The sequence below is a fragment of the Corythoichthys intestinalis genome, chromosome 17 (genome assembly GCF_030265065.1).
Source record: "Corythoichthys intestinalis isolate RoL2023-P3 chromosome 17, ASM3026506v1, whole genome shotgun sequence".
Classification (NCBI taxonomy): domain Eukaryota; kingdom Metazoa; phylum Chordata; class Actinopteri; order Syngnathiformes; family Syngnathidae; genus Corythoichthys; species Corythoichthys intestinalis.
In genome coordinates this window covers 39514473-39586561 of record NC_080411.1, presented here as the reverse complement: position 1 = coordinate 39586561, position 72089 = coordinate 39514473, and the positions used below count along the sequence as shown (strand labels likewise).

General features: G+C 37.6%; 1 protein-coding gene across 1 annotated transcript; it reads left to right on the top strand.

Moving 5' to 3' along the window:
• Nucleotides 1–27843: 27843 nt before the first annotated feature.
• On the top strand, nt 27844–70249 carry sh3bp2 (SH3-domain binding protein 2). Its single transcript, XM_057818051.1, has 13 exons — nt 27844–28135; nt 47069–47208; nt 60550–60652; nt 60759–60876; nt 60980–61047; nt 61165–61250; nt 61321–61398; nt 62935–63682; nt 66630–66747; nt 67010–67065; nt 69056–69131; nt 69257–69316; nt 69401–70249. The coding sequence occupies exons 1-13, from the start codon at nt 28050–28052 to the stop codon at nt 69524–69526; spliced, it is 1863 nt and encodes a 620-aa protein (XP_057674034.1). The 5' UTR covers nt 27844–28049; the 3' UTR covers nt 69527–70249.
• Nucleotides 70250–72089: the final 1840 nt, after the last annotated feature.

Genomic DNA, 72089 nt, shown 5'->3' with positions numbered 1-72089 from the left:
GTTCATTTGGAGGACTCCACGGAGGACGCCACTTCTGTCTAAAAAAAACATTGTTGTTCGTTGAATGTTCGCAAATAGGCCCTTGGACACTCCACAGACGTTTTGGCAAAATATTTTGTGGACTGATGAAACCAAAGTTGAATTGATTGGGAGTAACCCACCACATCATGTGTGGGGGAAAATTGGAACAGTTCACCAACATCAACATCTCATCCCCACCGTGAAGCATGGTGAAGGGAGCATCATTATTTGGGGCTGTTTTGCTAGCTCAGGGCCTGGACAACTTGCGATCATTAATGGAAGAATGAATTCAAAAGTTTATCAGGATGTTTTGCAGGAAAACCTGAGGTCGTCTATCAGACAGTTGAAGTTAAAAAGAGGATGGATGCTGCAACAAGACAATGACCCAAAACACAGAAGTAAATCAACGTCAGAATGGTTTCAGAAGAACAAAATACACGTTCTGGAGTGGCCATGTCAAAGTCCAGACTTGAACCCCATTGAAATGCTGTGGCATGACCTAAAGACAGCGATTCATGCCAGACATCCCTGGAATCTGATTGAGCTACAGCCGTTTTGTAGAGAAGAATGGGCCGAGATTACTCCTGATCGATGTGTCAGACTGATCTGCAGCTACAGGAAGCATCTGGTTAAAGTTATTGCTGCCAAAGGGACGGCCACAAAATATGAAATGTGATTGTTCACTTACTTATTTTTCCCCCTTCTGTCATTGTTTGCATGATATCCTTATTAAAATATGAAAACCTATAAATGTTTGGGTAATTTTGGTTAAAGCACTGTTTTTTCATCTGTGTGATTTTGAAAAGATCAGATCACATTTGATGGTGATTTTATGCAAAAATGTGAGAAATTCCAGAAAGTTCAGATACTGTTTCATACCACTGTATGTAGACATAAAACTCTTTTTTTTTTTTACCTGTCAAATTTATACTGGGTTACTTTTCACATCAAGACTGCAGATGAATTGAGGCTTGCACAAAGTCACCACTAAATAAAACAGGCACCCACGACGATCAGAGTGCATTTTTGTGAAGGCAGAATTTAATAACCAAACCAGCAAATTATGAATCCCTATACAGTATGTGACATGTAGAGCAGACACACAGCTGGACAAAAATATACCCCAAAATCCACAGATGTTAGTGTTGGTGATATTCTTAGCTAAGATCAAACGCATTTTTTTGGAGGCGGCAGGGTGGATGGGACATACTGGGTCCATTATGTAAGTGCATTTTCAGAAATGTAATTATCTTGTCATTTCGGATATTTGATGGACAAACACTATGCAGGCCTGTCAGACACCCAAATACAGTATTTGTGTCCAAGTAATTAAAAATGAAGATTTATTTTTATTGATTTATGAGACTGTCAATTAATTGTATTGTATTTTTGTTTACATCTTACACAAATTTCTTAGCAATTGAATGGGTTCCTATTATTTGTATTGTCGTCCTGTATTTAAAAGTTACCTACTTATACATGATCCCTTATGTGTTCACGCAAAAACAAGTCCAGACAAAAAAGGAGGTGTTATGCAAGATTGTACTGCAAATGGTTTAAACACGACCTTTCTTTGCATACGTGAGCATGTGATTACATGTTTATGCACGTGTGTTCCAGCTCTAATTTGAAATTTTAGGAAAAGTAACTACTTCTGAACTAGCACTCATCTGTCTCTCATTGGATCAGCCAAGCATAATTACAGATTACCGCAAAATCAAGGCTGACACTCCCTATGAAGAGGCCCAGCTCCAGGGCTAAGGAAACCGACCTAATATGGGCACTTCCGTTGCGCACTCTAGGCCCTTCAGCCCACCCCTGTGACCTACAACAACCTTTCAAAACATGCTGGAAAAAAATAAATAAATGAATAACAATAGAAACAAAAATAACCATGACTAAGAAGTTAGATGTCCTAGCAAGTCATGTGTCTTTGCAGTTACTGTAAACTGTGGGTTGCCAACCCCTTCCTCTACTGATTTAAGAGTATGAAGTGACATGGCACTTCTCAAAATGTGTATGATGACTACTTTTTGTTTGCACAGCTGATCTCCTCCAAAATCAGCTGATTTTGTCATTTTATAAATATCCCAGTTACAAATTGCTCTAAAACCGTTGTTCTTAAAACAGTTCTTCCTTATTTTAAAGATAGAAATATGTTTTGCTTGGCATTATCAGAAGTGGGTAGAGTAGCCCAAAATTGTACGCAAGTAAGAGTAGCGTTACTTCAAAATAATATTAATCAAGTAAAAGTAATAATAGTCATCCCAAAAAATGTACTCAAGTACAAGTAAAAAATATTTTGTAAAAAGAATACTCAGGTAAAGAGTAACATTGTGAGTAACTGCTTATATTTTTGTTTGATGTTTCTTTTAACAATGGTATTATTTTTTTTTCAGCACAAAGTTATCTATATGACGGGTTGTTATAATGATACTGGACAATAATGCATTATATAACCACCTTAAGCCTAAGAAATACCCCCCGCCCCCCCCCATAAAAAAAACTCATTGAATTCCGGTGAGAAGAAAAATGAAAGAAATTAAGCATTACTCATCCAAAGAGCATGAGTGCCCTCTGTTGGAGAAAATAATTCCTAGTTTGAATAGAGACCAGTTTCTTCAGAGTTCCTATAATGAAATTAAAAGGATCATATTTCTGGTTTTCTGCAGTCAATCGGTGCCAAATAAAACTTTGGAGAGAGGATAAAATCTACGCTTTCGAGTCATGTTGAGGACAGCGCTCTATGTCAAATACTTTATTTTTTGCGGTGCTTTAAAGGGTACCGCAAATAGAAAAACATGTAGTTCTTTGAAAAATAAATGTTAGTAGGAGTTATAACAATTAGAGATCAAAACTCTTAATGTTTTTATTTCGATAATATTTGTAAAATTATTTTAACTAATAGGTCGCCATTGTTGTTGAAATGGCTGGGCGGCGATGTCACATGGCCACGCTTCCGAATTTCACGTGTCACTCACAAAAAAAAAACGTGTCACTCTGTAATTATGTGAGGTAGTGATTTATATGTGCCACAAGGTGTCAATGGCTAGTTTTGAATTAATTAGGGCTCAAGCCAATGAGTGCGTTTTGTCCCTTGACTGACTCCGGAGTTTTCCTTTAATCCACAATGGGGTTTAAGGCAGAAAGAAAGGAGAGTGGGCACAGGCGTTCAGATTCGTAGTTTGGACCGCCCCGGTTATTGGCAGAAGCTTCAGCAAATCCTTCACAACAAACATAAGTATCATATAGTGAAGAAACAACAACAAAAAAATTCTCTCAAAAAACAATGTTCAGAAAAAGAAAAGTGCTTCAATCTGTATTAATGACGCCCTAATCTCACACAGCTAAACAACAATGCAAAGAGAACTGGCATTCACAAATTCACAATGAAAATATATGTGCAAGATACACATAAAACTTACTCAGACTTTGGTCAAATTCTAGTTAAAGATTTTAGCAACTCGTTTAGCTCAATAAATACACTGGATGGCAATATTTCAGAATATACACAATATATACATAATATGATGCTGGGAACCATTATCAGGAGTCTTGTGAAGACAATAATCTACTACGGCGTCAGTCAAGGAACAAAACGCACTCATTGACTTGAGCTCTTATTAATTTAAAACTCGCAAATGACACCTTGGGGTGTATTCAAATCACTACCTAACATAGCTAAAGAGTGACACTGTGAAGTAAGGCAGCGTGGCCATGTGACATCACCGCCATGCATCGTCAACAACAATGGCAAGCTACTAGTTAATTTTTGGATTTAAAATTTTACATTAAAAAAAAAAAAAAAAAAAAAATAAGAGGGGTTTTAATATCAAATTATTGTAACTCGTACTAACATTTATCTTTTAAGAACTATATGTCATTCTATTCGAGGTACCCTTTAAAGACACCACGTGATTCAACAAGCTGGCATGATTATAGAATGGCAAGCTTGCGTTTGATTGATATAATGGAGTCATGTGATTAGTGTTGCGACGTCTCACTGGCAAAAGTAACGACTCTTGTGTAGCTCAAAGTAGCGGAGTAAAAGTAATGTTTTTGTCTTCACAAATCTACTTAAGTAAAAGTAAAAAGCATGGCTTAGTAAAAAAGTTACTGTCTCTACGGTCTGAGATTGACTGGGATGTTCTCTCCAAATATACTTTATACTAAGAAGTCACTAACAATCCTGTTTGTGTGTTTTCTTTCTCTACGTCACTTGACAAAACTACAGTATAATTGCATGAGATGATATGTTTTCGGCATTACAGGTAGTCCCTGGGTTACGACATTCCCGACTTAAGTGATTTTGACTTTACGATGCCGGAGTTTCGTCTTCCATTTTGTTTCGAGCCTTTTATTTCGAAACAATTTTGACTTTTGTTTTGCGATGCATGTTTCTATTTTGGCACAGGAAGCATAGAGCAGGTAGTACTTCCACGAGCGAGGAAAAGCGCATGTACACACGAAGAGAAACGTATTTGCGCACACACAAGGAAGAGCACATTTGCTTCCATGGAGAATTCACGCATCTGAGAGAGAGAGAGAGAGAGAGAGAGAGAGAGAGAGAGAGAGAGAGAGGGGGGATAGATTGCAGCTGCAAGCCTGTTCACCCATGTGTTGCTTGTGACGCATCCACAGAGGCAACACCTGTATATAACACCTTTTGTACTGTTTATTACGCATTTTCAGTTGTAGTCATATAGACCCTACTCACCAACGTCACAGAATGACGTGTTGCTGTATCTGGCCGCCATATTGTCCGTCATTGTTTATCCGTATTTTCAATGGTTTCAATTTTTCGTGCAATTTATAGTGCAATTCATGGAAGCCCCGGCACTTCCAGACGCTGTAAATTCATTGGATGCGTTGCATAAAAGGCGTTATGTGGAAAAGCTTCAGTCTATCCATTCGCCAGATCCATATTTGATGCCTAAATCGATATTTTTCGACCCGCTGTCTTCGCCCTCTCTACCTGACATCTGCTACCCTGATATCTACAACTATCTTGTCCACACAAAATCAGCCCTTTCTCACAAAACTTTGAAAAACTTTAAGAGCAGCACTCTAAGCAACATTACCCCGTGTGACCCTTTACTTCCAATTTTCTAAAATGGTGACAATCAATAAAAAAAAAAAAAAAGTTGACTGCGATGGCCAACGCTTCAAGGATAGGTGGATATTGGACTATTTCTTCAATAAAACACGCAACAACTGTGTCTGCCTCATTTGCAAAGAGACAGTCGCTGTTTTCAAAGAGTTCGATGTGACGCGATAATGATATTACCGTACAAGACACGCTGACATATACGACAACATTACAGGGAAGATACGCGCGAAAAATTATAGCAACATGAAGCTAGTTTAATTTCACAGCAGCAGTATTTCGCAAGAGCCCGAGGCCAGCTTCTTTCACTTGGTACCAGCTAAATATTATTCAAAATTTAATGATGGTGGAAGAAATAAGCATATTGAATTTGAAACTGTATGTTGTCGGCGATTAGCCCCGCAGTGATCTTAATTGTGGTTGTCAGCCCAAAACACTCTAAATATATATTAAATGCATCTTACCAGATATAAAATGACTACTACATAATCCGTGGTAATCATTTGGAGCCCAGTTTTCTCGTCGAATTGCAGCAGTCCATCTCGCTCTCCAGGTCTCTCGGAATACGGTAGAACTTCAAGTCTCTCCGTCTGTGTTCTCTGTTATTGCAACCAACCGCCACACACGCCTTCACCATTTTGATATGTTAACGAGCAGAAAAACACGCCATAATAGGAGGAATTTACGTAGCGGTAATGCGTCAACACGACAAGTTGACGGACAATATGGTGCGGAGGCGTGGTTGTGACGTCATGTGAGTAGGGTCTATATTTGGGGCAAGTTTATGTGATTATTTTTTTATGATAGAATAGAATAGAATAGAATAGAATAGAATAGAATAGAATAGAATAGAATAGAATAGAATAGAATAGCACTTTATTGTCATTGTCAGCAAGAACGTTGTCAACAACGAAATTTGACATGGCACTCCAGTATAAAAATATGTATGAAAATTAGAAAATAGAATAAATAATAGGAAAATAGATACTCCAGGGCTATGAGTGAGTAATTATAGCTTGCTTGAACTGAATACTGTATGTGCAAGTGCGGGCGCTAACTGATACATGCTAATTTTTTGTGTGATTTGCTGTTGCTGTATCAGCAGCTAGTAATAAAAAGAAATTTGAATTGCTGATATTGAAGATGTAACTGATTTAATTTTATTCTTATTTCATTCTGCAAGTGTTGATGTCATGAGCAGTTGAATAAAGTCAGCAAACCACACGGACGTCTGACATCGTCGTTTCGGAGCTTAGCTCGCTGTCTAGCTGGGACTTAGCTCCAAAGTCAATGACGTATGACGTATAATACATGTTTTTGGATAGTTATTTTGAGATTTAGGGGTACTTAAAGGGTTAATTCCAATTTACGAGGAAATTCGGGTTATGTCGCCAGCCTAGGAACGGAACCCATTCGTAACCAGAATGTTTTGAACAATGTCTATTCTTGAATTAAGAACATTTCTGCCAAACAAGTTTTTTTTTTTTTTTTTCAAAGATTAAATATATTAATTTATTGCTTAATATAAGTCTGTTAGACTTATTTCCAGCTCCCCTTTTTCTTTGCTATTTCAAGAAATTTAAGTGAGTAAAATTTACCTGAAGCACTGGCAGATTATTTTTCTCTGGTAGATTTACAATGAAAACAAGGGGATTTAATTTGTTTCAAGGAGGTGTGTTTTTGCAGTGTACTTACTATTACAATAATTTAGTGAGGACGGTACAATGACGTATAATACATGTTTTTGGATAGTTATTTTGAGATTTGGGGGGTATTTTCGGTACTTAATGGTTAATTCCAATTTACCCGGAAATTCGAGTTACGTCGATAGCAAGGAATGGAACTCGTTCATAATCCAGGGACTACCTGTGTTCATTGGTTGTAGGTGTGAGTGTTGTTGCAGTGAAAAGTAAATTAGGGTGATCTGGGAATATTTGAATCATTGTTTTCCCACAAATTTTCTGTGCCATCGTCAGCAATAGAAATGCTGAACAACTCCTACACTATTGCTTCCATCATCATGGTCTCAAAAAACAGACACACACAAAAACATAATTTACCACTAAAAGAGAAATTCCCTCGAATGAAAATGACACATACTGTGAAAACACAATTTGTCATATACAGTACCCTCTTTACACAGTTTTGTTGTTGTTTTGTTAAAACATTAAAGTTATCATGTGTCTCCAAGACTATTCATTAATCCAATAATGTGGATTCTACATTTAGGGATTTTGATGCAATAGTTTGCTGTCCTTACCAGTTTCGTAATGCTGCGATTCTACATAACTAAACCGAGATAGCCGTGTGTCTTTTTTCTCTGAGACACAAAAAAGCACAACTTTCCAGTCAAGGTGCCAGGAGATTTTACAGTGGTGAGATGAGAGGAAGAGTAAATATACACCCAAAATGTCTGGACCTGGGAACAGTGAGCAACTAAGTGCCCATGCCGGTTTTGTGTGTTTTGTGTGGCTTTTCAGCATGACACTAAAAAAGAATGAAATAGGTTTTCATCTTGACTTTTTTTCCCAGCTCACACTGGATAATGTTATTTTAGCCTTTCAATCATATATGGTGGTAACTCTGCAGTACCTAAACATCACCGTTGCATGTCGCCATTGTTCATTGTGAAATGCAGAACCCTCATTCATTCAACGTTTAACAGTACTGCGTTGTACCTGAAATGTCGCAGTAGAGGGCGGCATCGGTCCTTGAGCGCATATAAATGGTAAATGGTAAATGGTGTTATACTTATATAAGGACAGTTGCAATGGTAATACAGTAGTCGTGTATAGTATTAATTAAAAATATATTATTTATAATCATGGATTTTAATCATTAATACTGCTAATCATTGTTTTTTATTATGTGTCATCATTATGAGTAAGAGCAATAGTATTAAAAGTATACATACTACCAATCAGCACCTAATATTGTTGTATTGAGAGTCACTCATCATTATTCATATTACATGGTAAAAACAAATAATGAATAAATTTAACTAGCAACGTGAATGGATTAAAATCTAAAGGCACAAAAAAGCACAAAGCAGAAAAGGAAAAGCATGAGTCAAAGAGTCCGCTCACTGTCGCTGTTGTGGTTTGACACGTTTCCTGTGATTGCTAAAAATGGTGCCGCGTGTATTGTTCTCTGTAAGAAGCGGGGGTTGAGAATCAGCAACACATGTTGTACACTGTTTCTGTCACTACAAGGGAAACAATTGCATCCCCCTCAAAAAAAAAAAAAAAAAAAGAAAGAAAAAAAAAAATCCCTTAACCGTGCCCAATAAATTTTTGCCTGTGCTAAAATTGTAATTGCTGGTCAAATTTTTAAATCCAGATGTTCCAAGCCAAGAAATTGGACAATATTAAACCCTGTATCCACTGAATAATTTAAGGTGCTGACGTCACCTAATTTTTGCATATTATTGTACAGTACCATTCTTTCTAGGACAATATTATACAGTATTCTAAATCATTTTCTCACAGTGCAATGTGTGTGGTACAAACCAAAAAATCATAAATGCTGACTGTGTTGCAAAATTTTATTTTTGAGAAATGCATCCTTGCAACTTTCAGTATACGGAAACAAAAAAATTGACTTTTTTTATACTGTATGTTTATCATTCATTTTAATGCACAAATGGTACTGCTAAAGCCACTTTTTTCTCGATTTCTTTTCGTTCTTTTTTTTTTTTTTTTGTACCTGTTGTTATTGACAAATGCCTACACTTTAACAGCTTCTTGTTGCACTGACAGATATTGCATGAACCAACTAACAAATTTGAATTGTTACTGTAAGGTCATCAATGAAGTTCCATTAAATCCTTAAACTTTTATTAACGTAAGCATAACTATTAGGCTTAGTCAAGAAAGCCTCGGCCTCATAATCATAGGAATTTTACTTAAGTGCAGAGGTGGGTAGAGTAGCCAAAAATTTTGCTCAAATAAGGTTAGTGTTACTTCAAAATAAAATTACTCAAGTAAAAGTAAAAGTACTCATCCAAAAATGTACCAAAGTACAAGTAAAAAAGAATCCAGTGAAAAGAATACTCAAGTAATGAGTAACACTGTGAGTAACTGCTTATATTTATTTATTTTTATAAACAATGGTATTTTTTCCCTTCAGCACAAACTTATCTACTGGACTGTCTCAGGAAATTAGAATATTGTGTATTCTAATTTCCTGAGACAGTCCTGTATATATACACAGGACTGTCTCAAAAAATTAGAATATTGTGTATTCTAATTTTCTGAGACAGTCCAGTATATGAACTGTTGTTATAATGATACTGTACAATAACCCATTACATAACCACATTAAGCCAAAAGAAATACAAAAAAAAAAACAATCATTGAATTCCAGAGAGAGGCAAAAAAAAAAAAAAAAAAACAGAAATGAAGCTTTATTAGCAAAGAGTGTGAGTGCCTTCTGCTGGAGAAAATATTTCCTATTTTGAATCGTGTATGCTGTAGTTCCTTCATAGTTACTATCATGAAATTAAAAGGATCAAATCTCCACTTTTCCGATGTCAGTCGGCCCCAAAATATAAAAACTGGGAGAGAGGTTTAAATCAGAGGAGTCATTTTGAGGGTAGTGCTCTATGTCAAATACTTCATTTTTTACGGTGCTTTAAAGACGCCACGTGATTGAACAGGCTGGAGTGATCATAGAACAGCAATCTTGTGTCTTATTGGTGTAATGGAGTCATGTGATTATTGTTACGACTTCTCATTGGCGAAAGTAGTAGAACTGCTCTTGGCATCGCTGGCAAAAAAAATTATAAATGTATTATGTAGAATAAAGAGGAAAAATGTAACGACTTGTGTAGCCCAAATAGCAGAGTAAGAGTAGCATTTTTTTCTTCACAAATCTGCTCGAGTAAAAGTAAAAAGTATGGCTTAGCAAAACTACTTTTAGAAGTACATTTTTCTCAAAAAGTTACTCAAGTAAATGTAACAGAGTACATGTAATGTACTACCACCCACCTCTGCTTAAGTGCATCTGAATAATTTATTATTTCATATATATTTTCCTATTTCTCCAGTCCTAAATATTTTGACCCCTCCACAAATCGCATACAATATTACATCTCAAAAATCTACCCTCTAGTGTTGACGTCGTACAGTTTATTACAATGTATCATGTGGACAAAGCAAGTTGTCAGGTGTGATGTTATTTCAGTTGTCTTGTTTTGTGTTAAGGAAACACAAAATTTAAATTCTGTCTGCACTTACACAAATGGCCATCTGACAGCAATGCTTGCCTGAGTATGTCTTTTAAGAAGTGAAACCACTAATACACATTAAGTCATCTGTCTACGTAAATGTGTGTTGTTGTTTTTTTTTTACTTTATATTTTGTCAGCTGAATTTAAGTAGAGTGACACATTGCTGTTTAGCAGGGTTCAGCCCCTTCGTCATGCTCTCTTGTTTAATGGAAGAAAGAGGGAAACTAATTTTACCACAAAATAATCAGTTAGGATTTAGAGACATACGATACTTTAATCAGGATATACAGTGAGGAGCAGAAGTATTTGCACCCATTGTGATTTTGCAAGTTCACCCATTTAGAAAATAGGCAGAGGTCTGAAATTTCAATTATAGATGCATTTTCATTTATGGAGGCATAATCTAAAAAATAAAATAAAATCCGGAACTCACATTGTATGATTTTTTTTTTTTTTTAATAATTTATTCCTGAGGAATGGGCCAAAATCCCTGTTTCCATATGTGAAAACTTGGTGAAGAACTTCAGAAAGCGTCTGGCCACTGTAATTGCAAACAAAGGCTTCTGCACTAGTGCCAATTTTCTCAGAGGTACAAATACAGTTGGGAGAACAAGTATTTGATACACTGTCAATAGGAAAACCCATTGGCAGTGTATCAAATACTTGTTCTCCCCACTGTACTTATGAACCCCAGTACATTACAAATAAATTATTGAAAAATGCAATGTGAGTTCCAGATTTATTTATTTTTTAAATTTATGTCTGGAAATGCAGCTATGAACGAAATTTCAGACCTAAAAATAAAACTGGCCAATGATGTGCATGCGTACCACTTCCGAAGTCACATTCTTTTTTTTTCTGCCTCCAAACGAGTAAACAACCTTTATGTCTTAAAGCCACAATGCAAAAAAAGCATAATCTTAGCAAGAATATTTGTGTAATTTCTAATATAAAACATCTAATGACTATTAAAATAATACACATACTTTCCAAAGTAAAATTTAAGAAAGAAATATTGTGTTATTTTAAGAATATACTTCTTAAATATCTTGTTGAGCCAGAAAATCTTTAAAGCAGGGGCGTCACTAGGTTTTAAGAACAGGGGGGGGGTTAGCCCCCAGGAGTTACCCAGGATGTAGGTGAACGTATAGCGTACAAGCACAAAACTTCACGAACAGCTAACAAAGACTGACAACATTTTGAATAATAAATATAATTACTTTTGTTTTATGGCTGGGTTGAAACAAAAGGGGTTGCACGGTGTCTGTAAACAGGGGTTTTCAGGGTAAAACTGACAGATTAAAAATAGTTCAGGGGCTTAATGCGCCATGAATCTGCTAAGGCAGCATATAGACATATTGTTCTATCAAAGAGCAGTTTATTTTAGAGAGGGGTGCAAGAGCACAAACTGCTTTTTCAGTCTTATCTGTGTTTTCCGCCATATGTATATATCATAATTATTACATTTGCAGTGCTGAAAAACAAAATATACAGTGATCCCTATCTATATCGCACTTCAAACGTCACGCCCTCAGGCCATTGCGAATTTTTTCAACTAAAAAAAAAAACCTACTTAAAAATGTTGATATATTCATGTAGTGAGTTTTATTATATATACAGTGCCTTGCAAAAGTATTCGGCCCCCCTGAATCTTGCAACCTTTCGCCACATTTCAGGCTTCAAACATGAAGATATGAAATTTAATTTTTTTGTCAAGAATCAACAACAAGTGGGACACAATCGTGAAGTGGAACAAAATTTATTGGATAATTTAAACTTTTTTAACAAATAAAAAACTGAAAAGTGGGGCGTGCAATATTATTCGGCCCCTTTACTTTCAGTGCTGCAAACTCACTCCAGAAGTTCAGTGAGGATCTCTGAATGGACCAATGTTGTCCTAAATGACCGATGATGATAAATAGAATCCCATGTGTGTAATCAAGTCTCCGTATAAATGCACCTGCTCTGTGATAGTCTCAGGGTTCTGTTTAAAGTGCAGAGAGCATTATGAAAACCAAGGAACACACCAGGCAGGTCCGAGATACTGTTGTGGAGAAGTTTAAAGCCGGATTTGGATATAAAAAGATTTCCCAAGCTTTAAACATCTCAAGGAGCACTATGCAAGCCATCATATTGAAATGGAAGGAGCATCAGACCACTGCAAATCTACCAAGACCCGGCCGTCCTTCCAAACTTTCTTCTCAAACAAGGAGAAAACTGATCAGAGATGCAGCCAAGAGGCCCATGATCACTCTGATGAACTGCAGAGATCTACAGCTGAGGTGGGAGAGTCTGTCCATAGGACAACAATCAGTCGTACACTGCACAAATCTGGCCTTTATGGAAGAGTGGCAAGAAGAAAGCCATTTCTCAAAGATATCCATAAAAAGTCTCGTTTAAAGTTTGCCACAAGCCACCTGGGAGACACACCAAACATGTGGAAGAAGGTGCTCTGGTCAGATGAAAGCAAAATTGAACTTTTTGGCCACAATGCAAAACGATATGTTTGGCGTAAAAGCAACGAAGCTCATCACCCTGAACACACCATCCCCACTGTCAAACATGGTGGTGGCAGCATCATGGTTTGGGCCTGCTTTTCTTCAGCAGGGACAGGGAAGATGGTTAAAATTGACGGGAAGATGGATGCAGCCAAATACAGTAACATTCTGGAAAAAAAACCTGTTGGTATCTGCACAAGACCTGAGACTGGGACGGAGATTTATCTTCCAACAGGACAATGATCCAAAAAATAAAGCCAAATCTACAATGGAATGGTTCAAAAATAAACGTATCCAGGTGTTAGAATGGCCAAGTCAAAGTCCAGACCTGAATCCAATCGAGAATCTGTGGAAAGAGCTGAAGACTGCTGTTCACAAACACTCTCCATCCAACCTCACTGAGCTCGAGCTGTTTTGCAAGGAAGAATGGGCAAGAATGTCAGTCTGTCGATGTGCAAAACTTATAGAAATATAGCCCAAGCGACTTGCAGCTGTAATTGGAGCAAAAGGTGGCGCTACAAAGTATTAACGCAGGGGGGCCGAATAATATTGCACGCCCCACTTTTCAGTTTTTTATTTGTTAAAAAAGTTTAAATTATCCAATAAATTTTGTTCCACTTCACAATTGTGTCCCACTTATTGTTGATTCTTGACAAAAAATTAAAATTTTATGTCTTTATGTTTGAAGCCTGAAATGTGGCGAAAGGTTGTAAGGTTCAAGGGGGCCGAATACTTTTACAAGGCACTGTACATACAGTACAGGCCAAAAGTTTGGACACACCTCATTCAATGCAATACAAATGAAGGTCCCAACTCCATTCATAAAGGAATAAATTGCACAAATTAACCTTGAAAAGGCAAACCTGTGAAGTCAAGTTTTAAGGGGGGCCAGGGGGACGAGGGGGGCCGGTCCACCGGTGGCCTAAAAGTGTCATTGCATGAAATTGACTTTCCTAAATACATAAAAGTTGTAAAGCAATAAAACTGCAACAAAAATGAATGAAATGAACCAAAAAATATATCTTTATAATGGGTCAAAATTATTTTTCGAATAGATCATGTGACTAGCACCTTAGACGGTCATTTGCTTTGCATATAATTTTCAACAAAAAAATAGAGGAGGGCAATTTTATTTTTTAAATGAATGAATGATTTTTCTCTTTGATTGAAAAGATTTTTTTCTTTTGATTGAAGCAACTTTTTATAGAATTGAATTATTTAGAGACAACTGTCCTACCCATAATATGGCCCAAACACAAAAAGGATTGCTTCAAAGAAAACTTTTTTGATGAAAAATTAAGTGTTCAAATGCAAATTTTTCAATCTCAAATATTTTTTCCATTCAAAAACATTTTCTATGATTGATATATATATTTTTTTTTGATTGAAGTGATTTTTGTCTTTGAAAACATTTTTTTTTTAAGCAACTTATTTTTTGATTGAATAATAAACACACAAATCTACCTCCATATGGTTCCGCACAGGGAATACATTTTTGACTGGGGTAACTACATAGGCACGAAACCGGCGGGGCACCATATTCAATGGAAGATGATTTTGGCGAAAAACATTGCCTTAGCAGCCTGATTTAGAATTCCCCTAAAGAATGATGGGAAACAAAAAACGCTAATTGTCAACCGATTATTCTAAATATTCTTGTAAGTTAATTTTATTGCTGACACTGCATTTCGGGGTCATCAACATGTTGTGCCCCCCCTGCCCCAAAAGTCAAACTCCGCCTATGTAGAATATTATATGTTTTTAGCTACAGTATTTCACCATTTTTTGCGAAGTACATAATTCCACACATGTTCATTCATCATTTTATTACATTCCATGAGAATTTACAATGTAAATAGTCATGAAAATAAAGAAAACGCACGAATATGAATGTGTGTCCAAACTTTCTTGCAACTTCGTAGTGAATATGTCAGCATTTCTTTGTATTCTTTTTTTGTTTGTTTGTTTGTTTTTTGTTTTTGTAGGCCTAACGACAGCATTGAGTCAATTCTCACTCAGTTCTCACTTGGGTTATTTGTAAAAGAGGATTTGTCTTGTTTTAAGACATAGACTCAAATTGTTTAAAGAAAACATATAAGTTTTATAGAAAAAATTTATGTACACATAAAATGCAACACAACACTGTTTTTAATTGTGCAGGATCTTGGACAGGATACAAGCTTTTTGGAAGGTCTTCAAAGTTCTTTTGTGTTGCAACTAACTACCCAGGAGTTGCTGCAAAAAAAACAAAAAAAAAAAAAAAAAACAGTATAAGAGTAAAATAATTCATTGTGCTTTCACTTCTGGAAAAAGTTAGACGCAAATTTAACAAAAATTGAAAATATTCCCTTGAGTCTTTGCCTGGAAAATGCACATGAACAGCTTGAATTGTGCAAAGCTGCTCAAGTTTCCTCTACCTAGCGTTCAAAACAATTATTGCAACAGTCATGCATTTCAGCATTGTTTTATTTAGAATCAAACATGTTTCTAAAGAGGTATCATTACCCTTTGAACTCCATTGCCCAAAATTTAATGAACCTCAATAGTGTATGAGGACACAGCAGGAAATGTATTTACATACACATATTACTGGAACATTGAAATTTAAACTACTGTTAGAAATTCAGAATAACATCTAATTTAAAACAAATCAGTTTGAATCTAAAAAAAAAAATACTGTTAAAGTTAATGTCTCAGTCATTCAAACTGAAGCTTCTATCAGGGGTGTTTATGACATAATTACAGACCAGATGTTTGAAGGAGTTTTCTCTAAAGGGGAAGTCGGTTCTTAAGCCTGGCTCCTGTCAAATCGGCACACACGTATAGGAAATTCAGGCATTCATTGGAACCTGTTTCTTTTTGTTGGTGTAATTGTTTAACCTTCTGTGTAAAACCCGTAGCTATTTTTTCTCGTGGCAGAATGGAGGCTGCCCCCAACGTTGTGCACAGTAGCTCTAAAAAGCCGTGTCAGGAAGTGATCTGGGCTGGAATTGGAGCAGGACTGTGAGCTGCAATGGCACACGCAGAGGTACTGCACAACTGACGCTACGCTACACTAGATGGGTAAGTTAAAGTTTAAAGTTCTTTACTGATTTTATCTAACGAGGACATTTAGCCATTCAAATTCAAATTTTTATTTCATACTTAACCAAATCTCTTGCAAAATGTAACATTTGTCAGAGTCATGAAGACCTTTTTTCCAGTATATTTGCATGTTAATATTAGAAAAAAGAGGGATGTTATTTGCAAGTCTCTAGTTAATATTGACAATTTATATTTGTATTAAGACAATAATAATCAACATAATACTTTATTTACAATTGGCAAGCAAAAACATCAGAATATTTTCCGCCTCCTGTTTTTCAGTTAGCTGGGCTAGGCTACGAGACCCCTGTGACATTAATGGGTGGGGACATTAATATGACCGAACAAATAGAGTGAACAAGGATCAGGGCTACATTTCTCACAAATATAGACCTAATTAATTGATAAGCTAAATCAGACATGTCCAAAATCCGGCCCGGGGGCCAAATGCGGCCCGTGGTCAAATTTCATCCGGCCCCCAGCCTCTGTCATAAAATCAATAACGTCTGACTCGCACACAGACTTAATAAATTGGTCAGCAGTACTGCTACCAGCATATGAAGTAGCTTACACACTAAATGCTGCTCCTCATTTACCCACTAAAAGGCAGCAGCACTCTAAGCAACATTACGCTGTGTGACCCTTTACTTCCAATTTTGTAAAATGGCGACAATTAACAAAAAAAGGGAAAGTTGACTGCGACGGCCGACGATTCAAGGATAGGTGGAATTTGGACTACTTCCTCACTAAAATACGCAACAACTGTGTCTGCCTCATTTGCAGAGACAGTCGCGGTTTTTAAAGAGTTCAATGTGAGGCGATATTACCAAACAAGACACGCTGACATGTACGACAAGATTATAGGTAAGATTCGTTGCGAGAAATTGAAGCAACTTGAAGCTAGTTTAATTTCACAGTAGCAGTATTTCGCAGGAGCCCGAGAGTCGAAAGATAACTCTGCAAAGGCTAGTTGCGAGATTGTTGAAATTATTAATTAAAAACAAATAATAAAGCAAATGTGACACACAAAATGGCTTGCTAAAATTTGCTTAAATATATTGTTCTACGTAACGGACGTCAACCATGGTCGGCCCCCCACATTTTTACCTCACCAAAGCTGGCCCCTTTTGCAAAAAGTTTGGACACCCCTGGGCAAAATGATCAATGCAAAATAAATCTGTATTGACTCATACTAACTTTCATATGTATTGGTTCAGATGATACAAGGGGCATGGAAAATGAATGAATGAATGATACACCATTCGATCCAAACCTTTGTTTTCAAACACTACTAAACTAACGACGAAACATTTTGAAAACTTCCAGAATAAATGCCTGGATTTTATTAGCAAATGTAAATGGCAATATTTGAACATAAATTACAATATATTAACATAAACAATAAATACAAATTTGTTAATAATCTATTGACTATCAAGCAATGCAAAAAATACACATTTGTCTTAAGACCGGGAAATTAAATATAATTGAAAAAAACTTCTTAGTCAGGGAATAACAAAGATAAATAAAAATGGTGCCTTCCTTCAGGGAAAACAGCTTTTGTCCACAAGCACAGCAAAACTCAACAAAAAAAATTAAAGCTCCATTCGGCTGCTTTAAGAATTCATAAATGAAATAAAAATGAAAATTGGGAAGAAGGGGGTAAACCTCAGTTCCATACACGTCTCACAGTTTAATTAACGTTAATCGTAGAAAACACATACAGGAGGACACTTCTCTCTGAGCATCTTCCTACTCGAGTGTTGCAGTTTAGCAAATTCACACAGTTTAATGTTATGCTAACTCTGATGCAGGTCAGACTTAGTAGCCTGTTCCCCACCTCCACAACACTGAAGTCTTTTTACATTACCGACAGTGGCTGCAGCTGCTGGCCGGGAAAAAAAGCTTCTACCCGTATTTTTCGAAATTAAAAGTCGCAGTTTTTTTCATAGTTTGGCAGAGGGTGCGTCTTATACTCTGGAGCGACTTATGTGTGAAATTATTAACACATCCTTTTTGCTTGTTAGCATGTTCTGTATGCTGTAACTCTATGTTACGTTAACATACCAAGCAGATTCTCAGTTCGTTGTTCATGTGTCATGGAATGTTAGCATACCGTACAGTTATTCAGCCTGTTGTTCTGTATTGTAATTTTATTTTAAATTGCCTTTCAAGATGACATGTCTGCTCTTGGTGCTGGATTCTATCAAATAGAGTTCCACCAAAAATGCGATTTATATTTTGTTGCGATCTATATACATATGGCGGAAAACACTCAGGGGACTTGATGTTCCGCTCTGAGACCCCCAATTTGGCCAAACTCAAAATTGTCCTATATGCAAGTGTGATACATCATTGGAAAGCTTAAAATCTCAATTTGGGGGGGAAGAAGCATTTTGAACGGGAGGGCATTTAAAAAAAAAAAAAAATGTTTAAACAGCAAAATCCTAACTGGAGGTGAGAGCACCAGAGATCAGTTTTAACGAGATATTATCGCGTACTTACCTCTTTTCGACCCAAAAACTCATATAGCATATATCACAGAGTTTCAAGACACAGGTGTGAATGGTCACAGCCGGATTTTTTTATTATGAGACATTGATTAATGATTTTAAGCAAAAATATAGCTATTTTGAATAATAAACATAAGTACTTACCTTACTAAAGCGGTTGCGCGACGTCTGTAAACGGGGGTTTCCAGGGTAAAACGGACAAATGAAAAATAGTTCGGGCGCTTAATGCGCCATGAATCTACAATGGCAGCATTTAGACATATTGTTCTATCAAACACAACAGTTCTTTTGGCATAAAATACAGCAGTTTATTTTTTAGAGGGGTGCATGAGCAGAAACTACTTTTTCAGCCTTGTCTGTGTTTTCCGCCATATGTTTTTTTTCCTTTTCTTTGCGCATTTTTCGGCTGGTGCGACTTATACTCAGGTGCGACTTTTAGTCCAAAAAATACGCCAGTGTCCCTCCTCTTTGAAGGGTAAGGAAGAGGCGGCATGTTGTCGACATGTTGTATTTCTGTTGGGACTGTGAGTATATGTGTGTGTTTCAAGTCATCAGCTAATCAAACATTCCTTTGGGGTGGGGGGTGGACTAGCCCATTCAGCAAGTGAAAAAGGGGTAAATATAAGTCTGAAAATAATAGAAAATAATTCACTTAATAATGGTAGGGTAAATGTTTTCTTTACAACATATGGGAAGACAATTTAAATGACCTATGTACAGTAACTGAACTCATTATATAATGCAAATAAGGTGGCTTAAAAGTTGGTGGGGGCAATTTGGGCATCCTGAAAAGTCGGTAGTGTTATGTCCCTACCATCCCTATGCAAACCTACGCCCTTGGCGGTACAGATAATGTTATCACTTTACTTTACACACCACTTCAAATATTATGTGTTTTTGTAATGTGCACAGGTTATGCATGATCAAATTTGTTGTCAAGCATCCTACAAGAAATTCAGTAGCTTAGTGGGATACAAATTCAGTATCATTGATTTTTATTTTATTTAAAATTATTTGATAAAGAGTAATAATTTTCAGACTTTTACCCCAATTTTTTTCCGAATTTTTTAAAACCTGCAGATTGTAGTCCGATGTGTCTTCTTTATGGATTTTTATTGTAAATTCACCTACGGCTTATACCCCAGTACAGTTTGTACGTGCACAAATTCTGTTTCTTAAATAATTTCATGTGTGCAACTTATCGCCAGGTGCAAGTTTAAGTCCTGAAATTACCGGTTTACTTTTGCATCCCAATCTATCTGATCGTTGTTCCGTTAACCTGCAAAGGTGATTTGATGATGAGGAAACATAAAACAGGGTCATTGGAAGTTTGAACATTGCTTCTGTTTTTTGTGGTTAAAATGTGGATGTCGGTTGAGTAGTACGGAGAAGTAAAAGGCTTATAAAAGTGCATGAAATAAATTCAAATTAATAAAACTGTACTGCCATAGCCAAAGATTTTGGTAGTTAACCAAATGTTGGCTTTTGCTTAATTACTAATAGCAATACCTTAATTTTAAGGTTTTGCTAGAATAATGTTTCTGCCATTGTGTGCTTCATCCTAATTAGGGGATTGGCTTGACTGTCGAATAAAGTGCCACTCATCAAACTGCACTGCTAAAAGCTGAAAGAAAATTGGTGCATGTAACAAAAGCCGGTGCAACTCTGCTTACTTTTTGGTTTTGACATCATAGTTATTCACTCCTTTGCTGTTAGACTGAAAATAAAACAATAGTCCCACATAACACCCACTTTCAAGACAAATATGTATGTCCAAACTCAGCAACACACATGCACACTGGAACTCAAGTTTAAATGTTCAATTTTTGCAAGACCATTGTGAAACCACAAAAGGAAACCAGGTGTCGTCAAATTACATTGTCTGAGAGGGGCCACCCAGACACGCTATGAAGCAGTTAGGTCGAGCGGATGACTTTTTCCACAAGTAATGTAATCTATCTGAGGGAAGTTCAACTGAGTGTGTTGGCCCTGTCAGATCTGTCCATAGCATTGTTACACCGACTTGAGCTGTGTCAAGACAAATCCACATAGACAGTAAGCCGAACAATTTACGAGAACATATCCTTTGTGAGATTATGCTATAGAGAGCTCTACAATAATTCTTGGAAGGTCGTTTATAATCTCACCAGAGCTATCACCGATTAACGGAGGAAATACCACCGACACAATATCTAGATTCATCTTTAAAGCTTCCTCTGCAACATATATTGTATTTTTTAATAAATATTTTATTGTATCTCAAATACAACAGCAAAAGTACGAACACAATTCCATTGATCAGGTTGAGTAAAAGAAAATAAAGCACCCTTGCTGATAATGAGCATTGCAAAAAGCACACACAATTTTACAAACAAGTAATTGCACCTTTTTTTTACCATTTACACCAACAGTATGTATTACCGTATTGGCCCGATTATAGGACGGCCTTGATTATAAGACAACCCCTTCTTTTTCAAGACTCAAGTTTGAAAAAAGACTTTTTGAACACCAAATTAATTTTTATACAGAAACTAAATACAGCACATCTAAAACAAATGATTATCACAATATATCTGAGCGAAAAAGCATGTTATTTTGCCTCATTCAAATTTTAATATCTGAACATTTAAATATGTAAAATAAAGTGCAATCACATTTGTAAATGAATGGCTTCTGGTTTTTGAAATGTAAATAAACCAATATATTGTGATAAAACAACAGAATTGCAATAACTACATTAACCAGCAAAGTGAAGTCTAACTGTAACTGTAGTCTTGAAACAAATCTGAATAAACAAAAACACTGCAACAAAATAATGCAAACTGGTTAAACTTCAGAGTAGCTGAGATCTGTCATGACAGAACATCGCTTCAATGATATCTCGTCGTGAATGGGTATAACATCTAGACCGCGAATATAAGACGACCCCCACTTTTCCAGTATTATTTCAATGCAAAAAACACTGTCTTATATTCGGGCCAATACGTTAATACTTTAAAGGGAACTTCGGACTTTAAGACTTGTACATTCTACCAGCCACAATTGTTCTCTTATACTAAAATATGTTATTAGAAACACATAAAATATTGCCATTTATTTAAAAATCTATAATATTTAGTACATGTTTTGACCTACGGAGGGCGCCATGTTTTACAAACGCTCGGGGTGATGACGTAGATTGTCACTGTCACTCGACGAATACTGCCGGGTTACTACAATTCCTTCAATGCGGCGAGACGGCCAATAGAATAGAATAGAATAGAATAGAATAGAATAGAATAGAATAGAATAGAATAGAATAGCCCATTATTGTCAATATACAGTTGAACAATGAAATTGTGGAGCATCTCCCTTTACAGTACAGGAAAAGTAAAAAATCTCAAAAGTGACTTGCAAGTATAAAAGTATAAAATCTGAATAAATATAAAATGTGTATGCTTAGTCCTATTTTCGGGCAGTGCAAATAATGGAAGTGAAGTAGCAACAGTTGACAGTGAAGGCATTGGAATAGTGCACGTTAATATTGCACGTAAATAGTATTGCACATACAATATGTGTGCATAGAAGTAAAGTAGCAGCAGTTGACAGTGCAGGCATTGAATATTGTACGTGAATATTGCACGTAAGTAGTATTGCACATAGAATATTGCATGTAAATGAATATTGGACATTGGGTGATGTTGTGTTACATATGGCAGTTCAGGATTGAGATGGCTTAAGCAAAGAAATCTCAGTCTGCAAGTACTTACCATTTGTTTTTATTGAGTCTTTTATTACCTTTTCATTGCCTCAAAATACTTTTTGCATGTGTTTTCCTCTCATATTTATAAGCATTGTGTTTTCTTGTGGTAGCTTCAAAGCAGATTGTTGATCTGTTGACACCCTTATTTTATATTACTACCTTTAAGTATTTTCTTAAGGCATCTTTAGTATGTTCTGTCTGTATGCATCAAAACAAAACAAGCTAAAAGCGCACGGTAGTACTTTGGGTGTTCAAATTCACCTCTTGTAGCTCGTTTCGCTGGTGTAGCACATTTTGGCAGAACACCGTTTTTTTTTTCCCGTCTCTCATCTCGTCTCATCCTGTCTTTCCTGTTTAGTTTTGCTTATGCTGCTCATTTTGTGAAATATCGACAGTGCTGTCATGCTCATTAATGTTCTTCTTGGGTTCAAATTGAGAGGGTTGAACGGATGACATGTTTGTCGCAAGAGTCGTACTCTGGAAGCCCGGCAGTGTAACCATGTGACGTCACCGCACTACTAACTAATTTTACCAATTGTATACAAACGAAAACATCAACAGAGGTTTCAATATCAAATTATTTAAACTTACAATAACGTTTATTTTTTAAGAACTACAAGTCTTTCTGTCTGTGGATCCCTATAAAAGCCACTACCGGTAAACAAATATTTCTCAGTCATGTTCTGTTGCTTGCTGACACAAAATAAAGGCCTTGTGGTTTCGCTACTGTGTATGCGTTCGTTGATGTAACAGGATGCAGTCGCACTCTAAATTGTTAGATATTTCAGAGTTTTAGCTATGTGTTTTTTTATGGTAGCTTATTGCAGCAGTTGTGAAAACATTATAAGTCCTCATTATAAGTACAGTATAAGCAACAATGTTCAGTTAGTTTTTAGGTACCATATATAGGACTTTTGTTAGTTTAGACATTATTTTCAATTTGATCTAACACTGCCCTTATTGCTACAGTAGTTTCACGTTTTGTCAAATTGAACTGAATTAAAAATGTGGTTGATAGGACATTGTTATTTTACAAAGACATGTTTGAATTTGTACATTTAATGGGACATTGATGATTTAATGGTTCGCTTGCCTGACTTCCGAGAATGCAGCGTAGGTTTAATTCCCACGCAGTGATGGTGTGAATTTACAGTAGGTGTCAATTTTCAGTTACCTTTGGTTGACAGGCAACCAGTCTGAGCTACAGTATATTCTGTCTTTCATCCTATCTCAACTGATTGGTCTCCAGTGAAGGGTAGGGCATACCCAGAGGCATTGCGTCCCATTAAGCAAACCAGGCAATTGCCTAGGGCCCCCAGTCAGCAGGGGGTCCCCAGAGAGCCAACAGATTTAGCACACGCAGCTGTACTGCACGTTTGCATCAACAAGTGTAAGGAGTGTTTCAATACCATGCAATCATTTGGCAGATTATCTAACGATCCTGTTATCAATCCCAATCAGCACTAACCATGTCACGTGGATTATACATGTTTAAGTAAGTCCATTTGGCAATTAATACCACATGATTGTTTAAAGAGTGACTCACCAAGTAATCTCTGGATAGACCTTGCCGAGTTGTTTTACGTTGATTTTCACAGGCCACCTCATTATTCATGTGACTACTTACAGAAATGGTGATTTTTTTTTTTCCAAAAAAGTCTGTTAATGGGTCTATCGTATTCCTCGTAAAATACTCTATAAGGAAAATATAACATATATGCATCTAAAATAATCCTAAATGATTTTATTAGCAATTATGCTAATAATTATCATATTTGGATTATAATTATCCAAATAATGCGATGGGGGGCACTTTGAGTGTCCTAATAAGCGCTCTATGAGACTGAGGCGTTATTAGACTTTTAAATATGCTATTGCTCCAAGTCCAACTGTCCCCCTTACTTGCACACACTCGAAGGGCCCCATGTTGCTTGTTGCCTGGGGCCCCCGGAGACCCTTGCTACGCCTCTGGGCATACCATATGTTGATAAACAACCATTAAAACTCACATTCACATGCATGTAATGGCGTGCAATGTCCCCCAAGCACCGCAGCCATAATCACTGTGAAAGCATCCTCTGTCATCCAAACACGAAAAAACACGCCGTCCTTGCGTCCATCATTTGTCAAAGTGAATGCGCAGTGCGGTCAGGAAGGCACCACAGTGCTTGCAGTAGGAGCAGCACAGCACAATAGCTTCCATCCACGCCCTTTCCTTGTCCCCGCCTGCAGCCCCTACGCAAAGGTAACACATGTGTATGTGTGTGCCCGCCTAAACCTCAGTTGCTTAACTGTTGGTCTCGTGAAGTAGCCTTTGTCTCTGTGCAATTCTCTAAGTTAACTGAAGGCCCAGTCCCACAAGCTAGGCTAGCCACTTGCCATAAATCAATTAATAGATGTAATGTGGCGACCAGCACACAACCAGTGACGGTAGGAAAAATAAATAAAACTATCTATTGCAATGGCCCCGGCTAAGGAAAGGAGGAGTCGGGAATGGCTTCACTCACTTTAATGTGACAACAATGAAAACAATAATACAGTGGGTTGCTGCAGAGTGCAACTGCTATCACTTACTCCCAGCCTGTTCTCTCTCACTTCACTTGCTCGCTTCCCCCTCCATTACAGCCCACACGTCCAGATCGTCTCTTAAAGAGGCCGGAAATAATTACTGACATTATATTATTATTATAGCTCAGTACAGTGATCCCTCGCTACTTCGCACTTCAAACATTGTGCCCTCAGTCTATCGCGGATTTTTTTTTCAATTAAAAAAATAACAATAATAAATGCAGGATTTTATAAGAAATCTCCCATCCGATCATTTACAGCCTCTCTCTCTAACCAGGCAGCTGCAGTTTGTTAAAGTTAACGATGAGTGACAAAGGAGCTGCTTTGAACTTGCCAGAGAAGCATTTTCAAAGGCACCGACTCGTTTATCTTGTTAAACAATGGCTGTAGTGTGCTATGGGCTATGGCAACTCATTGTGTTGTGTTGTGTTCTGTTCTAAGCAGCATGAGTTGATTTGAGAGGACTCACTCAATGAAGCATTTAAATAAGAATTATACTTTAGGGGAAAAAAGGGGGAAACCATGTCTTATATGTATCGCTTTTCAATGCTAAATCTGAATAAATGCATTGAACACACCCCTCTACCATAGACTTCATAATGATATTGACGGTACACATTCCACGCCTTCAAATAGGGGGCCGTCCCACACGCTGCTTCAGTCGGTTGAAGTCGGTCACAGTTAATCTCAAACACATCCAGCGATCCAATGCCGGATTTAGGTTGAAAATGTACGAAAGCTGTACCGCATACAAACAGGAGGGCTTGTCTCAGGAGTGATTTGTTCAAGGATTCAAGGTAATTATTATAGTTTTTGTACCATGCATGCCTTTTAAAACGTTGTGAAAAAAATCAATGGGAGAAATCAACCGCTACGGCATTGGCGTCATTATTCGCAATATTTACAGAAAATAAGTGCTAACTGTCCGTTTTTTTGCTTTTAACCAAGACTCGAGAGTTTTACGTTCATATCTATAAATCAGGGATTTAAGCATTATTCAGAAGAATTTTCAACGTAAAAAGCTCTTTGTGGTGATAAGGCAGCGCCACAGTGGCTTAAAGACTAGCAGCACAATGGACACATTTACCTAAAATAAATGCTAACTGCTAGGTTCTTTGCTCTTTTAACAAAGAATCAAGACTGTTTTACATCCATATCTATGAAGAATTCAGGGATTTACACATTTATTCACAAGAATTTTCAACGTAAAAAGCTTTTTGTGGTGATAAAGCGGCGCCACAGTGGCTTAAAGACTAGCAGCACATTCGACACATTTACGTAAAATAAGTGCTAAATGCCCGGTTCTTTGCTCTTTGAACTAAAGAATCAAGGCTGTTTTATTCTATATCTGTAAAGAATTCAGGTATTTACGCATTTCTTCACAAGAAAATTCAACGTAGAAAGCTCTTTGTAGTGATAAGGTGGCGTCACAGTGGCTTCAAGACTAGCAGCATATTTGACATATTTACGTAAAATAAATGCTAACTGCCCCGTTCTTTGCTCTTTTAACAAAGAATCGAGACTGTTTCACGTCCATATCTATGAATAATTCAGGGATTCTCACATTTATTCACAAGAATTTTCAATGTAAAAAGCTCTTTGTGGTGATGAGGCTGCAGCTACATTGGCTTAAAGACTAGCAGCACATTCGACATATTTACTTAAAATAAATGCTAACTGCCCGTTTTTTTTTGTTTTGTTTTTTTGCTTTTAACCAAGAATCGAGACTGTTTTACTTCCATATCTATAAAGAATTTGTTGTGATCCGCGAATGCAGAGAACAAGATTGAACTCAATAACAGACAACAGAGGGGAAGCGTTCGGGGATTTAATAATCACAAATAAAACAAATCATGCGAACGCGGTAAAATGGGGTCTGTGACAAATAGGTCGATGGGGATCAAAAAAACGTGAAAACCGAGTGGAGGGCAGAGAGCCAAAAAGACAAACAAAAATACACTCAATACCTGGACAAGGTAGAGGATCACAAACTAAGACGTCCGACGAACTAGAGGGCAAATACAAAGCGACTCGAAAGCAGCGCGTGTTAATGGCGACCAGCAAGGGAAATATCTTGGCGTTCTTCTCCCGGATTGCCCGCATTTACATACAAAGTCTGATGAGCAGGGATTAGCTGCAGGTACATCGCCACGCCTCCACAGCCGGCTCTGCAACAAAAACAAATTCTGACAAGCAGCATAACGCGACAGAATTCAGGGATTTAAGCATTTATTCACAAGAATTTTCAACGTAAAAAGCTCTTTGTCTGTGTTTCGACTCGGTCAGCTTTGACAGAGATAGGCCCCCTATTAATCAGCCCCGCGCCCCGTGTTCTGTCAATATATTATGAAGTCTATGCCTCTACTTTGTGGATTTCGATTATCGTTTATTAACCGTGAAAAGCGAGGGATCACTGTATTCACTGTATTCAGTCATGTGTTTGTAGGTATAGTACTAGTACTGCTACTTCGGGAGAATTTCGCTACTTAACAAAAACTAATAAGATTCAAAATAAACGTACAGAAAAAAAATTATATTTGAAACTCACCTAGAGGAAGTGAAAGCATGTGTGTAGTAGCCAATCAAACGTGCGTTTGGTGGGGAGGGGATAAATGTAAGTCTCTTAATGATGGTAAAGTCAATTCTATCCTTACAATGTATGGGAAGGGAATCTAAATTACCTATATAATTGAACTTATTGTATAATACAAATAAAGTGGCATAAAATTGGTGAGGACAATTTGAACATCCTGAAAAATTGGTAGTGTTATGCCCCTACCATCCCTTTGCAAACCTACACCCTTGCTTGTGGCACACATCTACAGCAGATGTATGAGACTGTAGCGTCAGCTGCAAGTTACCTGGAAGGTATAGCTATGTTTGGTTGACAAGACGTGGAAAGCCCCCCCATCTCTCTCGGTTCCTTTCTGTCCACACAAAAGTCATGTGAGTTCGTTCTGCGAACCAATCACTTTGCAACTAAGCCGAAGGAAGGAAACCGCTGGCCAATCACAGGAAAAGCCCCTGCAGGAAATGACTGATAGAATTTGAACACTTCAAACCCTTTCTGCAGAATTCAGGGAAGACACAACTCATTGACCTTTTCTTCTTACTTTGGCCTTCTAAAATTCTTTCTAACCTTAAATTCAGTTGGTCCGTTTCTTCAGTCTCTTCTTCTCACAACAAACTCATGCTATTCAATTCTAATTCATTCTGACTATACATCTAACCTAGATCAAGGTACATGAGGCAAGAAAAATGCTATAGTGGGATTTGTTGACACCGGCATGTATGTTCCATCTGTGAGGAAGTCCACTGTGCGTAGTGTCACGCCGAGGGTCAAGATGTGTTTTCAGGAACAGAAGACATTTATGTAAGTAGAGCATCTTTCTGATATTGGATTGAGGTCTTGTGATTTTCAGCAGTCTTTTAAGGTGAATATGAAATAAAAGTTTATTTAGTTCAGTATCCAATAAAAATATATATATTACACAGATTCATTCACTTGGAAAAATACTGTTCAGTCCAGTTCCATTTTGTTAATTTTTTGTTTCACTCTGCGTAATGAATATTTTAGTTTCACTTTTGAAATGGAAAATTCTCAAGTACTTGCTTAGGGTTTTTTTTAATTACCTTTGTGTCATTTTATCATTATTTTCCGTCTATTGTTTTAGTGTTCAGTTTTTTCCAGAATGCTGTGACACAAGTGTGTACTTTTACTGTGGTATAAGAAATTCTTTAAATGATGAGATCACACAATTCATTGCTATGGTTTTTAATTCCCTGTCCATGGTATTAAAAATAAGTCGTTTCAGGCCACATGGGGGTTAGTGAAACTTGTAAAATGAAATTTCAGCTCAATAATCAAAATTTGCTTGTTGAAGACATAAGTGCACCAACATTATTCTGAAATTATTGTGTAATCAGGTGTTTTATATGAATGAAATATTTTTTAAATTATATTGTTCTTTATTGGATATTTCTTTATAAAAGTCAGTAAACAGTTTAATGACAAGATGTTTTTCATCAGATGTTTCTTACTTAAAGTACTTGTGACACAATAAAAAAATTAAATAGCATGATTATGTGAATTAAAAAATCATATTTTGAGACGATTCGACTATACACAGCAATTTGTGCAGATGACGAGAAATGAGTCTTTCAATTTGCCGTTTAGCTATTCCTATCGTTATGGCGTTCTAGTGCCACCATCTGTGCGATGACGTCGGCAGAGTAATAATTTCAGCCTATTTAGAATTCAGCCCAATGGAGGAGGAAGATTCAGAACGAGGAAAATAAGACAGAGACCAGCAAAATGTCATCATTGTTTTTATCTCTCTACTCCAATATTTTTACAGGATATTCTTTTTATCTAAGTATTTTACTGCAACGGCTAAATAAATTGTATGTTCATGACAAATAACAGTCTTGCGCTAAATGGAATATGAAATATTAAAAATGCATTTATTTAATCTGACAGGTCTCAATTTCTACATAATGGTCAAAACTGCCGACTTCTTAAATCTCCCGAACGGTATTTTATACCACCTGAGTTAGTCCAGCTTTTGTCATTTCCCTGCCGCAGTTTCAGAGACAGAGGAAAGAGCGTAAACAAAACAGGGGGAGTGAGAGCTAGATGACATGCTAACCCGAACCGAGCGGCTCTTCCAAGCATTTTTCTCGTCAGACACGGCGGTGGGGGTGATTGTTGTCACCGCACGGCCAGCCCCTGGTGGCGAGCAAGTTTCGGCTCGTCGTTTTGCTGCAGCCCCGGCAAGCAAGCAGACCTTGTCGCCGGGGACGTAGAGGGGAATGAATGCCGAAAATGGCGCATTCTCGGTGGACAAACCGGCAGACGTCTGAGCACGTGGCTGCCCAAGCCTGAGCCAAGTGTGGACCTCTCTAGGCGTGCACGTGAAGAGGGCCAAGGAGGCTGGAAATCTCGAACCAATTGAGAAACAGAGACAAGAGCGGGGTGCTCTCCGGGCCCAAGCCATGGATGGCGCTCTATAGGCAGGCACGCTTTTATCAGCCGGCGACCATGGTGAGCGGCAAGCCGCCGGTCGTCGACCGAGTGGCCTTCTCGGTGGACAGGGAGCATTGTCACCCACAAAATGCAAGCCACCTCCTTATTAAAACGTTTGCCATGATCCCAGTATTTGACAGAACATTAAACATGTAGCTTAACTCACTTCGTCATCCGTCCAATGGTCTCTAGATATTCGGACTTGTTTTGCCTATTCTTCAAGGTGAACAGGATCATTTGGAAATCCAAAAAGCCTCACATCACACTCCTCGGTGTAGTAACAAAAGCCTGCAGCACAATGGGCTGGTGTGACGCAGAAAATAAACGAATTGATCCGCGAAATCAGCTGAATCCGCAGTCCTTTTGCATAGTATAGTAATGGCTGTATTGCGAAGATGATTAGTCTGCTGACGTCACATTCACCTTCTTCCTCAATCCAGACTCCATTTTCATGGCGTGGGATTCAGAAAATTGAAATGAATATATCGATCGCTTCCACACACATCCAAGCGGTCCATTTCATTCAGGAACATAAAATACCGCGTGTAATATGAAATAAACATGCTTTTTTTGTGTCACAGTCACTTTCGTCTTGATCATTGTTGACATGGCGTAACGCTCCATGCCATGTCAGTTATTACCACATGAATGCGTTGTGTTAGAAAATGAGACATTTCCAGGAAGTGTTTTAGTTTAGTCTGTCTGACAAGAGGGGAGGATGGGCGTTAAATCTTTTTAGTCTTCCTGCCTTGTGCTCTTACACGTTACCTCATTATTTGCTAAATACTGTATACAGTATATAACTTTGTTTAACGAAGTGATGGCAGTTGGTTACACTAAAAGGTATTAAATCTTTTTTTGTTTTAAACGTTTACAGAAAGTGACAGCTGACACATCTTCGAAATGTGTCAGCAAACGTGAATGTGGAGGAACTGAATTTTATATTTGAATTTTCTGTTGGAAAAAAAATATAAATTGTGTATTGCACTTTGCCGTTTCATCAGAAGAGAGGTTTAAAATTAAATAATTCACTGTCAAGTAAGCAAATTTAAGATGCAAATGTTTTTCTCTGAGTGACAAGAGAGGGACAGCCATAGGACCCATGCATGCTCTTGGAAGTCAAATCTTTTATTTTGCCTAAACACGCAATGCACGTGTTATACGGATGCCTTCTTATCATATAACGGGGTGACTCAGCTTCTGAGTGCAGCATTCTTTGCTACTTACTTGCAAGGATGGGAACTGTTCATTGGTATTAAAAAGTATCTTAACCTTTTGGAATTTCTCACATTTCTGCATAAAATCCCCATCAAATGTGGTCTGATCTTTGTCAAAATCACACAGATGTAAAAACAGTGTCTGCTTTAACTAAAACCACCCAAACATTTATAGGTTTTCATATTTTAATGAGGATAGCATGCAAACAATGACAGAAGGGGGAAAAATAAGTAAGAACCCTATGCCTAAGGAGTCTTAAAAAGCAATTGAAACCAATTTTTACCAAGCAATTTAAGTCAGGTGTGTGCCCAATCACTGATGTGTGGTTTAAAGCTGCCCTGCCCACTACACCTGGTAAGAATTGTCTTGATTGCCTTGAATTGTCTAATGTGCATCATGGCTCGGTCAAAAGAGCTGTCTGAAGACCTGAGATCAAGGATTGTTGATTTTTATAAAGCTGGGAAAGGATACAAAACCATCTCTAAAAGTCTGGCTGTTCATCAATCGACAGTCAGAGAAGTTGCCTACAAATCTAGCGCGTTTGGCACTGTTGCTTCTCTCCCAAGGAGTGGCCATCCACCAAAGATGACGCCAAGAGTTCAGTGCAGAATACTCAAAGAGGTAAAAAAAAAAAAAAGAACCCTACACAGTCTGCTCAAGACTTACAGAAACCTACTGGCACAGTCCAATATATCTGAGCACACATCAAGTATACAGTATGTCATCAACTATGGCCAAGAATGGTGTTCATGGGAGGACTCCACGGAGGAAACCCCTACTGTCTAAAAGAAACATTGTTGCTCGTTTTAATGTTCGCAAAAAGGCACTTGGACACTTCACAGAAGTTTTGGCAAAATGTTTTGTGGACTGATGAAACTAAAGTTGAATTGTTTGGGAGTAACACACAACATCATGTGTGGAGGGAAAAATGGAACAACTCACCAACATCAACATCTCATCCCCACTGTGAAGCATCGTGGAGGGAGCATCATGATTTGGGGCTGTTTTGCTGCCTCAGACCCTGGGAAACTTGCAATCATTAATGCTAAAAAGCTAAGCTAAAAAGAGGATGAATGCTGCAAAAAGAAAATGATCAAAAACACAAAAGTAAATGAACTTCAGAATGGTTTCAGAAAAACAAAATACACGTTCTAGAGTGGTCAAGTCAAAGTCCAGACTTAAACCCCATTGAGATGCTGTGGCATGACCTAAAGACAGTGATTCATGCCAAACATCCCAGGAATCGGACTGAATTACAGCAGTTTTGTATGGAAGACTGGGTCAAGATTAGTCCTGATCGATGTCTAATACTGTTCTGCAGCTACAGGAAGCGTCTGGTTGAAGGTATTGCTGCCAAAGGTTGGGGGGGGGGGGGCGCTTGGGGGGTGCACAAATTATTAAATGTGATGGTTCACTTACTTATTTTCCCCCTTTTGTCATTGTTTGCATACTATCCTCATTAAAATATGAAAACATATAAATATTTGCGTGGTTTTAGTTAAAGCAGACAGTTTTTTTAATCCGTGTGATTTTGACAAAGATCAGATCACATTTGATGGTGATTTTATGCAGAAATGTGAGAAATTCCAAAAGGTTCAGATACTTTGTCATACCACTGTATGAATGCACAGTCACGTGATCTCTGATATGCATGTTTGCAAATGAAACATCTAACTTGCATTCGGTTTGTTTATGCTTTTTCACCCCTCATTGCTTTCTTTATATGTAGTGTATTTAAAAAATCTCAAATTAAAATCTAATTATAGTTTAACAAAATGCAAACAAAAAGCTTTATGCAAATAGATGAAAGCATTGTTACTTTATTAACTGAATTAAAAGCAGTATTCTTGCTTTTTGGTTGATTGTGTCTGCCTCACAGTTTTGTGGTTCTAGATTCTAACCTTTGTAGTGCAGATCTGTATTTAGTGTGAATGCATGGGTTTTCTCCTAATACTCCGTCTGCATACGATAAACATGCATTATAGATTCAATGAAGACTTGAAAGAGTTGTGGAGGGTAAGCAGCACTAAATGGATGGACAGTTGGTTTTAGCAATGTTAGCTGGTTAATCAATGTCCTTCAGTCAGTACTTCTGAAATTGTGGGGCACCCCCAGAGCGATGCTGGGGGTGGCACATGTGACCTCGGGACCTTTGCCATACTAGAATGAAGTGTAATTGCCATCCACTCAGTGGGTGGCAGTGGCGTTCTCATTTTCAGAGTGTGCGCAATATTTTTGAACCAAGCAAGAGCACGCAGCAAAGAGCACTGGAGATACAGTGCCTTGCAAAAGTATTCGGCCCCCTTGAATCTTGCACCCTTTCGCCACATTTCAGGCTTCAAACAAAGATATGAAATTTAATTTTTTTGTCAAGAATCAACAACAAGTGGGACACAATCGTGAAGTGGAACAACATTTACTGGATAATTTAAACTTTTTTAACAAATAAAAAACTGAAAAGTGGGGCATGCAATATTATTCGGCCCCTTTACTTTCAGTGCAGCAAACTCACTCCAGAAGTTCAGTGAGGATCTCTGAATGATCCAATGTTGTCCTAAATGACCGATGATGATAAATAGAATCCACCTGTGTGTAATCAAGTCTCCGTATAAATGCACCTGCTCTGTGATAGTCTCAGGGTTCTGTTTAAAGTGCAGAGAGCATTATGAAAACCAAGGAACACACCAGGCAGGTCCGAGATACTGTTGTGGAGAAGTTTAAAGCCGGATTTGGATACAAAAAGATTTCCCAAGCTTTAAACATCTCAAGGAGCACTGTGCAAGCCATCATATTGAAATGGAAGGAGCATCAGACCACTGCAAATCTACCAAGACCCGGCCGTCCTTCCAAACTTTCTTCTCAGACAAGGAGAAAACTGATCAGAGATGCAGCCAAGAGGCCCATGATCACTCTGGATGAACTGCAGAGATCTACAGCTGAGGTGGGAGAGTCTGTCCATAGGACAACAATCATTCGTACACTGCACAAATCTGGCCTTTATGGAAGAGTGGCAAGAAGAAAGCCATTTCTCAAAGATATCCATAAAAAGTCTCGTTTAAAGTTTGCCACAAGCCACCTGGGAGACACACCAAACATGTGGAAGAAGGTGCTCTAGTCAGATGAAACCAAAATTGAACTTTTTGGCCACAATGCAAAACGATATGTTTGGCGTAAAAGCAACACAGCTCATCACCCTGAACACACCATCCCCACTGTCAAACATGGTGGTGGCAGCATCATGGTTTGGGCCTGATTTTCTTCAGCAGGGACAGGGAAGATGGTTAAAATTGACGGGAAGATGGATGCAGCCAAATACAGGAACATTCTGGAAAAAAAACCTGTTGGTATCTGCACAAGACCTGAGACTGGGACGGAGATTTATCTTCCAACAGGACAATGATCCAAAAAATAAAGCCAAATCTACAATGGAATGGTTAAAAAATAAACGTATCCAGGTGTTAGAATGGCCAAGTCAAAGTCCAGACCTGAATCCAATCGAGAATCTGTGGAAAGAGCTGAAGACTGCTGTTCACAAACACTCTCCATCCAACCTCACTGAGCTCGAGCTGTTTTGCAAGGAAGAATGGGCAAGAATGTCAGTCTCTCGATGTGCAAAACTGATAGAAACATACCCCAAGCGACTTGCAGCTGTAATTGAAGTAAAAGGTGGCGCTACAAAGTATTAACGCAAGGGGGCCGAATAATATTGCACGCCCCACTTTTCAGTTTTTTATTTGTTAAAAAAGTTTAAATTATCCAATAAATTTTGTTCCACTTCACGATTGTGTCCCACTTGTTGTTGATTCTTGACAAAAAATTTAAATTTTATATCTTTATGTTTGAAGCCTGAAATGTGGCGAAAGGTTGCAAGGTTCAAGGGGGCCGAATACTATTGCAAGGCACTGTATAAAGAGCTCAGACAAGGAAATATGACAAAGTGTATCTAGTGTTTGGCTTTTGGCTTTGACTTTTAATACAGTGGGAGACGAGGAAAGACCAGTCTGTTTACTGTGTCTAAAAATTTTGGCAGTGGACAGCAGGAAGCCAAACCAATTAAGAAGTCACTTAAAGACATTAGACCCCAATCACATTGATAAGCCGCTTGATTATTTTTTTCAGCGTAAACATGCCGAATATTGCCAACAATCATCCCGCTTTGTCAGTGTTCATCAGTAGACCAGCGAGCACTGTTGGCATCCTCTAAGGTGGCATACCATGTTGTTCAGTGCAAAATTGTTAATAGTTAATGTTACTTTCAATTTGAATATATTCTCATTTATTGATTTTATTGAAATTTATTTTTCAGTATCAAATGGTCAAAAAATGTACTTTGAAAGTAGTTTTACTGTTTGGATGTGAGGTTTTTTTTTTTTTTTTTTTTTTTTTCAGGCAAAGTGATGCGCTATAAGTCTTTTCCGTTACAAACGAAACAACGTTAATAAAGTTATACTGTACTTTATTGTCAGTTGATCTATATCACTTATTTTCTTTAATATTAAAAAAGGACACAATGTTATGCAGAGGTGTAGTTATAATAATATTGTAAAAAGAAATGATACTATAGTTACAATGGCGGCAGAGAGTTAGGGGGGCGCGAAACAGTTTCCACGGGGGGACATAGAATAATTTAAAAGCACTGCCTTAAAATGCATGTGACACAATTAACAAAAATCTTAACTAGCATTATTATTGCAGTTAAAATAATATTTTGAGATGATTCGACTATGCACAACAATTTGGCAAAGCACAGATGATGAGAAATGAGTCCTTAAATCTGCCATTTAGCTCCTCCTGTCATTATAGCGCTCTGACGCCTCCTTCTTGATGACGACATTAGAAAAAGAGCGATTTCAGTGGATTTATCATTGAGCACAATGGAGGAGGAAGCATTTTTCATCAATTCTGGTTGAAGTGTGAATTTTTCGAACAATATTGTCATTCCAGAGGAAGTATGTGATGTACAGCCATATACGTTTGAATCGTATTTGAAGGAGGGGGAAGATTCAGAATGAGAAAAAAGTCGACAGAGATAACAAACACGAGGCTGATGATTAGAGCCAACTGCAAATGTCATCATTGTTTTTAGCTCTCTACTCCAATATTTTTACATGATATTCTTTGTATCTAAGTATTTTTCCCTGATTGCTAAATAATTTGTATGGTCATGACAAATAACATTCTTGTGCTAAATAGATTATGAAATATTAAAAATGCATTTATTCAGTACAACAGGGCTAAATTATTGCATAATGGTCAAAACTGCCGACATCTTAAACCCCTCGAAAAGTATTTTATGCCACTGAAGTAAGTCCGGCTCTTGTCATTTCCTGCGGGGTCATGGAGACGGAAGAAAGATCGTAAACAAAAGAGGAGAGTAAGAGCTAGGCTACATGCTAACCAAATCCGAGAGGTTCTTCCAAGTCTCTTCCCCGCCTTTCAAACATAAAAAATCACACAAAACTACCCCGACTCATGTCACACACGGTAGGGGGGTGATTGCCTTCACCGATCGGCCAGCCACCGGCGGCAAGCAGGGTTCGGCTCGTCGTTCCCCTGCTGCAGCCCCAGCAGGCAGGCAGTGCTTGTCGCCAGGGACGCAGCAGGGGAATGAAAGTCGAAAATGGCGCATTCTCGGTGGACAAAACGGCCAAAGTTGGAGCGCATAACTACCCGAGCCCAAGCCGAGTGTTGCGCTCTCTAGGCAGGCATGTGAAGAGGGCCGAGGGGGGTGGAAGTCTCGACACAATCAAGAAGCGGAGACAAGTGTGTTGGGCTCCTCGAGCCAAAGCCGAGGATAGCGCTCTACAGGCAGGCACGCGAAGAGGGCCGAGGGGGGTAGAAGTCTTGTCACAATCGAGAACTGGAGACGGGAGCGCGTGGCTGTCCGAGCATGGGCGCTCCCGCCTACAACGGCTGGCGACCTTGGTGTGCGACAAGCCGCCAGTTGTCACCCAAGGGAGGCGGCCACGCCCGCCTTTTCGATGGACAGGGAGCATTGTCACCATGAAAATGCAAGCCGCCTCCTTATTAAAACTAAAGGTGTGTGAAATTTCCGATCCTAAGATTATTCTCGATTTGGCCGCTGAAGATTCGAGAACGATTCACGAACATCCATTCCGATTATTTAAATATGCTAAGTAAAGCGGAACTAAATCACAGTCAGCGCGGTCTTCGGGACACAATGAGAAACGGACCAAGAGTAGACATCCACATTCCACAACTCATGCCGCTAGATGAAAAAAACGCCGACAGCCGCTACAAACAACGCCCAGTTGCTACAAACTTCGCCCATGTTGCTACAAACTACGCCCACATAATGTTACAGTAGATCACATTTATATAGAGCTAGATGTGAAATGACAGACTTGGCGGTGTTAGCACATGTATAGAGAACTAGATGCAAAATGACAAACTTGCTGGCGTTAGTAAACAGTCGCCATCTTAAAGCAGTAGGAAGGCTCTGTTGCAGCTAACCTAATTAACTTTTTATCTAAAATACTCCTAAATCGGCCAAATCTTGACTTGAATCTATCTTTAAATGATGGAACAGTTTTTAAACTTTCACATGTCGAAAGTTGGTAGAAGGGAAATTATGGAATAACCAGAGCAATTTTAACAACTTTAACAGTTGATTCACAACATTAATTGAATGTAGTTTAAAGCTGCTGATACAGAATGAGGACTTGAGTATTTTATTTACTGTTTTGAACTGTTAACTTGATACTGAATAGTAGTGTATTTAAGCCTGAGAGGATTTTTGTACTATTTTTATAACTAATGTGGGAAACATTAAAAGCAACTAATAGCTGGGAGGTTGTGCATCAATAATCAGTGTTGTCACAGATTACTTAAAAAAGTAATTTAATTACTGATTACTGATTACACCTCAAAAAAGTAATCTAGTTACTTTACCGATTACTTTATTATCAAAGTAACTAAGTTACTTTAAAAGTAACATCTGTTACTTTTTACCAGTTTTTCTCCTTTTGCTGCCTCAACATAAAAATGACAACCAAAAAATGTCATCATAATTAATTGAATTTTTCACATAAGGCTTAATCTTTGAGTTAGCGGGGGTTTAATTAGTCGATGGAGTTGATTTCAACCACCATTGACTCGCGCTAGCTTAGCCACCCCGGAGCCCTGAAACTAACAAATACCTGACAAACTGCACGGAATTTGTTCAAATCAACTCCAACGACTAAATAAACCCCCGCTAACTCCAAGATAAAGTCTAATGCCAAAAATTCTGAAATTCCCCTTTAAAATAAAGACCTAGCTGTTAAAATATTGTCTATAAAAGTTGTAAAGCAATAAAACAAACAACAAAAATGAATGAAATGAACAAGAATCCTACAACGTATTTCATAATGGGTCAAAATCATTTTTCGAGCAGATCATTTGACTAGCACCTAAGACACTAGCTTTTGCTTTGCTAAGCCAAAACTACACCTGTGGAGGCAAGATGGATATTTAGAATTTCTGTAAACCTAAGCTTTCAAACGCAACCAACAACAACTGAGCTTGAACAGGTTTATATATATGTATATATACAGTATTGGCCAAAAGTTTGGCGACACCTCAAAGGTGGATACTTTGAAGAATATAGAATATAAAACCGGTTTTCAGTTATTTCACTTTTTTCGGCCATTCCACATGTTCGTTCATAGTTTTGATGTATTCAGAGAGGATTTACAATAGTCGTGAAAATATATAAAACGGAAAAATGTTTAGGTGTGTCCAAACTTTTGACTTTTGTTTGTCATCAACATGCTTTACCCCCAGCCCCACAAAAGTAAAACCCCGCCTATGGTTACAAACACTGACAATAAAATGTGCATAAAGGCTGGTTACAAACTGTAGAAGTGCTGGCTGTCTTGTAACCTGTAGGCTGTTTAGGGTTTTGTCGCGTTGTACTGTAATTCCAAGTGCTTCTTTTTTGATTTAGCGACCGACAGTCATTTTCAGCCAGCGTAAAGTTTGCAACACACGGAGATATTTTTGTCATCTTTACTGGACAGAAATGTGAAGTAATGGCTGTATTTCCAGTGAGCAAAGGCATCCATTTGCGGTATATATCCTGCCTTTCACTGTTAGCCTCGCTGCCTCATCAGAATACTATGTTGTTGACCGCCGTGGCAGACAGGGCTCAGCCTCAGACATCACCGTAATACACGTGACACGTTTTTTTTCCCCCCCGATGAGAAATGCTCTTCGTACATGACTACAGTATTCTTCATTCTACATACATTATGAGGCAAAAACAAAATAGTAACGCACAGGCACTAGAGAAACTAACTTTAATCGGATTACTGGCTTGGAAAAATGAACGCGTTAGATTACTCGTTACTGAAGAAAGTAATCAGCATTATTGACAACACTGTCAATAATCGATTTATAATTGAATCGTAGCCTCTGAATCGTAGTCGAATCGTGAGGCGCCCCAAGATTCCCACCTCTAATTAAAATGTGTGCTATAATCCCAGTATTTGACATAATATAAAACTAGTAGCCTGGTACTCCATACTCACCGCTGTTCCACTTATTGAGTCTGGCCACCATTAAGCGGATAAAATTTCCAGGGCTGAGCAAGCCACAGCAAACAGACAGCGGAGTGGACCAATCAGCGACGGGTGGATTTGACGTTAGAAATGCGAAGAGGGACTTGCGTGCGGAAGTAAACATACGAGGAGATCGGAGTTTATTCAACATGGCTAGCGCGAGACAGACTGTTGTTACTGACTTGTGTCGATGTGTTTTTGGTCATTTAAAGCTGATTTTACCGTGGATTGGAACATATTCTCGGCTCTCCTGTTCGCCATCTCTGTTGTTGTGGAGACGACTTCGAAGAGTGACGTTGCTCGTTAAGAACACGTCACGCAAATAAACAAATCTGATTTGACGATTGATTTTGTACTTGCTTGAGAGGCCGTTAATGGGCTGGGTCCCAGACTATTCTCTCAGTGTTTGAAAAATACAGCGAGAACAGTCTGGCCGTGCCAGACAATAAAACTAGGGCTGTGAAACAGTTAAAAATTTTAATCGAGTTAATTACAGCTTAAAAATTAATTAATCGTAATTAATCGCAATTCAAACCATCTATAAAATATGCCATATTTTTCTGTAAATTATTGTTGGAATGGAAAGATAAGACACAAGACGGATATATACATTCAACATACGGTACATAAGTACTGTATTTGTTTATTATAACAATAAATCAACAAGATGGCATTAGCATTATTAACATTCTGTTAAAGCGAACCATGGATAGAAAGACTTGTAGTTCTTGAAAGATAAATGTTAGTGCAAGTTATAGAAATTCTTTATTAAAACCCCTCTTAATGTTTTCGTTTTAATAAAATATGTAAAATTTTCAATCAAAAAATAAACTAGTAGCTCGCCATTGTTGATGTCAATAATTACACAGTGCTTATGGTGCTGAAACCCATAAAATCAATCGCACCCAAGCGCCAGCAGAGAGAAACAAAACACCAAAGAACACAGGTAACAAGTGGACATTACACTTTGCTGTCATTTTAATCTGTTTGAGTGGGGCATGTGCGTTAAATGCGTCAAATATTTTAACGTGATTAATTTAAAAAATTAATTACCGCCCGTTAAAGCGATAATTTTGACAGCCCTATATAAAACACGTAGTTTATTCACCTTCTTGTCCGTCCAATGGTCCCTCGATTGTCGGACCTGCCCATTCTTCGCGGTGAACAGGATATTTTGAAAACCCAGAAAGGCTCACACCACTCTCCCTGTTGTAGCAACAAAAGCCTGCAGCACATTGGTCTGGCGTGACGCAAAAAATAAAACGAATTAATCCGCAAACTCAGCTGAATCCGCAGTCCTTTTGCATATAATAGTGTGGCTGTATAGTGAAGATGATGTCTCCCTTCGACGTCACATCCGCCATCTTCCTCAATCCGAGATTTTGGCCGGAAGTCTCTCATTTTCGTAGTGCGGGATTCAAAAAATTGAATAAATATATTGATCAGTTTTGCACCACATCCAAGTGGCCCATTTCAGTCAGGAGCATAAAATACCACGTGCAATTTTTTTTTGGTGTCACATGCACTATAAGTATTTAGACTGCAGCCACTTTAACAAGAGAAAAGTGATGAAAACATTACAATAATATCAGGCTGTTCACATTTAAAAGTGTTACTCAACTATTGTTTTCCAGCTCAGCCTGTAGCCGGTGTGTTAGTTTGTTAGAATAAGTGAGTGCAACAGGAATTCCAGCCCTCCGGTTGATAAGCAGCAGGAGAACCCGGATCTCTGCCACACTGATAATTTGATAGTATTGGTTTACACACTAGAGAAGAAACCACGCATTTCTTCTGAGTGTGATCTTACAGCTGCTCCACCCTGATGAATGACAGGGTTTTAATCTTTTATTTACAGTCCGTTTCAATCCATTTGAAATACCGATCATTCTTGAGGAATGACTCATTGGTTCACTTTTCATTTTCAACATTTAAAATCACAAAATGACTCATACTCTTTGCCCTCAGTGCATTTTAAACAATTCCTATAAACTGGATTTAGTAACGGTTTGATTCTCAGTGGATTTATTGCTTTGGCGCTATAATCAATCCTTTCTTGAAAAGGAATTTAACTGGAAAAACTTGTTCCAGAGTCGAATTTTCACTAAAGCAAAATGTTTTGACTGTAATTTGTATCCTATTCACAGGCATGTAGGGAGAGCATTACTGTCATCTAGTGGTGTATCAGTGATACATCTTCTTAAGTGTTGTGATAATACTTTTAGTAGTTTATGCAATTGTTAAGTACTCACAACAATAGCTACTGCCACAAAATATACAGCTAGAAACACACAAGCACAGAAAGTCATTAGGCAATGTGACAGGGAAGGGGATATGTGACATCTTAAGCTACAAAAAGGGTAGAGAAAAAACATTATCATTATCCACTCTTCAACCTCTGAGATCTGTTGATAAACTGGAAGTTAACCGTAAACTCATTTGAGGATGAAAGGCTTGTTTAAGGATGTTTATTTTGACGCATCGTGCGCTTGCCAACCAGACACATCGACACATGCACTCACACCCATACACACATAACATGAAACCTCATCTGAAAGATTCAGGGCATGAATATTTCCTGTTTGAACTCGGAATGTTGGTGTGTTGAAGTCAGGGCCCTATCATACTGTAGCTTGAGTGTGAGAGGGTGAGCATGACTGGGTAAAGTTTCCCAGTTAGTGAGAAGTTGACTATGTTGAGCTCAAGAGGAAAAGCAACAATAAAAACAAGTCTAGCGGACCCTATGCAGATCCATTGAAAGATCCTGCCAAAGATTGACATAAGGTAGGCATCTAACAAAACAGGTCACACATGTTATATAGTACAAATGAATTCATGAGTTCATTCCTTAGAGTGTTCGTGTAGTGTTAAGACCGTGCCAAACAAACGGCATTGTTTGGGACTTGTTCTTTCTTCACACGTGCGTACACCGTAAATGTGTGTTAAAATGAATTTTGTTTAAAAGTGTCATGTGTTGCCTTTATTTATTATGAATTTAAACCTCGTTTTGTTTTTCACAGCTCAATTATCAACAAATGATTAGAATTGGACTTTTAGTCCTAGTCCCTAGCTGCTCTGCATGTTTAAACAGGCTTTATACAGTATTTGGGCTCTTTATTTGGGCGCTTAGTATGACTAATAACTAAAATAAGTTTTAAAATCAGAATTAGGAATGCATTTGTTATTGAGAAAAACAAAATTTATACCAAAGTACCTCTCAAGTTCAGTGTAAATGAAAAAGTTAATTAGAGCAATTTAAAATAAGATAATAACAACAAATAGTGAATGATAACACAAGCAATGCAATAAATTATAAGGATTTATTTTCATTGATTCTTCATTGGTTGTTTAAACTGAATTTGTTTGGCATGATTTTATTATCACCAGTAGTTAACAGACCGTTAGCACTTTTGTGTTTGTGACTGCAAGGACGTACAGTGCTGGCCAAAAGTATTGGCACCCCTGCAATTCTGTCAAATAATTCTCAATTTCTCCCAGAAAATGTTTGCAATTGCAAACGCTTTGGTATTAATTCATTTATTCATCATTTATTTTGCTTGCAATGAAAAAACACAAAAGAGAATGGGAAAAAAAAATCATTATCATTTTATACAAAACTCCCAAAATGGGCCGGACAAAAGTATTGGCACCCTCAGCCTAATACTTGGTAGCACAAACTTTAGACGAAATAACTGCGAACAACCGCTTCCGCTATCCATCGATGAGTTTCTTACAATGCTCCGCTGGAATTTTAGACCATTCTTCTTTGGCCAACTGCTCCAGGTCTCTGAGATTTGAAGGGTGCTTTGTCGAAACCGCCATTTTCCGATCTCTCCACAGGTTTTTTTTATGGGATTCAGGTCTGGACTGGCCACTTTAGAAGTCTCCAGTGCTTTCTCTCAAACCATTTTCTAGTGCTTTTTGAAATGTGTTTTGGGTCATCGCCCAGCTGAAAGACCCATGACCTCTGAGGGAGAGCCAGCTTTCTCACACTGGACCCTACATAATGCTGCAAAATTTGTTGGTAGTTTTCATACTTCATAATGCCATGCACACGGTCAAGCAGTCCAGTTCCAGAGGAAGCAAAGCAACCCCAAAACATAGGAAACCTCCGCCATGTTTGACTGTGGGGAGCGTGTTCTTTTCTTTGAAGGCCTCGTTTTTTTCCCTGTAAACTCTATGTTGATGCCTTTTCCCAAAAAGCTCTACTTTTGTCTCATCTGACCAGAGAACATTCTTCCAAAACGTTTTTGGCTTTCTCATGTAAGTTTTGGCAAACTCCAGCCTGGCTTTTTTATGTCTCTGGGTTAGAAGTGGGGTCTTCTTGGGTATCCTACCATAGAGTCCCTTTTCATTCAGATGGCGACGGATAGTACGAGTTGACACTGTTTTACCCTTGGACTGCAGGACAGCTTGAACTTGTTTGGATGTTAGTCGAGGTTCTTTATCCACCATCCGCACAATCTTTCCTTGAAATCTCTCGTCAATTTTTCTTTTCCGTCCACATCTAGGGAGGTTAGCCAGTAGCCACAGTGCCATGGGCTTTACACTTATTGATGAGACTACACAGATAGACACAGGAACATTCAGGTCTTTGGAGATATTTGTAGTCTTCAGATTGCCCATGCTTCCTCACAATTTTGCCTCTCAAGTCCTCAGACAGTTCTTTGGTATTCTTTCTTTTCTCCATTATTAAAGCTGTACACACAAGAACACAGGACAGAGGTTTAGTCAACTTTAATCCATTTTAACTGGCTGCAAGTGTGATTTAGTTATTGCCACCGTTATGTGCCACAATTAAGTAACAGGTACTGCTAATTCCACAAATTAGAGAGGCATCACATAATTTTTCAAAGGGTGCCATTTTTGCCCCATTTTTAGAGTTTTGTGTAAAATGATAATGTTTTTTTTTTTTTTTTTTTTTTTTTTTTTGTCCCATTCTGTTTTGTGTTTTTTCATTGTAAGCAAAATAAATGAACATATTAATACCAAAGCATTTGTAATTGCATTCATTTTCTGGGAAAAAAATGAGCATTATCTGACAGAATTGCAGGGTGCCAATACTTTTGGCAGGCACTGTAGGTTTGCATAGGGATGGTAGGGACACAACACTACCAACTACCAGCAACAGGATGCTCAAATTGTCCCCAACAGCTTTTAAGCAACCTTATTTGCATAATATATTATATGTAATGAGTTCAGTTGTATAGAGTAGGTACTTTAGATTGTCTTCTCATATTTTGCAAGGATAGAATTGACCCTATCATTATTAAGTGAATTAATTTCATTATGTTCAGACTTACATATACCCCTTTTCAAGGGTGTAGGTTAGTTAATATTGGTAGGGACGATATAACAGCATAACTTGATGGAAAACACTTTTTTGCTTGGGACAGGACATTAATAAGACCAAACAGATTGGGTGAACGGGGGCCAGGGCTACATTTCTCACGAATATGAATCAAATTAATTGATCGGCTAAATGATCAATGCAAAATAAATCTGTAATGATTTATAGTAACTTTCACACTTCAAATTTACATTTTAATCTGATTTTTCTTAAATCTAGTCGAATACTTTTCTCCATCTTGTTTTGAGTGTTAAAGACTAGTTAACAGATTAATAAATCAGATTATTCCACTTAAATTAAATAAATATTACTATTTGTTGTTATTAAATGCATACATCTAAAGTTGGTCATTTTTCACCTAAATCTAGATAAAAATGCTTTCAAATAATGTTTTGAACAATATCTATCCTTGACTTAACATTTCCGACAAACAAGCTTTTTTAATGATTAAATATACTTTTTGCTTAAAATACGTCCGTTAAGCTTATTTTCAGCTAGCTATTTTTTTTCTTTTTCTTTTTTTTTTTTTTTCATTTCGAGAAATCTAAGTGAGTAAAATTTACTTGAAACACTGGCAGATCATTTCTATTATTACTAGTGGATTTAGACTGAAAACAAAGGAATTTAACTAGTTTTAAGGAGGTATGTTTTTTGCAGTGTATATGTGTTGGTTCAGGTGGTACACTTTTCGATTCAAACCTTTCGATTCAAGACTTCCAGAATAAATTTCTAGATTTTATTAGCAAATTTAAATGAAAATATTTGAACATAACGTATCTTAACTTACACAATAAATACAAACCTGTTCTTAATCTCTTAACTATCAGGAATGCAAAAAATAAACATTTGTTTTAAGACCACTCAACATTGTCTGTCTAAATAAATAAATTAAATACAACTGAAAAAACAGGTAAAACACTACTGGTTATGTCCACAAGCACAGTCAAACTTAACAAAAAATGAAAGCTTCTTTGGGCTGCTTTAAGACCACATAAATAAAATAAAAATAAAAAATATGGGAGAAGAAGTAAACCCCGTTTCACTACATTTCTCACAGTTTAATTAACGCTAAAAGTAGAAAACATACAGGAGGATATTTCTCTCAAAGCAGCTTCCTACTCGAGTTCGGAAAATTCACACAGATTATTTAACTCTGACGCAGGTTGGACTTTCCTTAGCAAAATTAGTGGTGTGTTCCCCACCTCCACAACATTTACGTTTATTTACATTACTTACAGTGGCTGCTGCTGGCAGAAAAAAACTTCAAATATTCCTCGTCTTTGAAGGGGGCGGAGGAGGAGGCGGCATGTTGCATTTTTGCCGGGGCTGTGATTTTGGGAGAGGGGGGGGGTCAAGTCATCAGCCAATCAAACGTGGCTTTGAGGGAAAAAATGGACTGACATATTCAGCAAGTGAAAAGGAGTCAATTTAATCTGAACATAATCAAAGTACTTTAATTCACTTAGTAATGGTCGGGTAAATTCTATCCTCACAACATATGGGAAGACAATCTAAATGATCGATATAACTGATGTGATTATATAATGCAAATAAGGTTGCTTAAAAGTTGGTGGGGACAATTTGAGCATCCTGAAAAGTTGGTAGTGCAATTTAAATTTGCGGGGAAAAATCCAGACATTTATTCTGGAAGTTTTCAAAACCTGGAGCAATACACATGAAAGTTAGCATAAGTCAATACAGATTTTTTTTTTTTTTTTTTGCATTGATCATTTAGCCTATCAATTAATCAGCTTCATATCCATAAGAAATGTAGCCCTGACCCCCTTTCGCCCAATGTGTTCGGTCATATTAATGTCCCGTCCCCACAAAATGTGTGTACATGCAAGTTATGCTGTTATATCATCCCTGCTGATGTTAAAACCAAACCTACACCCTTGCTGCACAATAAACATTGCCATCTACTGACCAACTTTTGTCAGTATGCGCATAGCTTGTTGGAAAATAACCTGTTCCGCAACTGAATTTCTTATTACCTTGGTAGAGCCATGTGCTTTGCTGAGTTCTGCTATAGGAGTTAAGTTTTCACTCACTATGAATAGTAAGTACATGGTTTGTCTTTATGTCTTTCTTTTGTTACTCGAAAGTGACCCCCTTTTGTTGCCATTCCTTGACTCTCTCTTCTTTTTCTTGCAGAACCATGTCATCTCTTGAGGTGTGCTGGCCAGTGCCAATGCGAGCCATCGGAGCGCAGAATCTCCTCACTATGCCTGGAGGTGTTTGTATAGCAGGGTACCTCCACAAGAAGGGAGCCAGCCAGTTTAGTCTCCTGAGATGTGAGTAAATGTTATTTATTGATTGATTTTTAAAATCCAGTTAACACGCTTGGTGGAGATTCAACAGTTTAGTCTCTATACTTTAAATTTTTTTGTAAAAAATGATGGGTTTGTTAATTCTTAACATTAGCCCTAAAGTTTAAGTCCCACATTTTGACTCGGAGTTGAGTAGGGAAAATGTGAATCTACTCTCCACTCACTCACTTGGCCCCTTGGAGAGTGTTTTTTTTTTTTTTTTTTTTTTTTTTCTTTAACACTTTTAACTGATCCACCACACAAGCCCGCTCCAGAATTCATTAAAAGTCAAAAAGTTCAAAGAGAAAAGTAGCCCCCGATAGCAAAAATTTGCTACTCATCTGTTACTTAATAATTTGATCGTCTCAAATTTATCTCATTCTCTGCTTATTTGTTTCTGAGTTTGTGCTCCTAAGGGTACCCTTAGGAGTGATGAGTCAAAACGAGCAAAGATATCATTGAGACAAAGGAGACTGATTTGAGAAAACCACATTTGAGCAGAGAAATTCTCTTCATTAATAATGGAGTTATACCTGTACAGCATCTTTCAGGCACTGAAAGTGCTTTGACACTATATCCTCATCTACCTGCTGGTGACACAACAACATGGGGTTCAGTGTCTTGCTCAAGGATACTTAGATGCATTCAGTAGGACAAAGAGTTGAACTCACAACCTCTGAGTTGGGGATTGACTTCTCTACCACTGAGCCACGCACGGGCTCAGATGCTCGATGTGATGCGGCACATCAATGGAAAGCAACTTCAAAAAGTACGTGTAGCAGCGATGAAGAAAATGTATTATATTTTCGTTCATTTAAATTAGGGCTGTCAAAATTATCGCGTTAACAGGCGGTATTTTTTTTAATTAATCACGTTAAAATATTTGACGCCATTAACGCACATGCCCCGCTCAAACAGATTAAAATGACAGCAGTGTCATGTCTACTTGTTACTTGTGGGTTTTTTTGTGTTTTGTCGCCCTCTGCTGGCGCTTGGGTGCGACTGATTTTATGGGCAACAATGGCGAGCTACTAGTTTATTTTTTGATTGAAAATTTTACAAATTTTATTAAAACGAAAACATTAAGAGGGGTTTTAATACAAAATTTCTATAACTTGCACTAACATTTATCTTTTAAGAACTACAAGTCTTTCTATCCATAGATCGCTTCAACAGAATGTTAATGTTATTGCCATCTTGCTGATTTATTGTTATAATAAACAAATACAGTACTTATGTAAAGTATGTTGAATGTACAGTGGGGCAAGTAAGTATTTAGTTAACCACTAATTGTGCAAGTTCTCCGACTTGAAAATATTAGAGAGGCCTGTAATTGTCAACATGGTTAAACCTCAGCCATGAGAGACAGAATGTGTGTGTGTGTGTGTGTGTGGGGGGGGGGGGGGTCAGAAAATCCCATTGTTTGATTTTTTAAAGAATTTATTTGCAAATCATGATGGAAAATAAGTATTTGGTCTATACCAAAAGTTCATCTCAATACTTTGTTATGTACCCTTTGTTGGCAATAACGGAGGCCGAGGCCAAACGTTTTCTGTAACTCTTCACAAGCTTTTCACACACTGTTGCTGGTATTTTGGCCCATTCCTCCATGCAGATATCCTCTAGAACAGTGATGTTTTGGGGCTGTCGATTGGCAACACGGACTTTCAACTCCCTCCTCACCCCGTGGCGTCAAAATGATAACAAGACCGGGGAGCAAAACTCCCAGAACCACAAGGGGGGACCTAGTGAATGACCTACAGAGAGCTGGAACCACAGTAACAAAGGCTACTATCAGTAACACAATGCGCCGCCAGGGACTCAAATCCTGCACTGCCAGACGTGTCCCCCTGCTGAAGAAAGTACACGTCCAGGCCCGTCTGCGGTTCACTAGAGAGCATTTGGATGATCCAGAAGAGGACTGGGAGAAAATGTTATGGTCAGATGAAACCAAAATACAACTTTTTGGTAGAAACACAGGTTCTCTTGTTTGGATGAAAAAGAATACTGAATTGCACTATACCCACTGTGAAGCATGGGGGTGGAGACATAATGCTTTGGGGCTGATTTTCTGCAAAGGGACCAGGACGACTGATCTGTGTAAAGGAAAGAATGAATGGGGCCATGCATCGAGAGATTTTGAGTGAAAATCTCCTTCCATCAGCAAGGGCATTGAAGATGAGATGCAGCTGGATCTTTCAGCATGACAATGATCCCAAACACACAGCCAGGACAACAAAGGAGTGGCTTTGTAAGAAGCATTTCAAGGTCCTGGACTGGCCTAGCCAGTCTCCAGGTCTCAACCCCATAGAAAATCTGTGGAGGGAGTTGAAAGTCTGTGTTGCCCAACGACAGCCCCAAAACATCACTGCTCTAGAGGAGATCTGCATGGAGGAATGGGCCAAAATACCAGCAACAGTGTGTGAAAAGCTTGTAAAGAGTTACAGAAAACGTTTGACCTCCATTATTGCCAACAAAGGGTACATAACAAAGTATTGAGATGAACTTTTGGTATTGACCAAATACTTATTTTCCACCATGATTTGCAAATAAATTATTTAAAAATCAAACAATGTAATTTTCTGTTTTTTTTTCCACAGTCTGTCTCTCGTGGTTGAGGTTTAACCATGTTGACAATTACAGGCCTCTCTGATATTTTCAAGTGGGAGAACTTGCACAATTAGTGGTTGACTAAATACTTATTTGCCCCACTGTATATATCTGTCTTATCCTTCCATTCCAACAAAAATTTACAAAAAAATATGGCATATTTCATAGATGGTTTGAAATGCGATTAATTATGATTATTTAATTTTTAAGCTGTAATTAACTCAATTAAAAATTTTAATCATTTGACAGCCCCAAATAATATATATATATTTCTTTGATATTTCAATAAAAACTTCCAAATTGCAGACAGTTTGCCTGTGAGCCAGTAGTTTTAGCGAGACATCGTCAGCCAGCATGTTGCCTGTTTTGATTACATCATCAAACAAGAGGACTAAACTTTCGGTCTTCGAAACCAAAAACCAATAATGCATTTGTAGCGGCCGATAGTTTTCGGTGCCAAATTTTCGGTCACATCTCTAATTTTTACATTGAACAAGATGAACCAAATGAACCAGATGTTATTTAATTATTTGACCAATTATAACATTTTCTCGGCATGAGATGAATTAAGATGTGTTTGGACATGTCAGGGCAGACACTACTCTTTCTTACAATGAAAGAATCTTGAAAACCCAAAATGAGCAATTGCAGACTGGAAGGAGATCAAATTGAGAAATATTTGTGACTGGCACAATATAAGGTTGCTCCGCGAGATCAGTATAAGAGGCAGCTTTGAGGCAAGTTGAAGAAATAAAATACTTTGCTCATCCATATCTTTTACTGAGACATTACTGAGATCATGACTCCAAGTAAGGAGATAACATTTAAGACGCATTTGAGATCGACACAAGTACTCAAAGTTGTCTCTTGGTGAGATCTTGAAAGGAGACAACTGTGAGACTTTATTGAAAAATCGTGCCTGTAGAACTATTCTCAAGACCTTCTCATGTATTGCTCACTATGAGACTTACTTTTCATGAGACAAATTTGAGAAAACTGAGAAAACCACTCTGGTCTCGATTATTGCCGATTCATTTCTCAGAGATGTAAATGAGACATGAACACGATCCCATCTTCAATTTTGCTTTGCTATGGACCCTCACAAAAAATAACATGTACATTGTACAGCATGGGGCGTATCTGGAAACCAAAATGGCTGTCCTACATGGGTGTCTAGGATGGACTTAGAGTCGGGAAATGACTAGGTTGCGGAAACCAGGACGCCTGCTTTGCCAGCTTGGTTGTGATGTCTGAATGAAAAGGAAATTTGATACAATGTTTGTTGAAAGGCAGCTAATCAGAGAGCCGTAGAAGGAACTACCTATGTAAAGTATGGCCATACACAGGCTCACCTGACAAGGCTAGAAGATCCAACTTTGGATGAGAGTGAAGAAGACTGCATATACTGTCGGTAACCAGTCAGGCCAGTAGTTACCTGATAGACTAGAAAAAAAAATTACGTCCTCATGGAACCGCTTACAGCACGTTTGGCATGCAAACATAGGAGCGTACCTAGGCTCTGATGTTTTTTTGTGGGTAAGACCAGACGAACTTGGCACCCACATGCTTAGTAGGGGCTTTAACACTTGGGTGTTAAAGGCTGCAGACGATACTAAAAACCTTGGCTCTAAAAGTCACAGACACCATGTGGTGTGGTAGACTGGTGGGGACCTCATGCAAAAAAGTAACATTAGTGCAGTAAGGGCTGATAGGTATCCCTGGATGGTGAAGTACATAGCTTGACCCAGACATTCAGAGATGAAGATGTTCTAGCCAGCTTTATGTTGGATGTCACCAGTATATCGCTATATAAGGCAAAAAGCTGACACCACTGTTGGGTAGACAAGCTTGGAAAGGGCTAAAATCAGTCAGTAGCTAATGAATAAAAGTGTGTGAATCTCCACTCCTCAAAAAGGAATGTTGACTGGCAGGGAAAAGAAAGATTTAGGTCAACGGTACTGTACTTTCGTTTGTAATCATCAAGCTTCTTGCTGAAAAAAAAAAGTAGCTGCCAGAGGTGCCACTGGCTTATTATTCAAAAATTTCACAAGACACTTTCACTTTGTAGTTGAAGTTGTAGTTTTTAAATTGTTCCAGCAATGGGATTCCCTGGAAGGGCACCAAGTGTTGTCAGTCTTGCTCATCATGTGTAGCGCTGTAGCGGTGGGATCCCAAGGCGTTCCCAGACCAGCCGAGAGACATAGTCTCTCCATCATGTCCTGGATCCTCCCTGGGGCATCCTGCCGGCGAGATATACACCTTTTTTTTTTTGTTTGTTTGTTTTTTGGTTTTTTTTTTTTTTTTTTTTTTTTTTGGTTTTGTCTCTCATTGTGACTTGATGGTTTCGTTTTGATCAGTGGCACGGGAAGTGTAGCCTGGTACACCAGACTCACCGCTGTTCCAGCTATTGAGTCTGGTCACCATTCCCGCGGATACAATTTCCAGGGCGGAGCAAGCCACAGCAAACAGACAGCGGAGTGGACCAATCAGCGACGGGCAGGGCAGACGTCACGTTACTAAAGCGACGAGGGCAGGACCAGGGACTTGCGCGCGGAAGTAAACGTACGAGGAGAGCGGAGTTTATTCAACATGGCTAGCGCGGGACAGACTTGTCAATGACTCATGTCGATGTGTTTTTGGTAATTTAAAACTGATTTTACCTTGGATTGGAACATATTCTCGGCTCTCCTGTTCAGCTTTGTTATGGAGACGACTTCCGATGCGCAAGAGTGACGTTGCTCGTTAAAAACACGTCACGCAAATAAACGAATCTGATTTGTCGATTGATTTTGTACCTGCTCGAAAAGGCTGTTAATGGGATGGTTCCCAGACTATTTCTCTCAGTGTTTGAAAAATACAGGGAGAAAAGTCTGGCAGAGCCAGGCAACGGGAAGTGGGGTGCTGAGGGTGCTGCATCACCCCCTGGTGTTGGGGAGAAAAAAAGTGTTTTGGTATATTGTTTTTTTTTTTTTTTTTTTTTTTATGTTTTTTAAAATAAATCAATTAATAAAATATATTGAAACAACAGTGTATTTAACTTTGGGGATTAAATATATATGTTGTTTTTTGTTGTTGTTAATAACATGGTCAACACCTGACACCTTGCTTGCTACCAGGTAACGTTGAATAAGGCACTTGATAACTGTTGACAGAGGAGGCGTTAACAAATTTTTTTTTTTTAATTGTTTAGTTTATAATAGTGCCCAGTAGACGTGTGCCACTAATTGGTTTCACGGTATACTGTGGTATGAAAACGCATACCTGTCAACCCGAGGCCGTTGGCAATCTTACAAATAGTGACGTATGCCCTTACAAATTGGTGACTAATCTTACAACGCTGTATATAGAGTGCAATATGAAACAAAAATAAAACTCAATTTTTTTAAATAATTTGAATTTATTGGTAATATTGTAACATATAACCTGGTGCAATCGAAGAACAATATCTTCAGCTATATCATTATTACTAAAATTTATGAGTGACTTTTGTTATAATTTTATATAGCACTTTTGGCAATTTCTATCATGTCTTTTGATGGATGCACTTCATGGCACTTCAGCTCGTAATTCAGTTTGACTTGAAGGTAGTTCGTTAGTGTGTCCAATTATAAATTAAAAAGGTCAATTGATAAAATTAACTTACCGATGCAAGCTTTGATTCAGGGAACATTTCTCATGCTAATTCTGAGAAGTGATCAGCAATAGTTGCAGGCAAATTGTGTTCGGCAACAAAATGGCAGAATAAAATCTCCGCTTTCGTCACTTTTCATTCTGCAGACTTCATCTTTTTGACCAGTGTTATTAATCTTACTTTTAAAAAGTAATTAATTACAGTTACAAAATACTTCTCCCAAAAATAATTTAGTAACTCAGTTACCTGAATGTAAGAGTAATTAGTTACTAGGCAAAGTAACTGTTGTTACCTTTCATGTTTTTTTGTTGTTTGTCGTTTTTATTTTTCATTCTTTCAAAAAAAAAAAAAAAAACATAGTAACCTTTGCTATGTTTGGAAGTCATTTAATGTTGTGAATCAACTGTTAAAGTTGTTAAAATTGCTTCCGTTTTTGCATTAGTTCCCTTCTGCCTACTTTCGACATGTGAAAGTTTTAAAACTGTTTCATCATTTAAAGATAGATTCAAGTCAAGATTTTGCCGATTTGGGAGTATTTTAGATAAAAAGTTACTTAGGTTCGCTAGGAAGGTTCACTACAACAGAGCCTTTCTGAGAAGTCTAAAATGGCAGCTGTTTACTAACGCCGAGTCTGTCATTTCGCATGTACTAGTTCTATATCTAGGCGTAGATTGTAGGCTGTCGGCTACAATCAGGAAATATTGGAGCCACCTAGCCTAGCATTGTGTTTGCTACAGCGTCACGACAAACACTGTTCTCTCTCCGTGTCTCTGACTCTTCTCGCGTCATTCAAAGAACGTAGTAACACATAGTAATGCGCATGGTCTCATTGCCGAAACCGTGACGGAGAAAAAAAAACGTTATGCGCGAAAAACATACAGATTTTGAATGTACGGTGTACACATTTAAAAATCAGTGCTCACTTGTACAAATTACGCCAAAGCCGTACAACTTGACAGGTATGAAAACGTCAAAGTTTCAAAACCACAAAAATTTTACGTCATACCATCCCTCAGGTATTAGCTATTTTTTATGTCCCACAAATGCATGGAGAAATCCCTCACTTACAGCTGCAAGGCTCAACCCTCCGCCGGTTGTTGCTCAGTGTCAGTGAGTCAGGTGTGCAATATGATGGCTGGCTTTTTCTCCCACTGAAGAAAACAAAATTGCTGGTATGGGAATACTTCGGCTGCAGAAAAGTTACAGATGGCCGCGGCTTAGAGGAAGAGGGCCAACTGACATCTAAAACATGTTTGCAGAGAGTGGCTGCCGAGGAGGCAATACCTCCAATATGATTTTGCATTTATACAAAATTAATGGTTAGTAAACACTGTCAAGAATGTTTCCCACCAGCTACGAGATTTAACTCCAGTCTGTTAGTGTGTATAGCGGTGGTAAAACGTGTTTTATTCTCTCTGTCAATTTTCTGTGTTGAGAAAGAGTGTGTCTGTATAATGTAAACATGATACGAGTCATAAACACTTGCTTTTTATGGAAGATAAATTATTTTTGTTCCGATTGTAATAACGTTGAGTCGTGGCTGTGGGTTTAGGCTAACCAAAAGGACTGCATTTGTTTTAATTTTATTTAGAATATTTTGGTTGTATTTATTTATTTAACTTAACATTATACTTACGTATGTTCTAATTTCCAAACTTTGTAACGCGTGGCAGGGCAGGATGAGTGCATAAAAGGTAAAAAAGGAAGCAGACGTCCACTTATGCACTTTTAATAGACAAAAATAAATAAATCCAGCTCAACCACTCGTCACTCGGGAGTGCAACGGACCATGCACACATGATCACACTTGACTCCCCAAAAGTAGGTAGCAACTGAAGAAGAAAGTGAACATACAACATAAAGAGGCGCCACCGTGTGGTGGATGTCCTAAGGAACAAAAAGGATCACAGAAGTGACCGTTACATAGTGAAAAATAAAAATCCTGTTCAATGAAAAAAGTTTTTCTTTTTTTTTTTTTTTTCAAAGTAACACATTTTAGAGCTGTAATTGTAATACTGTGATACTGTGAAACAGTAACATTTTGGCTTAAGGTTATAGACCATCAGAATATCATACTGGCACATGCCGAGTGCCCGGCAAGGAAAAGTTAGCTGCACATTTAGACCGTGGAGAACTTATAATAGCTTGCATTGTAGCCATCTTATAGTTTGTTGTTGATGTTGAGCTGCCACAGTGCAGAGCGCTGTTGGATATTCGTGTGCAGTTTATTTGAGTTTTGTGAAAAGTGGGTGTTAAACCGAGGCGTAATGGACATTTTAGTTTTCAGATGTGTTCGTGTGTCATTGCGCCGTCTATCTGCAGGGGTTTGCATTATAACACACGGGCGCTTTTATTTCTAATACAAAAACTCCAACACACAGTGTCGATGAAATAGGATGCTGTCTTTGTAATAGCCTAGTGTTAGAACATAAACCATCCAGCATGCGTGCGTACTGCGCCTTGTATGGAGAAAAAGTGCAAACATGACAAATTTGGACCAAAACCACTGTTTTTGGATGGGAAAAAACAAAATAAGATAGTCAGCACCCCCCGCTGTGAGTGATTTCCACCACCCTTGGTTTTCATGGCTCTGGCGCAATCGATAAAGCCTCCGTGCAACTATACCGTAATTGAACACCAGAGGCAGCAACACGAGTACATGCAAGACTAGGCAGGTGAACAAGATATTGACCAATAAAAACCAACAGTGAGAACAGCGGGCCATCAGATGGGTGCTTTACACTCTTGTACAGTAGGTGGTGGTAAGCACTAGTTGCTTGCAATTCGCCATTAAGCGAAGCTTTAGAGTTTTTGCGCTTGTTAAGCTTCTGTTTACAGTCCAGTCAATTTTATTGCTTGTTTTTTTCCATCCTGCACAGTTTTAAATAAAACTGAGCAGTCAATGAATTTTCTGGTTCTTCTTTTAATATTGACTATTTAATATTGACTCAGATATCTGTTTTAATTTATATTTAAAAAAATATATTTATATATGTATATTATATTTTAGCATAGGGAGAAAATACTACTTTTTACTTGTAAATTTTAAAGAAGTACTTATAAACTTTTACTTCCGTTTTTTTTTTTTTTTTTTTTTTTTTTTTTTTTTTTTTTTTTTTGCACCTTTATATTTACTTTTACTTAAGTACAAAAAAAAAAAAAAAAAAAGTGAGTACTTCAACCACCACTGCCGACCGTACTGAGACTACATGGTAGAAAATTCCTGACTTTTTAATGATGCTCAATCCCATGGTATCAATCTTGGTTAAGGGAACTGAGCATTAATGTTCCCTTGGACATCATAACTGCATGACCTTTGACATTGGTTGGTCTTGGCTTTATACATGGAATGATAAAACAATGTTGGCAACAGACAACCACTCCAGTTGTGAGAAAATTAACCTTCCTACAAAAAGTAGAGTCATACAACTTATCTGGGAGCCTACATTCCACTCAGAACAGGAAGGAATGTACCACTCCCACCACAGCCAGCCCCTCGAGGAACTGCTGCTTGTTGAATACAGTATATCTAACCATTTTTAGACAACACAGTATATTAATTTAACTGTCCACAATACACAAGCAGTGAATGAACTGACATTATGATATCAAAGCTGACTGGAAACCTTATCAGTTGCAAACCTTGTTATGATCATATTACAGGAGCTGAATTAAATTATATTGATCCCTCACTATAGCTTCAAACTTTGCAAAACAAAGTTTATCACTGATATTTTTTCAATTTAAAAAAATAATATTAATACAGTATTTGTTTTTAAAATGTTAAGATACAGTATATGCATGCATACAGTGGTATGAAAAATATCTGAACCTTTTGGAATTTCTCACATTTCTGCATAAAATCACCATCCAATGTGATTCGAGCTTTGTCATAATCACACAGATGAAAAAACAGTGTCTGCTTTAACTAAAACCACCCAAAAATTCATAGGTTATCATATTTTAACAAAAATAGTAAAAATAAGTAAGTGAACCATCACATTTCATATTTTGTGCCCCCCTTTGGCAGCAATAACTTCAACCAGACGCTTCCTGTGGCTGCAGATCAGTCTGACACATCGATCAGAACTAATCTTGGCCCATTCTTCTCTACAAAACTGCTGTAGTTCAGTCAGATTCCTGGGACGTCTGGCATGAACACTGTCTTTAGGTCATGCCACAGCATATCAATAGGGTTCAAGTCTGGACTTTGACTTGGCCACTCCAGAACGTGTTTTTTGTTCTTCTAAAACAATTCTGAAGTTGATTTACTTCTGTGTTTTGGAGCATTGTCTTGTGTAGCGTCCATCCTGTTTTTAGCTTCAACTGTCTGACAGACGGCTTCAGGTTTTCCTGTAAAACATCCGGATAAACTTTCGAATTACACAATTCAGTTGTGTAATTACAATACAATACACAATAAACAGCCCCAAATCAGGATTCTCCCTCCACCATGCTTCACGGTTGGGATGAGGTGTTGATGTTGGTGAGCTTTGGTTTCATCAGTCCACAAAATATGTTGCCAAAACTTCTGTGGAGAGTCCAAGTGCCTTTTTGCGAACATTAAACGAGCAACAATTTTTTTTTTTTTTAGACAGTAGTGGTTTCCTCCATGGAATCCTCCCATGAATACCATTCTTGGCCATAGTTTTACATAGAGTTGATGTGTGCACAGAGATATTTAACTGTTCCAGTTATTTCTGTAAGTCTTTAGCAGACACTCTGGGGTTCTTTTTTACCTCTCTCAGTATTCTGCGCTGAACTCTTGGCATCATCTTTGGTGGGCGGCCACTCCTTGGAAGATACCTAATAGTGCCAAACTCTCATTTGTAGACAACTTCTCTGACTGTTGATTGACGAACATCCAGACTTTTAGAGATAGTTTTGTATCCTTTCCCGGCTTGATACATATATAAATCAACAATCCTTGATCGCAGATCTTCAGACAGAAGATCTTCAGATCTTCTTTTGACCGTGCCATGATGCACATAAGACAATGCTTCTTACCAGGTGTGTATTTTATAGTGGGCAGGACAGCTTTAAACGACTCATCACCAGTGTTGTTAATAACGGCGTTACAATATAACGGCGTTACTAACGGCGTTATTTTTTTCAGTAATGAGTAATCTAATTAATTACTTTTCTCATCTTGGCAACGCCGTTACCGTTACTGAGGCGGGAAAGGCGTGCGTTACTATGCGTTACTAAGTTGGTTGAATAAAAAAAAGTCTGAGAGAAACGGACTCACGGGGACGAGAGCAGAGCAGGAGTGGGGAAGACGCCGCTGCAACCGCGATGCTAGGTGGCTCCAATAATACCTGACTGCAGCCATAGCCGACAAACTACGCCCACATGACACGGTAGATATCATATTATAGAACTAGATGCAAATGATAGACACTGCTGCACTGCCAACATGTTTTAAGGACTACATGCGTTTGTAAACAGCCGCCATCTTAAAGCAGTAGACCTCTCAGGAAGGCCCTGATGTAGAGATCCTTCCTAGCGAACCTAAGTAATTTTTTAAAATCTAAAATGCTCCTAAATCGGCAAAATCTTAACTTAAATCTATCTTGAAATGATGAAACAGTTTTAAAACTTACACATGTTTAAAATAGACAGAAGGGAACTAATGCAATAACAGTAGAAATTTTAATTGTGTGACCTGTGTGTGTGTTTTTTTTTTTTTTTTTTGAGAAAAAAAAAAATATCACTAGTTACTTTGCCAAGTAACTAATTACTCTTACATTCAGGTAACTGAGTTACTAACGCAATTACTTTTTGGGAGAAGTAATTTGTAACTGTAATTAATTACTTTTTTAAAGTAAAATTAACAACACTGCATGGCACTAAATGCGTTAGTAGACAGCCGCCATCTTAAAGCAGTAGACTTTTTAGGACGGCTCTGTTGTAGAGAACCTTCCTAGCGAACCTAAGTAACTTTTTATCTAAAATACTTCTAAATCGGCAAAATCTTGACTTGAATCTATCTTTAAATGATGAAACAGTTTTAAAACTTTCATATGTCGAAATTAGAGAGAAAGGAACAAATGCAATAATGGGAGCAATTTTAACAACTTTTTACAGTTGATTCAGGGTAAAGGGTAAATTAGGGTAAAGAATTGGGCTCGGGCCAATTGTACCAAAAACCTTCACAAAAAACTTCACATAGTGTGGCCAATGTTTTTTTTTTTTTTTTTTTTTTTTTTTTTTGAGGGAAAAAAAAAAAAAGTAATTATCACCAATTACTTTGCCAAGTAACTAATTACTCTTACATTCAGGTAATTGAGTTACTAACGCAATTACTTTTTGGGAGAAGTAATTTGTAACTATAATTAATTACTTTTTTTCAGTAAGATTAACAACACTGCTCATCACTGATTGGGCACACACCTGACTTTAATTTTATGGTAAAAATTATTTGCCATCCTCATTAAAATATGAAAATCTATAAATGTTTGGGTTGTTCTAGTTGAAGGAGACACTGTTTTTACATCTGTATGATTTTGACAAAGATCGGATCACATTTGATGGTGATTTTATATGTATATCTCATTTATATCATAGTTATTATATTTACAGTGCTTAAAAACATTAATTAAAATTTACATATACATATTGGCAAGTTTTTGTATTTATTGTTTTTATTATTAGTAGTATTATACTTTTGGAGGAAAAGGGAAAACACTTGTCTTACATGTATCTCTTTCCAATGCTGTTAAATCTGAATAAATACATTGAACACCCCCCCCCCAAAAAAATTGCCACCATTATCCACAAAAAACAAGGGATCACTGTCCCTATATTTGCCTCAAAATGGGTATTAATGTATTCTTCCAAATTGACACTAATAGAGAGGTACTGTATATACTAAATACCATCCCTAACAACCTCTCATTTTGATAAATAAGAAGAACAAGTACCTGTCGGTATGATGCAATGCAATTATGCATATTTTCCAAGAACAATATTTACGAAATTTGAATTAAGATATACAGTACAGTGAATCTATTCTCATTGACAAGAGAAGATTATCAAGTCTACCAAATGTCACCACTGAGTGAATACTATTTGCTTTTTTTCAGGGCCATTACGGTACATCATCATCCACAAGGGCTGTGTGTACTACTTTAAAAGTAGTACGTCTCCTGCACCACAGGGAGCATTCTCTTTAAATGGTTATAATAGGTCAGCAACTCAGTTCTCAATACTCTTTTTCCATTTTACCCTCTTATAACAAGATCTCTTTCTGAATATGTATTTAATGATGTTCTATGGTCATGTCCTCCTACAGAGTGATGAGAGCAGCAGAAGAGACAACGTCTAACAATGTTTTTCCATTTAAGATGATCCACTTCAGCAAAAAACATAGGACGTGGTATTTTTCTGCAGCTAGTGAAGATGAGAGAAGGGTAAGAACAATCACACCCACACATTATTTCTTATTCAAATCTGAATATTTAATAGTCACTCTGTATATGAATTCACAAATTAATATTTTGTGCCGTAATACAGAGATGGATGAGGTCCTTACGACGGGAAATTGATCATTATAATGACAGGAAAGAGTCACATATTCCAAGGTAACAAAATTAAAATACTTTACATATCCATAGAATAGCCAGGATAGGAAGCCTTTTCATGTTTCATTTGTTTTCTACTTTTAACATTTTAATGATAACATTGTCTTGTTGCCATAGTGACTCAGATTCAGATGCGGAGAGTTTTTATGGGACCATTGAGAAGCCTATGGACATTAAACACCCAATCAATAATGCAGACAATGGTAAGACATGCTGAGAAAATTGATTTTGGACAAATTTGCCACTGGTGTACACTCTTCTCTCTGCTTGAAGATTATGTTGAAGACGATGACGATGAAGATGAGGAAGATTATCTGAAGCCAGATGGTGACTGTTTGCCAACATCTACAGGTGATACAGGTCATTTTTTTATATGTGGGTGGTTTTATTTTTCTACAAGTATTACAGTGCTCCCACCAGAGGTGGATAGAGTAGCCAAAATCTTTACTCACGTAAGAGTAGCGTTACTTCAAAATAACATTACTTAAGAGTAAAAGTATTCATCCAAAAAATGTATTCAAGTACAAGTTAAAAAGTATTTGATGAAAAAAAATTCTCAAATAATGAGTAACATTCTAAGTAACTGCTTACGATGTTTTGATTTTTTTTACAATTTCTCGGCAATGAGTTATCATATGTACTGTTATAATTATTATACAGTACTATAACCTATTACTTAGCCGCATTAGGCCGAAGAAATACCAAAAAAAAAAAAAAAATCATTGAATTCTGGCGAGACTGAAAAAATCTGCAGAACTGAAGCATCATTCATCCAAAGGACATGAGTGCCCTCTAGTGGAGAAAATAGTTTCTAGTTTGAATAATGATAAAATAATAATTCAATAGTTTGAATAGTTGAATAGTGACGAGTTCCTTCGTAGATTCTGTTATGAAATTAAAAGGATCATATCTCTAGCTTTCCGCAATCAATCGGAGCCAAATAAAAACTGGGAGAGAGGTTAAAATGTGTAATGTTGAGTAATGTTGAGAGCAGCACTCTATGACAATTACTTAACTTTTTAACAGAAGCTGGTAGAGCTACTGTTGGCATCACTTGCAAAAAAAAAAAACCCTACTAAATTCTAATATGTAGAATAAAGAGGAAAAATGTACCGCCGAGTGTAGCCCAAACTAGCGGAGTAAGAGAAGCGTCTGTTCTTCATAGATCTACTCAAGTAAAAGTAAGATGTATAGCTTAGTATAACTATTCTTACAAGTACTTTTTCTCAAAAGTTACTCAAGTAAATGTAACAAGAGTAAATGTAGCGCATTACTACACACCTCTGTATCCCACCATGTCTATCTGGAAGTTTGTTACTTGCAGATTCACCCATTTACATTTTTTTGAGTGCCTAGGCCCGAAGTGTAGTAATACCTCGTGTTTCTAAGTTATGCTTTGCTGCCATCTTGTGACATCTTTGTGTCAAAGAGCCTGTGTCCAGGTCAAGCTAAATCTCAGCTGCGTGTGTGTGTGTGTGTGGGGGGGGCATAGATAATAGATAGATCCATAGATAAATTGAATGATTGATGTTGGTAATTTAAATTACAATAATTCATATCTTATCATATCTTTATCTAAAAAAAAAAAAAAAAAAAAAAAAAAAAAAAACTTTAAATGGCTACACTAGACTGGAGGATTACTCAAAGATTTCTGATATTCATAACAGCGTTCATAAACGATCCCTAAAAAATGCAATATTCGATCTGAATATTTTTGTTCACGTCGTTAGGGAAAATATAAAAAAAGTGAAAGTAAACGTTGAAGGTTGTATGTTTACTTTACAAGCATTGCCATGATTCGTAGTTTGAATAGTATATTATAACATTTGACACGTCACTGTATATTTATTTAATGCAATCAATAGAATGATGGATCTATTTCCTCAGGTCGACCCACTGGACCTCCACCCTCTTACCCACCTCCTCCTGTTCCAGCGATACCCCAGCAACATCTAGGATCTTGTGTAGCAATCCATAAAGGCCTGCCACCTCCAGTACCATCACATTGCAGAAACCTAACAGGCACAAATCCCAAAAAACCCTTGCCCGCAATACCTCCTCCCATTCTGAAACGCCCAAACAAAAGTCCACCTCCTCCACCCCCCTTTTCCTCACAGCTGCAAAATCACCCCTCTCCTTTCCCACCACCCCTTCCTCCCCCAAACTCACAGTGGCCTCCTAAAAGCAGGACACAATCTGCAGTTGGGCCGGGGACTGGGAATAGACGTTCGAGGCCTCCATCAGCTGTATCACTCCAAACCCCCGCCACGCTACCCATCTGTAACCAACTAGAGACTAGGATGATTGTCACTGAATTAGACCACTGCTCTCGTGAGGACGGAAAAGTTCCTATCAAGAATCACCTCACACAAACAAGCAAACTCCGCGGCAAGCCAAGCCAATCAGTGACCACAGCTGAAAATTTTGAAGGTCCAGTTTCAAAACTGCAAACGACAAACCATCTGTTACCAACTCAGACACCCTCCAACTACCCACCACAACCCAATCACCCACCTCGATCCCCTCTTCTTCAGACTGTACATCAGAATAGGAATACCAATTCAACTAAAGTTCCACCATCAGTAAAGCCTCCAGTGCCTGCACCTAAGCCAAGACATCTGGGCACACTCCTTCAGTAAGTTTCACTCACATACAAAAGAATTAAAAGTTTGATTTAGTATATACTATACAGCATAGTATAGTCTCGAGGTGCCCATTACAGCGATCGCGATCGACCGGTCGATCACAAAGCTAGTGTGGGTTATAGACTTCATAATGTATTGATGGCTCCGATCGGTCATGCACCGCACCAAGCATTCAAGTAGGGGGCCGCCCACATCCAGATGAGCTAATCACAAACACAGGCATGCAGCAATTTAACGCCCGATTTCTATTGAAAAAGTACGAAAGCTGGACCTCATACAAACAGGAAGGATTGTTTCAGGAGTGATTTGTTTGAGGATTCAAGGTAATTGTTATATTTTTCGTACCATGCATTTTGAAATGTTGCGAAAAAAATCAATGGGAGAAATTAGCCGATACTGCATTGGCATCATTATTCATATTGACGGAAAATAAATGCTAACTGCACGGTTTTATGCTTTTAACCAAGAGGTGAGTCCATATCTGTAAAGAATTCGGGGATTTAAGCATTTATTCACAAGAATTTTCACCGGAAAAGCTCTGTTTACAGCAGGCGGCCGCTAGCTACATTCACTAACAGACTACAATTGTACTTAGACATATTTACGCAAAATAAACGCTAACTGCAGGTTTTGTTTTGTTTTTTGCTTTTAACCCAGAATCGAGACTGTTTTACATCCATTTCTATAAACAATTCGGGGATTTAAGCATTTATTCACAATAATGACAAACAACAACAACAAATAATCTGTTTACATAAGACAGCCGCTAGCTACATTCACTAACAGACTAGCATCGTACTTTAACATAGTTATATAAAATAAATGCTAACTGCACGTTTTTTTGTTTTTTTTGTTTTTTTTGCTTTTAACCAAAGATCGAGACTGTTTTACAACCATATCTATAAAGAATTCGGAGATTTAAGCATTTATTCACAACAGTTTTCACTGGAAAAGCTCTGTGTACATAATGCGGCCGCTAGCTACATTCTCTAACAGACTAGCATTGTACTTCGACATATTAACGTAAAATAAACACGAACTGCACTTTTTTTTTTTTTTTTTTTTTGTCTTTAACCAAAAATCACGACTGCAATAATTGTTCTCCCATCTTTTGGTTGGTTTTACACATGATGTATTTTACAATGATTTACAAGGTCAATCCAAAATGTAACACTAATGGGGCAACCACAGGGGTGAAAGTGGCTAGAACTTCTTGCCGGAACTCCCTTACAAAAAGGTCGCCATGGAGCTAGATGTCTTTTTTTTTTTTTTTTTTTTTTTTTTTTTTTTTTTTTACAGGGTCAAACCTCCTAAAACCACAGAAATAGATGTGTTCTATCTCACTTCAGTAACATTTGTTTTACCATGAAAACTGCATGTAATGCTTAATGTATCAATTATGATACAAATTAGAGAACATATATATATATATATATATATACACACACACATATATACTCTCAAAGCACAGTTCCGCCGCGTTCCGACGCCGAACTTCTTGCCAGAACAGCGTTCGGGCCGGTTCCGGCCCACCCCTGGGCAACCATAAACCAGGCAGTTTAACTCGAACAGTTTGTGCAACAAAAGTGTTGTTGTGACGTCATCAGCAGGCGCGGGCCCGCAAGCAGCTTGTGCAAACCGAGCGGATTGTGTATCTACACAGGGCTTGGGCACCTTTACTATATGCTATGCTATGCCGTTCCTATACTGTACCTGGATTGCCAATGAGGTGTTACCATTTGACTTAACTTAAATGTTAGCCTCTTCTCTGATCAACACAGTGCTTGAAAAAATTAACACTTCACCTCAAATTGAAACTTCCTTTTTTTTCCCAAAAGCTGTGTCAGTTATGCCATCCATCCATACGTAGGGTTGCCAACCGTCCCTTGAAAAACGGAATCTTCCCATATTCATAAACCGTATTAATCTTACAAGCGACATACTTTGTCCCTTATTGTCGTGAAAATCAAAAATAGTGTTTTATTTGTTGAACGAATGAATACTGGTATGGTGCTTTACAAGAATATGTAGGGAAACGCATTCCCTCGCTTCTCCTGTTTTCTGACCAATGGCTGACAGAACAATTTCAATCCCGCTCATCTAATTGGTCGAGGAGGTACTGCAGCTGCCATGAGGAAAACGGAAGACAACATAAGAGTGTGATGGATAAGAAGTTTGAGTGAAATGCGAGTAAAAAGCATGTTCAAAATGTTCATCATTTGTTTTCTTTCTATTGTCTGTGTACTTTATTTTCATTTTCACTATTTGTATTACATTTTTGTGTTCTGTCAATTTAGTTTGCATTTCCACATTATATTTGTCGTGATCATTTGCGAAACAGTTTTCGCTGAGGGGACTTTAAACGCACCAAAATTGTTTAAAACATTTTTTTTTTTTAAGTTTGTTTTCACGTTTAAAACAAAAAAGAAAAAATGTTTGTGTTCTGTCAATTTAGTTTGCATTTCCACATTATATTTGTCGTGATCATTGGTGAAGCTGATAATGTTTGTTTTGAATGTGCTCATTCATCAACATAATTAATTCAGTTTTTAGAAAAAATATTATAATATTATAATTATAATGAAGAAAAAAATCACTTTTTACATACAAAAAAAAATAATTACAGGGGTTGGTTATCCGGCCGGCCGGCTCTACCAATAAGGTGTCCCATTTTCCTTTTTTTTCAGGGAGTTGGCAACCCTACCATGCTGTCTAGTCCCAGTTAGGATTCCAAATCCCTTTGAGTCTATCAAAGTACTCCACTTGTAGTGGAGGTGGTAGTAATCCACTAACAGTACTCCAAATTCTAGTCGACATTTTAAAATAAATAAATACATAAATACCAATAAATAAGAAGAACGCTTTGAACGCTTTTTAAAACTAAAACTATATTTTCCTGGAAGCAGTTTTGCTATGTGTAATGTGTTTTCCCACCAGAAGAACAGATCCAGAAGGTCAAAGTTTCCGTGCATCAGGAGAAAGGTCTGCTATGGAGTTCACAAAGAAACGAGACTTTACCACGTGCTCGGAAGGATATGATCAAGATTACGATAATGTAAGAACAAACAAACTCGTTACTCTAACCATCTTTGCTTTCTGAAATGATGCATAAATTACTTTGAACCCCCTGAGCATTGGATGATTACAGTATATCAAATCAAAAAATGAAGCCCTAATTTTAATTTTGTTCATGGTAATCGACTGAATTTTTATTCCATCATTAAATGTTAATTCTTGACTTATACTCACATTCTAATTCTACTTACACATCTTATCTCATCTCTGCAAACGTTTTATATAATGTGTTGCACTTACAGATGCATCTCCCAGACTCTGTTTTCATTGACTCAACGGAAACCAGCTTTGTGGAGAAGTAAGTATGACACAGCTACAGTATATAGAACAGGGGTGTCAGTAGACCAAATACAATGTTGAGGCACTATGGGGCACTGGCGAGCGAGCAAAAACATTTTTTAGCACTTACCTATCATAAAAAGGTCAGAAGTAGCGCTTTAAACTATATATACTCAAACCAAAATACTTGTTTAAAGAAAGTAACTTTTTTGTTTGTTTGTTTGTTTGTTTGTTTGTTTGTTTGTTTGTTTGTTTTTAAGCCAACAGTATTCAAAATCAAAATTGGCATATCCCATGTTGATAGTCAATTCACCTCTGCTCAGGCTCATTAACTTCCATCTCTCATTTACCTCCTCCTACACTCTGCTGTTCTACTTTGTCTGGACATACAGTAAATAAGGATATATCACTGTAACTGTTATGTATTTCATCAGTGTTTCTCAACTGGTAGGTTGTGACCTTAAAAGTGGTTCATCTTGCCTAGGTGGGTTACCTAGCTTACCTCTCTCATTCCTCCTTGCTGATTTGTCCTTGCTGCAATCAAATAACTTTATAATATCCATTTGCAAGAGTAATGCTATTTGAGTCAAATAGAAATAAAAAGAAATAATACATCTTGTTCCGGATTACAGGGACTGCAGTAAAAAAATTAAATTGCTTGTAAAACCGCTGGAAATTATGATGAGCACACATACAAAATTGTTAGAGGTTATATCCCATAGATAGGCAATTAATTCATCCGGATTGATTCTATTCATTTTGGTCATGTAAACAAATAGCAGTAAATAGCATCAGAATTGACACAATTCAAATACCACATATCATATTAACATTAGACAAAGCTGTTGAGTGAGAACCTCTCACTGAAATCACATTTTTCATTGTATTAATAGCCAGTTAGCTAAAAGACGGCAGCTAATCTGTTACTTTAATTTGCGACCAGAGTAGTTTACTGCAGTTAACTGCCTGATACATAAAAAGTAAAGCTGAACCATTTAAATTCACAATTCATGGGAATAGGAGAACAAACAAACATCAACACTGAAGTAAAACGAACAACAAGGATGGGCATTTTATTTGGCGTTAACCTGTAAAGCGGTGGGAAGATGTCATTTGCACCGTCGACTGTATAATGGGCACATGCACCGTAATATTGATGCTGCATTAACGTGTTGTTGGAGTAATCGAGAAAAAAAAAAAAAAACAATTGTATATTACATGGTGTCTATATAAAAGCGCCAAACAGTCACTCAAGTTGTATCAATGGAGCATTAAAATAGTAAAATACTCTTCTTTGTAGCTACCATGTTTTTATCTCACATTACAACTTCACGACTTTCAGAACGAATTTCCAACTAGGTAACTCAGATCTCTTGATACACATGTACACAGCATATCCGACTGTGCTTCGCGGAAGTATCAACTCATGCCTATCACAGCCAAAGTTATGTGCATAAATTACCATATTAAGGAGCCATGTGCAGATTGTGTATATGGAGTGAATATACTAAATGACCATAATAATTTTTGCATTGTGCAGATTATGCAATGTAGATTTAAAACTCCAAAGTTTTTTTTTGTTTAATTTTACCAGTGAAATTTAAACTGTGGCACTGTAGATCAACACTGGGGCACAGGCCCCAGTGAAATATGTCTGACGACGCCCGTGATATAGAGTAATGGTAATTATCGGGCTTAATGAGCAGAAATTGTGACATTGACAGATGATATGTCTTTCAGTTATGTCTTCTCTCTATTGACCAAACACTTTTGTGAGCAGATTCTTTGATTTGTATTGGGTAAACTTAATGTAAAAGACTTAATAATTTTGAATATTTTAATTCTGTACATAGAGAAAGTATAATCGAGTAACAGAAATAATATTTTTTCATTCATTTCTTGTTTTTATTGCCATACCTTGCCATACCTAAAAAAAAACGTATGGCAATAACCATACCTTTTTTTTTCATTTTCATTTCATTTTATTCTTATTTTTTTTGCTCCTGTAGATTATTTAAGGAGCGCTCCGTTCTCCTGCAAAATGGACTTTATGGCATCAGAAACTCTGGAACCAAAACCTCCAAGGTAAGACTGCAATTCCAAAAATAAAAGTAGTTAATATTTCAAAATATCAAAATGTAAACAAAATATCAATATTTGAAATGTTGAGAATGACAGCGAAATTAAAAACACTAAACTAATGTGTTCAGGTGCTGGTGGTATGGGATGTAACCTTAGGCAAAGCTAGAAACTACAGGCTGTTTGAAGAGGTAAAAAAAAATGTCTTGTTTTATATCATATAAAATCCCACACTGAAACTTTGCTTGTGAAATGCTATATGTTGTATGACACAGGGTGAACAGGTGTTTCTGGACTGTGATGTGACCTTCCCCACTCTTTCAGCACTGATCGAACACTACTATAGCCATCCACTTCCTCACCAGAGTTCCCTTTTCCTACAGATGCCTTACTCAGGTTAATCCAGAGAGGAGAGAAAACTTGCAATTTTGAAATGCTGACTGTGATGCAGAGACACATGTGATTAATAATTGCAGTAACTAAGAGCTAAAAAGGACTCTTTCAACCACAACTACTGCATACAGTACTGTACAGTAATTGGTCAGTTGTCGGAAATGTTTGGATCAATGTAGCACTTTAAAATGTGTTAACAGAAGCAGGTATAAGATTGACTGACATGTTGTCCCTTTTTTTCGATAGTTAAAATTGTCCATCCTTCATAGTCAGAAAAAAAATACAAGATGAAAAAGTATCACCCTCAAGAGTCCACTCAAAATACTGTACATTCATTTGTAAAATACTATGCATTCATTTGTTTGGTGGACAAATGTGAAATTTTGTCTTTACGTTTTTGTATGGTTTTCACTGAATGTTCATGTTGAGAAATATTTCTCTTACCAGGCACAATTTTCAATGTGTCTGAGTGGATTTTTTTCATACTTACTTTACTTTACTTTCGAACATACTTTTTTTTTTTTCAATTTAAGTACCTGATAATGGCTGTTTTAGATTAGCTATTTTGGTATTAGATTAGCTACTTTTTTATACTTTTTATTTTATTGCTGATGATCCCTATATATTTATATTTACTGTTCCTGATGTATGTTGAGGTGTATTTTTTTTAACGTGTATGTGTGCATATGTCAATATGAATATCATTTTCTAAGATGAATTAAAATGAGAGAGACTACAGAGCAGTCCTGTTGCCCCCCCCCCCCCCCCCCCCCACCAATTAGTCTTTAAAGAAATAATAAGCTGTAGCTGTAATGAAGTTAAATTCATAGGCTTGATCACTTTTGCTAAATAATGTATTCATCAGTTTATGGAAAAAATGTCAATAAAAATAAAAAAGCATAGAAGAAAAGACTAAACATTTTTCCCAGAAATAGCAATGTTTGCACGATCACATTAAACTGTTGTGACGACTTAAAAGGTCAGGCACAATTGCTTGCATAGTGCATGATTCTTTCAGATGATTGCCACCATCTTTGAGTGTCGCTGTCTGCGGTGCTGAAGTGTTTAAAAACAAAAAAGAAGATGAACAGAAACAATAACGTTATCAATAATAATGTCATCATATACATGCCATATCGCATCAATCTAATTGTTTATGTCACTTTTGTTACAAAATGGTACCTATTTACCTTATAGAGCTAAGACATTTATGGAGCACCAGCAGGTCCTCTATGTAAGGTGGATTTGTCCATAATTGTTAATTGTTTTAGAGATTAAAATGCCAGGAAAAGCATTAAAGAAAACCTTAAATGCATTATTATGTGAATTAGAATCATATTTTGAGACTATTCAACTATATCCAACAATTTGGCAAGCGCAGATGACGAGAAATTAGTTTTTTAATCTGGCATTTAGCCCCTGCCTGTTATTATAGCGCTCTAGCATGTCCAGCTGAAGGATGACGTCGGCAAGGTCACGATTTCATCTGATTTAGAATTCAGCCCATTGAGTGGGAATTATTCAGAACGCAGAAAATGCGACAAAGACAGCAGCAAAATGTCATTGTTTTAATCTCTCTACTCCAATATTTTTATATTAAATTCTTTTTATCTAAGTATTTTTCCTCAAGTGCTAAATAAATGGTATGGTCATGACAAATATAACTGTCTTGTGCTAAATGGAATATAAAAATAGAATATAATAAATAGTATAATATGACAGGGCAAAATTACTGCATATTGGTCAAAACTGCTGACTTCTTCCTCTCGATATTTTATGCCACCGGAGTTAGTCCGGCCCTTGTTCATTTCCCTGCTTCAGAGAGCGTAAACAAACCAGGAGGTGTGACAGCCAGCCGACAAGCTAACCTGAACCGAGCAGCGTTTCCAAGTCTTATTCTTGCCTTTCGAAGCGAAAAATCACACAAAACTACTCCAGATAATGTCACACGGCGGCAGGGTTGTCGATTGTGTTTACCGATTGCCAATCCCCCCAGCGGCAAGCAAGTTACAGCTCGCCATTCCCCTGCTGAGGCCAGGAAAGCTCATTTGCCGGGGAAGCAGCTGGGGAATGGCCGCCGGACATACCGGCCGACATCGGAGGAGTGCGTTATTGCCCAAGCCCAACCCGAGGATTGTGGTCTATTGCTGGGCAGAGGGGCAAAGGAGGCTTGAAGTCTGGACGATATGGAGATCCGCACGAGCATAAACTCGTTCAACACGAATATGGCCTAAATTAATGCTTAACTACATGGCGAAGACGTAAACAGTGAGAGAGCGGCGTGCAGTTGTTGTGTGCAGCTGACATGGCAGGATGTGTGTGAGGAAAACTTTTTTACATGTCCGTCTATGATCAAACATAAGTAAATATTCCTTTATTTAAAGAATGTTTGTAGTGTTTATTTTGTAATCGCTGTATTCGCGGAAATTTTTAACACAAAGTTGTAATTTCTGATGGTGTGCATAATTTGACACACCGGGCACACGAAGAGGGCAATAAGCCAAGGATCGCGCTCTCCCGGCGGGCAAGCGACGAGGACCGAGGGGGGCGTGCGACAAGCTGCTGGTCGTT

Coding starts and splice junctions, on each gene's coding strand:
- sh3bp2 (XM_057818051.1), top strand. CDS start 28,050: ATGTATGTTCCATCTGTGAGGAAGTCCACTGTGCGTAGTGTCACGCCG. Junction 60,877..60,979: donor CTAGTGAAGATGAGAGAAGG/GTAAGAACAATC, acceptor GCCGTAATACAG/AGATGGATGAGGTCCTTACG. Junction 63,683..66,629: donor CATCTGGGCACACTCCTTCA/GTAAGTTTCACT, acceptor TTTTCCCACCAG/AAGAACAGATCCAGAAGGTC.